Below are 72,089 nucleotides of genomic sequence, written 5' to 3'. Positions count from 1 at the left end.
TGTGTATTTGATATCCTTTCTCCTATATGAGATGGCCCTCACTGGTGTTAATGTTGAGGATTGAGGCTTCTTGATTGCTGGGCCATGTCACAGGCATCACATCATGGAGAAGTTATGTCCTGTGGTTGTTCTTTGTAGTAGATGCCTGGTGTCTCCGAGGGAGCTAACGGGGAACCGAGTAGTGGGCTGCTGGACTAGGTTATAATAGGCTGAATTCCAGGGACCCCGAGGGTCACAGCTAAGTTATGTCCTTTGACACTTTGCCTTATTGAAAATTCAATTTAAATGGTCACAATGCCTTGGTTGTAACCACAAGAGACCTTGGTGCAGTGAAGGTAAGTAGCGTACATTGGAGAATACCTTATACAAACTAGAAGCCCTCTACACAAATAAATCATCTACAATGGAATGCCAGACTTCTGTTTTGATGAAATACACAAGTCTCCTCACCTTCATGTTCCTTAGCTACACGGTTACCTTTTTATAATGTACAGTCAGGCCTCTGAAACAGTGAAGATGCAAATGGAGTGTGAACTCATTACAATTGCTGAATACTAAACTTTTAACTTTGTATGGCAGATGTAAACATAGTATAGGCTCTACAACACTGTTAGTTGCTAATGGCTTGCAATTGCGTATGATTAGTATGAGAGAAAAGGCAAACACCACTCAACCTTCTCTGCAGTGGGTGTGTCACTGAGGATACCCTTACAAAGTGTGGCAGTAACATCAGCAAGCTTTTAAATGAAACAAAACAGCACACATTTTTGATTTTTGTTCAATAATAGGCAAGCGCTCCACCCTTTGCTGAAAAATGTTTTTCACTGTCATGTATTTTTATCATACAGTTAAACCAGAATGATACAAAATGCACTACAGACTGCATGTCCAAGATTACAACAGAGGTAAGGGAAGAATGAAAACAATATAAAGAGAAGACAGAGCTATAGCTGTGCAAACGTATTCATAAATAGTTCTGTGAGCAGTCATTGACCTAAATATGTAAGTCACACGTACAACCAAATGAAAATGTACTGTAGAGAAAATGTGAATTGTTTATATGTACATGATTTAATTGCTGCTACAAAGTTCTGTCTTTTGTGAAGAAAGATAACACACTTCCACTGTGTTTTGTAATTTCATTAGTCTGATAGTTCAGATCTAGAGGTGTGTATTTTTTTAACGAGTTTAACTTTTTTTTCCTTATTAACATATGTGCAATGCACGGCTTAGAGCAAACATGGTGAAACACATAAATGTTTAAAATTTAAAGTCAGTTGCCTCAGGAAGTGCAATCATGTGCAGCAGCATTGCGAGTTGGTCAGCTCCTAGGATAATGATAGCATACGTTACACCTGTGAATGAACTGTGTGTGAAGCACACCTTGTAAAGATGTTGAGGCACATAAAATAGGTAAACCCAGGGTTTGAATCCCACATTTCTTTTTAATGACAAACAGTCATAAACATTCTTTACAATAATTATGCATATTAGCTTCTGCTTGTAATATCTGTGTGTTGCTCACCTCTGCACAAACAGGTTTCTCTGCTGCAGACAAAAAAGAAACATTGTTACTCGCTAAAATGAAGCATTGCTACTTGGTTTACTTTCCTTTGCTTTCACACACTAAGTGGTGTTGCATGGTGGTAAACAATCTGGGCAGTACTGAGTGTAAAAATACCCCTGCTGTCCAGCTTTCTCTGGGCATCAGGTGTAATTTCATGGCTACAACACAGATGTGCCAGAGTTCTAATCCAGCATACTCCAATTCTTTTAAAGGGTGTTACACTGTAAAATACATCAAAAATAACAATATAAAATAATTATACATAACAATAACTATGTATAGCAGGTTGATTGAGCACACACATACTATTATATTAATTATATGTGTGACTGTGAATATCATGACAATTATGTTTCGGTAATTAAAATTTGTTTTCTGCACTGGGTTGGAATTCATACTTTACTGGCAGTCATCTATACAACTCACATAACACAAGTATAGCTGCAAAAAATGATGTGTTGTGTGGTCTGACCCAGAACTCAGAAAATATTACAAGTATATGCATTTCCAGTATATTGTCACACATTACTCCTGCATCACACATGACAATTCATAAACCAAGACCTTGTCAGGTCACACACATACATGCTATAGCACCACTCAGTCTTTAATGTATCTATATAGATAATGACCATAGTTGACTAACATGTTTTCTGTAGCAGTGATGAAAAAGCACCATGTATATTCTCTATTGCACATAAGTTTGAATCCCAAATTGTACTAATTACTTTTATCAGTATGTAAGGCACCACAAAATACATATGTGTCAAGTCATAAAATTGGTCCCCTTAATTCAGGTCTTAAAAGTCAAATAATTTAACATATTAGTCTTGACCATTGGACAAACATTTGTCAGGTATAGCAACAGACTAGCCATAAATTAATTCCAGCTGTCGCATTACCCGTCCTATTTCATAAACAGGCTTCTTCTCTGTTTGGTAGTGTTGCACTCTGCCCACCATCCTACAAGCACAGTTGGCATGGTTGTGATGGTTTGCACACAGGCTGTAAAATGCAATATCATAAATTGGTGGAAAAATACTTTAACTGTAGTTCAATAACCTGTGCAGACATTGCAGGGGGTAGGAAGTATGGTTCTACCTATACTAATGGTTAGAATTTTATGTGATGTTTGCTGTTAGCCTAGTAATGTCTTATGACCCTATGAGGATTGCACATGTCAATGTTGCTGTCATCTACATGTGCTGTGTTGAGATATAGATGTACAGTACCCCTATAAACGTGTATTCCAATCCGTGTTTTGAGGTAATGTATTGATGGAGACTGCTGCCATTTTATTACATGTTCCTTCCATAACAGCTGTAGTAATATGCCCCTAGAGGACTGTTGACATGAGATGATGCTGTGTTTACTGCTGCCTTAATAAGGCATCCATTCTTGTTGTGGAGTATATTAACATTCTACACATTTCTCATTTAACCACCACAGTGACACTTGCAGTATGGTACATGTGTGCGTGTATATACCTACCATCAATGAACTGCTATGTGACATAAAGCAGTATTACATCATGATAATTACATGGGCACATACACCTTATTTCTTCTACAGATTGTAATCCTGTTATATATACACAAACATATAACCAAGTCAGATTTACTTTAAACTTTGAGGAATTCATTATATGCACAATTGTGCTAATATTCACAATGGGATTATTCAGGTGTTGCCCAGCAGCATTGTGTGACTCTTAGCATTTGTGCCTTTAACTGTTCTGCAGTCAGTACATCCACCTCATTTGTAATCTGCCCATATATGGTATCAGAGTCCTCATACACACTTTTCCAATGATAAACATATAGGCATACGATGTGCAACTGATATAATGATGTGAATTAGTTGTAGATGTACAACTTGTGTTAACAGTTCCACTGTGTGTCATGTGATGCATACCTAAGGTTGTATTTGGTGATGTTGTCATAAATCATTTGTGTTGTATTCCAGGTACAGCTATACTGTGACTTTGAAGCACCAGAGATGTAACAGAACATCACATCAGTAGTACCACTTGGTAGTTGCATGAACACATATGCATGCATGCATGTCAGTATTTCAAACCAGTATAACAATTTTACTAGCAGTCAGGAGTACAGTGATTGAGTGGCACTTATCTTGAGTTTTGACAGTGTGGTACATACATTATTTGGTTTGTGAATAATATCACAGTGACAGCTTCCTCCCTCATTGACACTAGACTTTGCACTACTGTAGTTTCTGTGCGCATGGGCATAGTTGATGCATTGCTATCAGTCTCACATTCTGCTGTACCATTCAACACGTCACTTTTTAATTCACTCATCAATTGCAGATGCTTTAGCCAATATCCATTGTTATTATATGTGGCACATGCATGTAATACCCAGATGTGTGTAGGGAATCAACTCATAACAGTGTGTTGTTTGTAAGTGTTGTTATCCTTATGACCTATACCTATGTCAGCCAGGGATGCTTTGGTCAAGTGTATTAAATTGAGCACAGTAAACTTGCACACATCTGGTTGCCCATACAGAACTATTCTTTGATATGCAGACTTCTCTTCAAGGTGTTGTGCAAGATCCATGGGTGATATGCATTTCTGTGTTGCGTGCAGTAATACAGAGATCTTTGGCAACATTGTTGGCATGGGTTTGATTCTTGCACATGTGGCACGTGGCTTATGTGTCATGCAAACCTCTCATGTGGCCAGGATTTACCCTGAATTCAACATTGTTCCACTTAACCCCTCCAAAGACAGTTTATTTTTGGAAAGGGATGGTGACTTCATCTTATGGATATTGGCAATCACTATAGCTGTACATCTGTTGCTGCAGAACATGTGTAATAACTTAAATTCACATATTATAGCAATATGGCAGATTAATGTTTTTAATATTTTAAAACTGTTTATAATTATGCCTGCTTCTGTCAGCAGTTGTCCATGAGTCTGTTGCTTATTTTTCCATGACTGACTGTGAGGTATGCTGACATTTCAGTGATATTCAAGCAAGTCATTTTGCAGATCTTCACAACATGCACATGTCCCCTGTTGTATAAAACATCCTTGTTAATTGTCCTCTCCAGTCACTAATGTTAACATCACAACCATTCATCTACATTTACATGTACCCTTGTGTGACAGTCGCATATATACTATCATGTGTGATGATATGAATATACTCACACAAGAGGTGTAACCAGCAGTGCATACTATGCTATGTACATATGTGCTTAATGTTATGTACTGCCTTGTCTTGAAAGTGTACGTACATTGACATATCCTATCTTGCATACTTTGCCATATTATACATGCCCTCTTTCCTTTTCTTCACTCCTATCATTTACGTCTGTGACCATTTAAATTAGCTCACTTTCCCTACCTAGTGTATCAATGTTGAATCATATTTGCCCTTGCTGATCACCCCAACAACCAATATTTCATTATACAAAAATTTGTTGTAGTGTACATTGCACTGAGTACACTTTTCTGTAATGTGTTAATATTCCAATCATTGCGTTAATTTCACCTGTAATAGCCACTGTGGCTCTCCATGTAATCTTGCAGAGCAAGTTTGCCCATAGACAAAGTTGTATGCATCTTCCCTCTGCATTTGTGCTCCTCTGCATGGTTTCTTGGCTTTATATATATATATATATATATATATATATATATATATATATGTATATATATATATATATATATATATATATATATATATATATATATATATAGATATATATATATATATATATATATATATATATGGGTCTACTTCTAAATTTTGAAGTTTCAAACCTTTGAATTTCTTATGGTCAAGACCACAAGATCAAAGTTTAAGAACTTCAAAATTTTCACAGCCCCTGTGCTCCCCAGACCCCCTGCTAATTAGAAATACTAACTCTGAGATTGCACTACAGCGAGGAAAATGGTAAATATACCATTCCATGCTTCACAGTGATCTCCATTTAAATGGTTCAAGGTTTCAAAACTTTGGTTTTATGGTCTCAATCATAAGAAATTCAAAGTTTTGAAACTTTGAAACTTAGTAAACTCTCTCTCTCTATATATATATATATATATATATATATATATATTTATATATGTATATGGATCTACTTCTACTTACTGAAATCCCACTTCATCTAACGTCACAACAAAGAGATGAAGTTGCTGAAGATGTAGTTTCACAAACACCCAGATCACTGTAAAATAACTTTCTGGTATATTTAGTTAGTGGGAGTGTGGGGTTGCAGTGAGCCCCCCCCCCCCCCACCATGGGTGGGTTTGATTTTCTTCACTTTATTGTTGAAGTATTGCTGGAGAAGTAATTTGTTTCCTGGAGTTATTTTACGGTGATTCATCTCGTCTTTATAAAGTTCGACAAATTGGAATTTTGATAAATAAAAGTAGATCCATATATATATATATATATATATATATATATATAGATATATATATATATATATATATATATATATATATATATATATATATATATATATGTATATATATATATATATATATATATATTGAGAGAGAGATATGTGTGTGCATTTGAGCGTGTGTTTTGTGTGTGTGTGTGTGTGTGTGTGTGTGTGTGTGTGTGTGTGTGTGTGTGTGTGTGTGTGTGTGTGCATGTATGTGTGTATATGTTTTATATATGCATAGATATACATCTTCTCACCTGACTTCCAAGAAAGACTGATGCTAACATAAATATTATATGTTAGACAATGCTTGGGTTTATACCTAAAGCTATGTGCAACTATGATTAGAATGAATTTTATCTTAAATGTCCAGCAATCTTTGTATTTTGCAAAGCTGCATAAATTAAGGACCCAACAAGGGGGTGATTACTTTCACTAAGAGCAGGCTGAGAGGAAGGGTTTTGGAATATGGCCCTGACAGCAAGACTGTTTATAGACAGGCCTTACACCAAAGTAAGTCACTTACATTGAAAGCACACCTTTCAGAATCAAGGCAGAGATAATGAGAGCAATTATTTTGGAATTTGGCCTTACGTTTTTAAAATAAATAAGCTTATTATTTAGCCTTATTGGTTTTATATTGTGAATTAATAATAGAAAGAATGCATGCAGGTGATGCATATTTAATTTGGGGTTAGTCTAGTCAAACTGTCTATAGAAATAATAGATGTCTCATATAAAATTCAGTTTCTCTGACTCTTGATAAAAGCTGTCACATGGAGAAGAAATTAGGATAGCAAGGGAAAAGAAGCTGGTCATTGTTTCCAATAAAGTAAAACAGTTTCTCAGCACTATACTTGTATACCATTAAAATAATGCAATATTAAACAGAGAATGTAAGCATTGGCTATGGACTATAAATTGCCAGTTCCATGGCACAGAATGGGCTACTCAGATTTTATTAGTATTACTAAGCCCTGAGGAGTCAGTCAAGGGTGTAGTAGTGACTGGCATTTATTCCTGCTTACCTATCCCTTATGGAGGAGTTGGGTCTCCAATCAAATGATTACCCATTCTCTGTGCAGACTAAGTGCTTTAATACAGCTATGTCTGCATGATGTAATGTACATAGAGTGCTGAGTGGAACAGTGGCTGGGAATAACAAACAGCAAAACAGACCAATACTGCTGTCAAAATGTCACTATTTTTATGATGCTCTGATGTTCACTATGCCTTCTCCCTGGTTGCTTGCACAGAGATTTCAGTATTTGCAGATCCCCAGTCTATGGGGGAACTCAGGCAAACTTCTTCAATGTAAACAAAAAACATTTTAATCAGAAAACATGCTTATCACTGTATCGCAAACATTTTCGGGTTAATGAGAGAAGCTAAAGGAATTTATCATATTAATAGAATTCCATTAACATAGATGGCAAAATCTGACTAATAGCCAGAGTTTAAGTAGAAATTTGAGCACTTGATGAAAGAAGGGAATAGCGATGCAAGATGGCTGACACCTCTCTTAAGATGGCTGACACCTCTCTTAAGATGGCTGACACCTCTCTTTGGGGTATAATTGTGTGAGCAAATACCAAGAGTGTATGGTCTCATGTTAAGAGTTCCTACTGGAGACTGAAGACTACATAGGAGTGCTTTCTTCTATGAGGCAGTCCTGAGTATTATACATCTTGTGAATCTGAGTGTCAGACCCTGCTGATTCCCACTGAGTGCTGTACTCAGAGCATGCTGATGAACACCTTCCACAAGTTTAAAGACAAACAGAAAAAAAGGAATAACCCCTAATCACTGCAGTTATGATGTCCTCTCTTGGTTGGATACTGCCTGTAATTTAGTTGTGCTTGGACTTCATTATCAGATACTATAAGATACATCAAAAAGAAGATAGTGAGAAGTGTGATTTGACATTGTACTGGGCCATCATATTATTTTGGCTACCATTAAAAAAAAACAACACTCTGTGTTATAGAACAAAAATATATGTCTTGTTTCTAATTGTGTTAATCAGCAAGTTACAGTCAGCAGCAAGTAATCTGTACTTCTGGCTCAAGTAATAGTCTTTGTCTGGTTAAGTAACTTGCTCAAAGTCACACAGCAGGCAAATGGGGATGGCGGAAATCAGAACTTGTAACCCTTGAACAGTTGACTACAGGAAGTAACTTATTAATAGCTCAGTGCCTTAATCCTATGTTTTAACTTCTCTCATTATAATCCAGAGAGGCAAAAGATGTTCACATTTAATACAATATTGCCATTATATACACAAACAGTACCTATTCTGCATCTGAAATCCATTAAATTCTAACCTGAGCATAAAGGTTTGGCATAATTTGAGTAAATTATCTGATAATTTCTTAAACTCACATTAGCAGGATTAACATGGAAAAGCTTGCATTGCATTAACGTTTTTTTAAAGAAAGAATATTGTTTTGCCATGAGGAGAACTGCATCATCATGGTAGCCCCTAAGACATTCGTTAGGGGGACCAAAACAAGCTGAGAGCCCAAAGACTATGAAGCAAGTGGTTAAGAATATAAATTCTATTGGTGAAAAGAACTACACATCAACACAGTACAAGAAGAGGGTCAGTGATATAAGATTTGTCAAAGCAAAGGCAAGGCAGAATGCAACTGTCTGTGGCAGTATTGGGGGGCTACAAAGACTTATTTCCTTAAACCGTGAAGAGGAGAAGATCCTCTCTATTGTTGGAGAAAAAGGTGATATAGGTGATCCTGGTAATGGCATAATCAGAGGAGTTATGGATGCAATATCAACAGCATCTTCTCAGGAAGGTTGGCCGGAGAGCAGCAATATATTTACATGGAAGTGAAGACAGGATCTCATACCCCACAACATGTTAGTAGGTCGGCAGGAAGTGACACTTGATCCTAAAGTAAACTATAGGATGATATTACTCCACATGTTGTACATGGAAAAAAAACAACATGCACCTTTATGCCATCATCTATGCTCGTATCTCCAAATCCACAGGAATACCTTTTGAATGATGTCTGAAATTCAAAAGTACCAGTGTCTACAGTGATCCCTTTACAAAGAGGTGCCAGGCACATGCATATATCCATCTACCAAGAAAACATTAAAAGCATTGGACGCCCAGCAACAAACATGCTGTAACATTATTCCATTTCAGAGTACTGCCACTGTGAGTCAGTTAGAAAGGGTCAGAGTCCATCAAGGTGTAAGCAAGGATTTCCAGCCTTACATGGACATGGCAGAGAGTAGGGATAACATCATGATCACATTGATCCATAGTATGGTGACAGGCAAAGCATATTTGACCATACACTAGTGGGAACTTATGAAACTTAAATAGGAGTCAGTTTTGGAAGAGGCAGAGGGCAGTGTACTTCCAGACACAAGGGTGAGTATCATATTGCACAACTAGTACTTTTCAAGAAGGTAGTGGAAATTCTAGGAGGAGGCAAGCACTGCCGATTTTATGCAGGCCCCGTCAGCATTCATCTGCATGTAGAAGAACCTTTCATTCATGGACCCAGTCCTGCAGCACTGTGAGATCAGTGTCTTTGTAGGAACACCTGCATCAAATACTTCATGACATTGCAGGAAAAGTCACCATCCAGCAGACATGACAACCCCTCCTCATCTTTAGGAGATACAGTGTGTAGCACATTCAACTTTGTCCTTCTGTGATCTAAGCTAGACACTTTCTGAACTTACAGTTTAACTTTTACAGAAAGATGTCAATGGTTGAATTGAATGGCAATTCATTATTAAATAAAAAAGTGAAAAAAGGAAGAATACATGAGTTTAGAACATAACACAGTATTAAGACAATAATGGCATTCCCTTAAAGGAACAGAAAGCTGTACATCATAACATTGACATTACACTGATTTACACTATTAATGGTCTATCCATTAACAATGTTACAGCTGACAATTGCTGACAACATAAAACAAGTACTATTTTGCTTTTTAAAGAAATGCACCTTAAAAAAATGAAAACAAAAATTTACATGGGTAATAGGTCATGTAAACTAACACTGTTGCCAGTTCACCGTCATCACTTCACAAATGATGATTTATGTCTCTGAGGGGACAACTTATTGTATATGAGGAAATTAAACAGTTAAATGTACAGTCAAATGTATAGTACCTTATTAGAGAGCAGTAAGTCATTCCAAATATATAATAGCTAAAATTGAATAAACATTGCATAATACAGACAAACATGTGATACATTTTTTCATTCAGTTGCAAGCTCTGAACTCAAACATAACACTGAAATAACACTTTTTATTGAATGCCTCAGTTCAGGGGATAAATTAGATGAATATTAAAGTACAACACCTAAGGATAATGTACTGTCAAAAACAGATAAAAAAGGCATTGTTCCTCATGCAATGTCTTTTAACATGACTCAGCAAGTGTCAGAGAGCACTCAGGCATGGCTTTCATCAAAAATAATATGAGTACCTATTCTGAAATAAAAATAATATTGAAAGTTAATTGGTAATGTCTGATAAGCAGTCACAGTAAGCTGTGTGTCACACAACATAGCTATACATATCACTGCATGCATCAGTTATACTATATGTGTTTTTTTTACAAGAAAGGAAACACAAATCTGAATGTCATGGTCTGTAGTTCTTGACCAGATGGTACATCTTTAACTGCACAGCAGTATGCCATGCATGAGCCTTTTGCACAGTAGAGGTAGAACAGTAGTGACACCATGGGTCACTTCACCACCAGACTGGCACATGATCATGTTATGCAGAATACAACATGCAGTAAATAACCTGCATGCAGTAGCTGGGTCATAGTGAAGGGCAACCTAGACTCATTCAGGCACCAGAATCGACTTTTTAACATGCAGAAGACCATCTTGATGGCAATACGGGTCCATAACAGTGCTGTATTAAAATCTGCCACAGCTACACCAGGATTTCTCACTGGTGTCATGAGATTGCATGGAACAGATTGGGCCTTAAATGCAACATGAGAGCAATATATCCCACTGAGCACAATGTGGAAATGAGCCACCCCATAAAAGGCACTCACAGTCTGGGCTCACTCTTGAGGTGACACCCAGAAATAGATATATTGACCACACTAGCCAAGACTACATCCAGGAACTGCTGAAGCATCCTTGAGGCAGAACCCTGTGAGATACATAACATATCCCCACACTGTGTCTGAAAGGTTTCCAAGACAAGTATAGAGTGGGCTATATATAGCCTAGATCTAGAGGGATAGGATACCCTATATCCCTTCTGGGGGCCATACATACTCACTAAGGGCATTACAATATCCCTATCCACTCTAAACCTGTCAAGCATTTCATGATTACCAAAATTAGAGGAGTTATTCTTTGCTTATATCTCTGCCTTCTTGGTTGGTGAGTGCCATTGAGCACAAGTGTTTTTGGCTTGGTCAAGACAAGCAGCTCACACAGAGAAATAGCAGGGCCAGCAGCAAAGCAAATCAACTTCTCAGATTGCAAAGTAGGTAGAAAAGGCAAGATGTCACCTTTTATAACAAATCTGTGAAGAGTGCGGAAATATATGAAATTATGACTATAAATTGCAAATAGGTGGGAGAAGGACTTATTAGCATTCATGGATTTACATAATTTCTCATTTACAATTTGTACATTTGCTTAACTTTACTGACAGCCATTGCATATTAGCATAAGTGGCATCCATGAATTGTGCCTCTGTGAACAGAGCGGATTGCCTTTATGCATTCACATAATGACTCTGAATGCCACCCAGGATCTTGCAAGATAGTAATAAATGAGCCTGAAGCATTATTTCATATTATACGATGACCCCCCATTAATATTCCAAAATGTACATGCTGATTGGTCAGTGTGCACGTCATAAATCAGAGTTATAGTAATGGAAAAAGGTCTGGTCACCTGGACTTTTTCCATTAGTATAACTCTTTTTTTTTTTTTTTTTACAGCAACGGAGAACGCAAGATCTTCGTTGCTTTTTACAACCTGTCTCGCTATGTTAAAGGAGTTTAACATAGCAAGACAGCTTTAAAAAGCAACGGAGATCTTGCTTTCTCCGTTGCTTTTTTCAAAACTGTCTTGCTATGTTAAAGGGGGTTTAACATAGCGAGACAGCTTTAAAAAAAGCAACGGAGATTCTCCATTACTTTTTTTAAAGCTGTCTCGCTATGTTAAACTCCTTTAACATAGCGAGACAGTTTGCAAAAAGCAACGGCGATCTTGCTTTCTCCGTTGCTTTTGCCCACAGCTCTGATGTACTGCATAAGCATATGCATATGCAGTACATCAGAACTGCCGCAGAATACCTGACAGCTGCGGAAGGGCAGCATGGAGGCATTGTACAATGTCATTATTTAAGAAAAGCAATTGTTTTTTTTCTTAAATAATGCCATTGTATAATAGCAATAACCCACTTCTGGGTGTGTGTAATACTGGATTTACCCACAGTTGTCTTTGTTTGGCCACTCAGGCTTCGCCCTTGTGACCAAACCACACCAACCGTGGATAAATCCAGCATTACCCACACCCAGGCATGGGTTATTGCTATATTACTTCATACTCGATGAATGTCATTCATTCTTTTGAATGTTATTTTCACTTTCAACACATAGGTTTCCACTTTATGGTGATGACTTCAATATCAGGATCAATGAATTTCATACTATGACTCACTGGTTAAAGTGCCATGTTCTTGCTACCCAATGAATAGTGCAACTGAGAGGTCATGCTTTCTCTCTTTGGAATCCTTTCTTTTTCTTCTATCATCTCTCCTGTTTAAGCTCTAGATGTCCTAATCCTTGAACATAAAATATAACAAAAATGTCTTTTTTGTACTACTTTCTCTTATGCTTGCTTTAGAAGTAAGTTAACTGTATATGTGACTTATCACTACCTCCTAATTGCTGCACAATGTCCAGCAACTTTTTGATACAAAACTTTCTCATGTAATGGGAGAAAACACAGTAGCTTTTTTATGGAGCCTTAAGATCTCTGAAGTAAGATAAATAAGATAGTCAACGCATTACTGAGAAATATATATTACTGTGCTTCCATCAAGTTGTCTTTTAAAAAAATAAATCAGGCTGAAAATGTATTCTTTATATGGCAATTTAGATCAGAGCAATTCCTTACAAAGTTGAGTTTCTCAACATAAGCATCCTTCTTAAAAATCATTTCCTGAAGTGTAAAGTTGTCAGTTTTTGCTATGCCTTCTCCTGCTGTGTTTTCTGTTTGTATTTTTTGTTTGGCTCTTAACTGGGTAGGTGGATTGGTCAAAGGGCCTTTTCAACCTGACCTGAGCTCAGCAGACAGAAGAACAAAAGAAAAAAGTGAACGTGATGTAGAAAATGCACAAAGTAGCAAAAATATATATTTATAAAACAAAAAAATTGCAAACACGTTCACCATTACAGAGAAGAAATCTTCAGTATGTATAAATAAGGTTATAGGTAATGAATTAATAAATTCTTTGCTATCACAATATTAATATAAAACATAACTGAGACTTAAAACATGTAAGAAGATTATTATTTTTCCAAGTAGTCACACTACACTGAAAAAGTAAGATTTATAATCTGTGAAATGGAAATCATTCATATTGGATAGGAATGCTTAAAGTGTTTTTTGCTTCATTTTGTTTTTATCCAAGAAACCTGAACAACGACTGAAAAATGTCATGCTACAATTGTACAACTTTGCATGTTGATTTATTGTAGATATTGAAATTGTATTTTCATTACGTTTTGCTACTTACACGAAGTAAAGAAAGTAAAAGGAGCAATGTAGACGTTTGTATTAGTTTAACTTTTATTAATGGCACATTTATATCCATAAAGAGTCAAAACCAAACCTCTGGTAGAGCTGCTTCAGTGAGGGTGAAAGCTGCTTCCAATGCTTATGTGCTTTGACAACTGTTTGGGATTTGGGAACTTATGTGGATAGTGACCTAACTTTTGACAAGCATGTGCTCATTGCTGCAAGAAAATCCTATATTGTTCAGCTTATAAACACATGTATTGTGTCTAGCTCTAGGGGTGTCATTGTTTCCATTTACCCAGCCCACATTAGGTCAGTTATTGAGTATATCTTTGGCATGTATCTGTCCAGACACATACAGCAACTGAAATGCCTACAGAGATACCTTAGTAAAATGATACAAGGCCTAAACAATATGCCCTAAATGGACTGACTCAAAGCACTGCAACTTTACTTGGTATTCTACAGATTGCTAGGAGGTGATCTGTGTGGCATACAAGGCAGCTTCCAACCCAAAACTGATGGATTTACTGCACATCTGAAAGTCAACTGGCATCAGAATTGCATGGTCTATGGATCTAAACCTCTTCTGTAACATCAACAGAACAGTTTGGTAGGATAGGTATATCACGCACAAGATACTGCTGCTATTGAACAGATTCCCCATTCAAATAAAACAAAGTTCATTTCTGTCCATATTCAAGCACAACTTTGTTTCTATTGATGGGAATCAGAAAATTCACCCCAGGACTGACCCTTGTACTACTAATGGACAAAAGCAGCTTCTACATGCTTTATCCCATGCATGGGTCCCTTCAAACGATCGATTATATGATCTAAGTTATTCTCATTAGGAGTAACATATAATTATCGTGCATGGGACGGGTAAGGCCATTTTCTAACCAAATTGAATAGGTTAATTCAAGCACAAGAAAGAGAAACTGGCTTGGCTTAAATTGGTCATCAAATGCAGCTACTTATGTACTTATCTATGAACCTATGAAGAGGTCTACCGTTTCCTGGCAAAGTGGACAAAGGATAAATAAAATGTAATTGGTGTTATGATGGATAGTAAAGGTACTGAAAAACATACACAAGAAGAGATTATAGACTTATCAGAGAGTTATTTTATATTTATGTGCGTCAGTAAGGAATGAAGAAATGGGGTTAAATGGCTCATAATGCAGCCTGGAAAGAAAATATTGGCTGAACTAGAGGATAATATTATAATGAAAACAATTAGATAGAATATTGAAAGTAGTTAATGTTGATTCTGTTAAAAGGAATAAAAAAGTGAGGTATATAAGAGACTATGAAGGAAATGTGAATAACATATTTCTAAATGTATTGAATAAAGGGATAGATAGAGTAAAGTATAGAGAATCAGTGATAAGTGGGGGAATAATAAAATTAATCTGGAAAAAGGGGATTAAAAGGATGTTAAGAATTGGTGTTTGATAACAATGAATAATACATGCTAGAAAATGTTAAGGAAAATACCAAGAAATGTTATGGCTAGTAAGAAAGGTAGTGCTAATATACTAAACAGAGTAATGCGAAGGTGGTGGTGAGTGATATGAAAGCTTTTAATAATATCAAAACATAAACAGTTAATGATGATTTTACAAAATTTTGGAATCAAGGAAGGATTTTACAAATATTAACAACAGCCTTTAGTAAAAGTCACTTCATAGGATCATAGGAGGTTACTAGGCTAATGGCCAAAGGGCCCTTACAAGCCTATCCAAGTTCAATCCCTGTTCCTAAGGGTGTCTGGTTCAAGCAGACACTAAAATCAGCACCTATTTCCCCTGTCCAAGAGGGATATAAGTGAACCCCCCCAGCCCCCAGGTTGAATTTTAGGTTACCCATCCAATCATCCAAATTATGCTTAAATAGGGCCAATGAGCAGCTTTGTTTAACATGAATAGGAAGCTGCTTCCAAAGGGAGTGGCAACCTCTGTGTCTTCACCAAGTTCTGCTGATATCACATACCAGTCAAAGGTCCTTTGAGAGAGTGACCTGTGTGCCATTTGACTTGTGAATGTGCAGCATTTTCGTTAAAGCTGGATCAGAGATTGCTCTATATGCAAGACACAGGTCGCCTCTGAGCAGTGTGTATGACACAGAGTAAAGTGACAACGATTTTAGTCTGTCCACATAAGACAGATCTCGAAGCCCTGAATTTTCTTTATAAGGAATCTTTGTGGTCTCTCCAATTGCTGTAGGTGTTCGGAAGGGGACATACCAAAGTGAGTGTCGTACTCCATTATTGACCTGATGAGGGAAGTGTACAGGGGAGTTATAACCTCCTTTTTTTGGAGGCAATGCCGTTACTTATGAGATGAGCAATATAAAATGCCCTTCTTACCACTGTGAAGACATGGTGATTGAATTTAAGGTTGCTGTCAACCAGTGTGCCCAGATCTCTCACCACTAACTGTGTGTATTGCTATTGATGCGGCAGTTTGCCGGAACATCACCCTTGCCAAAGGGAATGATAATGCATTTTTTTTCCAATACATCACATCCACTTGGTACTATAAATGTCATGAGAATTGTATTTTCTACACTTCTGAAGAAGTTTGCTTTGGTGCAAACGAAAAGTGTTTAAAGTCATTAAAGTAGAAGATTCACCTTCTGAGAGGTACCGTTTGTGTCATTTTTGCATTAAAATTAGCACCATGACTTGGGTATCAGTCATTAGTGTGCATCAGACATTCTTGAAAGATGCTGACATTGCTAGTGTTTTCAAAGATCCCACCCAGTCTGCAGTCATCAGCAAACTTTGTCAGCCACAGTCCTTTAGTTTTAGCCTGTACTACAGAGATTTTGAACAGTAAGGGTCCCAGAACTGATCCCTGTGGAACACCACTGGTTTCCAGTCTGCTAAAGGAGGTGGAGTCCCCTATTTTGACCATTATGAGTTCTATCAGTGAGCCAGTTTGCAACCCACCTGACAATATATGGGTTGATGCCCAGCTGGGAGAGTTTATCAATGATGCCTGACTGAGGGATTCTGTATAGGTAGGCCGTATGCACAGGTTTGTCCTTATCTAGGGCTGTAGAGACTGTCTCAAAGAAGTACACCAAGTTTAACAGGCATGATCTCCCCTTGAAGAAGCCAGACTGGGTGGAGTCATGCATTTGGAGATTTCCTATATCTTTGTTAATAAGATCCATAAAGATTCATTCCATGGCCTTGCAGATAACACTGGTCAGGCTGAGGGATCTATAGTTTTTGTGTTCCATGGATGCACCCCTCTCTGTGCAAAGGGATGATGGTAGCTGTTTTCCATTCCACTGGGATGAAGCCAGTGCTTAGGCTGTGATTGAAAAGTGTGCCCGATGTTGATGCTAATTCCTGTTTTAATCCATGTAGAACACAGCCCAGGATATTGTCTGGTCCCATAAAGACTGTATTTTTGGCATTGTAGAGGGTGCATAAGGCTTGCTCTTCAGAGATAATAGATGGGGACAGGTGCTTGGAATGCTTTGGCATATATGTGCTGGGGACAGGGAAGTGAAGTTTTCACTGAACCCGTTAGCCAGCAGGTTTGCTATATCCACAGGTTCTTTATATGTAGTAGGATTACATACTAGTTCAGCGCAAATCTGTGCCTTAACTTTGAGGTTACAGATGTACTTAAAGAACGTCTTGTGGTTATCCTTAGTTAGAAAAGCTAATCTGGATTCATAGTTAGCTTTGGAGGAGTTCACTAGGAGTCTTGTTTGCTTAAGTTGAGGAGGGAGTGTTTATAGATTTGAGATCATTCCTTCCTACTCTTAGACAGCAATTTCTTTCTTCTATTGTATAGTCTATTAATGGCAGTTGTCCACCATTTTCCTTGAAGATCTTGCTTTGGTTCTATCAGGTATGGCAAAGTCAATGAAATTGTATAGGTGCTGATATAAAGAATGGTGTATACCTCTGCATAGTTGTCTGTTCCATCAGTTGGGGGGAAGGGCTATGAAGCTATTTATGCTGTCACATAAGAGGTTGTAATTAGCCTTGGATAATTTTTTTAATCTAGTTGTTGCTAAGGAGAGTCTTGTGTTATAGTTACTTCTAGCAAGATTGATTTGTGGTCAGATCTCATCAGGGGTGGCCACATACTGGGGGTGGTGGAACAGACCTCCATGTTGGTGAGCCCCAGATCCAGGATGCTTGAGCCTTTTGTGGGTGTGTCAACAAGCTAGTCCAGGGCATTGGAGATAACAAAATCCAGGAACCTTTGGGCAAGTGAGTTAGAACATGTATACTTTACCCAGTCAATTAATGGGTAATTAAAGTCACTCAAAACCAGAGTGTTTGGTTACATCTTGATTGGCTTAAGGAAGTTGTTAAATGGCCAATAAATTTTTTCCTGTCAAATCACCAAATATAGTTACTGAAAACATAAAAAAGACTGGAGTACTGCTGCTGAAACTACTTTAACTGAAAATGGAGTTTATCTTTTTCTCCACTGTTGAGTAATCTCAAAGTTTCCTCTCCCCCTGCAAAATAATGGTTCCACAGATGTTTAGAGAAGGCATTTTTAGCAAACATTTTTCAAATATTTTAAATTCAGCAAAACTACCTTTTATGAGTCAACATGAATCCAAATTCTGTCAGGAGACTGAAGTAAGGAAATTAGTTAAGCATGGATAACCAGTGAGTAGAATTTTGTTTGTAATGGTCATGGATATTATATCTTGGCAGATGGAAAAGAAATGCAAGGATACTAAGTATTTAGAACACAAAATAGAAATTCCCATCTTCATCTTTTAGACAGACTGAAGTAAGGAAATTAGTTAAGCATGGATAACCAGTGAGTAGAATTTTGTTTGTAATGGTCATGGATATTATATCTTGGCAGATGGAAAAGAAATGCAAGGATACTAAGTATTTAGAACACAAAATAGAAATTCCCATCTTCATCTTTTAGACAGATGATTTAATTTTGGTGGTGAAAATAAAGTATGGATAAAAGATGTAGCGGAGGGAATGAAAAGATTATTAAGGAATGCGGGTTTGAATTTAAACCAGGAAAAGAGTAAAGGTATAGGGGTTGTAAATAAGATAGATGGTGTTAATTTTTCCATGAAAGAAATATCAGTATTAGGTATAAGATTTGAGAAGAATGGAGCAGTAGAAGAAGAGTGGAGGGCAAGTACTAAAGAATTTAAAAATATGTCAGGATTATGGAAAACAAATATTTAAGTTGCATTTCAAGAAAAATATGTATCTTATTAATCCAATTGTATTAGGGATATTAAAATATTTTGCTGTGGTATTGTTAGAAAAATATGTACTTAGACACATATAAACTGTTAAAAAAATATGTGCTTAGACATATATAAGCTGTTAGAAAAATATGTATTCAGACATATATAAGCTGTTAGAAAAATGTGTGCTTAGGCATATATAAATGTACTCAAACATATATGAAGTGCAAAGGTTGAAAACAGTATAATATGTAATGCATTTAATTCTATTTTACTAGAATGGCAGTAGAAATGAACTTGCATATTATTGCTTGAAGCTTAGCTGTAGTGTGATTAAAACTTTGACCCTGACAGTAGCTGGCTTGGCTGGCTCATGTCTTTCAGTAAATATTATCTGCAAAGTTAGAAAGTAATGAATCTGTCTGTATGTGTATCTTTTCCTGCTTCCACCGAGGAGAATGGCCTTGTGAGCACTACGGAGATAATGTCCAGCTGGTGGACAGAGAGACAAAGAAATGTATTAAGAAGACATTCATCCATTGTATTCGAACTAATCTAAGAGCCTTAAATTGGTTACATCCTCGGAAAGACATTGTGACTGACCAGGTGCCTTGCAAGGCTGCAATATTCTCATGGGAAAAAACTTTTTGAAAAAGCATTACATCAGCGTTTTCTTATGTACTGTGGTGATGTAAAGGCCCTGTCACTGACCACGTCAGTGAGGTGGGCAAAAGCTGATTGTAAATAGTATATAATGAAGGGTATTTCCCAAATAAAGTTAGTCAAAACTCTGTACATGTTTATGTATGGTTTTTTGCCTCCTAATGATCATTAGTAGAATGCATATTTGTTAGAACTTGAGCATCCTGTGTTACTGACTGTCATTTTGAAAAGCCTAATGATTTTTACAGTCTGATTTTAACAATTTATTTAACATTTTGGTCCTTTGAAGCCGGAATTCCCTTGGTAAGCTGCAGGTCAGAGTGCATGGGTGATAATAAATCTGCGCAGGAGAAGCTGCCAAAACAAAATGGTTCTTCTTAAAGTGAAAAGACCTCCGACTGAATTGTTGTGTGTAAAGAGGCTGTCCACTTTCTGATCTGTGGCTGAAAAGAGGAAGACTGGGCCCCAAGAAAAAAGACAGTCATAAAGCGGGAGGCTCAGGTAAGAAGAATTTCCCTCTTTGTCTTTGTTTTAGATCAGGGACCAGGTTACACTGTGCTATTGCTAAGGTTTGTGATAGCAGGAGAGAGAGAGTCAAGTATTGTATCTTGAGTCAGAGATCAGGGAATAACAAAGCAAAGTAAACAGTCATTCTAGACACTACTGTGGATATAGGGAAATAAGATACCACGTGGTACAAGAGAAGGGTTACGTAACAGTCTTTTTAAGACATGGGAGATCAGTGCACTGAGAGATCACGAGATCCGCCCCTAACGGATAATGTGAAGCATATGCAATTGCAGCAAGCAGATAATGTGAGATATTTTGCAAAATGTGTTAACAACTATGAATTTGATAGTAAACTAGATAAACTTTCACTAGTTAAACTCCTTAAACAAGCTTAAATCTGATGCAGGACGTCAGGCAAAAAAAAAAAAAAAAACAGCACCAACTAGGCATACCTCAAGCACACAGGTGGATTGAGGAAGCAAATTGTAAAAAAACAGAAGCTTAGAAAATTCTGAAACATTTTTAGACAACAGAGTGAAAAGTCTGACAGACAGAATCTCTGAAAAATGGAAACTTAGAGCAGACTGGACTTGCATTAATTAATGCATACAACAGGAAAATGAGACAATAGATGGATATTATGCTAGATTATTAGAATGCTTTAAACAACAATTAAAAAAATGCATTTTTAAAAGGTTGCATTGCCTCTGTCAGTAGCTTTATTACAAAGCATATGATAGATCACTGAACAAGCAGGCTGCAAGCCTTACTTGAGTATGCTAGACGTACTGAAAGACACTTTAATAGTAAAAAAAAAAAGGCACAAGTCTTCACTGCTGAAGACGGAGCTAAAGTATTTGTATTACAGTCAGATAAAAAGGGCATCTAGCTAGGGACTGTAAACAAAATAAGAAAGCAATGACAGAAGATAAAGGAGATGAGGACTGACTATATGATAGTGATAATAACCAAAAATCATCAGGAAAGGTTAATAAACAAAAAGAAAATGTAAATGTAGTAGAGGGAATAAAGGAAGTACAAACAGATGTAGAGGATAAAAATGGAAATAAAATTTTAGATTTAGCATTGTTGAGCCTGGAGCTCTACCTAGCAGATACAAAGCCAGAAGTGACACTTCTGGTGGAGGGAAGGGAAGTCAAATTCGTGTGTGACTCAGGAGCGTCACGGACTTTGATACACCCCTCCAAGTTACCAAAACATTCTGAATCACCTGATTATATATTAGTAAAAGCAGCAAATGGACAGCTATACAGGAACCACTCTCCCATAATGTAGCAATAACTGACCCTGTTTCAGGTATGACTCAAAACAGTAAAATTGTAGTTTCTGCAAAATGTCCAGTAAACTTACTGTGAAGAGACCTTGTGCAGATATTTGGCATAGCAGTAGTTCCTACCATGCAGGGTATGAAAGCACAAAGACAAATGGATGCTTTTGTGGTGTGATCAGAGGGTAGAGCCTATTATTGGTACAGCCAGGACCTAGTTATGACTGGTCCAGGGGCAGTAACCAAAGAACTGATGAACGTAGCCATCAGTAAGGTACCCTCCCTTGACACTGATCAGCAGCACTTGTTACATTGTACTCTATACTACTGTAGCACACCAGGACCTGATAAGAAATATAAGCAAGAATTGTTCAAAAGGGAAAAAAAAATCCTGCTGACAGATTAATATTACAAACTTTATGTTGGGATACTGAGGGAAACAGTGTAGTAAGCTGTTCATTACCTCAGGAATTCATGAGATTGTATAAGTCCAATAGACTGCCACATGTCAGCTTGACAAAAAACAAAAGTGTTAAATGGGCAGACTTAGAAAAAAAAGGTAACAAAATGGGAAAACAGACTGATTTAGAAATGTCAGGACAAGGGATACAAAAACTGAATTGGTTGACACAGACACATACAGCTGTACACTTGCAATCTAGTGAGGACAGCTGATTAGCATTTTTATTAAAAGAAAAAGAAGAGGCCTTGTGTAAAATTCCAACAAATCTGTGGTCAACAGGCAAGTTAGATGTAGGGCTTATTCAAACAGCAGGACCAGTTACAATTACCCCAAAGTCAGCTTTTAGACCACAGAAAAGACAATACCTTTTGAGAAAGGATGCAGAAGTAGGAATTAAGCCTATAATAGCAGCATTACTCAAAAAAAGGAGTACTGGTAGAATCTCCTGATTCACCATGTGATACACCCCTATTTCCTGTTAAAAAAAGCGAACGGGAAATGGCAGATGGTACAAGATTTATAAGCTGTAAATAATGCAGTAATACCTAGAGCACCTACGGTGCCAGACCCACATACCTTGTTGAATGATTTAAAGCCACAACAGAAGTATTTTACTGTGGTAGATATAAGCAATGCTTTCTTTTCAATACCTATACATCCTGATAGTCAATATTGGTTTGCATTTACATTTCAGGGTAAAAGGTATACATATACTCGACTACCACAGGGATATTGTGAGAGCCCAATAATATTTGCAAAAAAAAAAAAAAATGGCTAGCAACCTGGCAGGGTTTACCCCACCGGAAGGTAGTCAAATTTTACTTTATGTAAATGACATCTTGCTAGCAGCACCCAGCAGCAGTGCAGGGTGAATACAGTAGCATTATTAAAATTTTTAGTAATACAAGGACAAAGTAAACAAAAGTAAGTTACAACTTTGGAAAAAACACAGGTTAAATACCTGGGATATGTGATATCCAATAAAGGTAAAATACTAGATAAAGGGAGAAAGAAAAGAGAAAAAAAAAAAACAGCAATTTTGCAAGCACCCAAACCAACAGCTAAGAAAGAAATAATGTCTTTCTTAGGTACAAGCTGGGTACCAAATTATTTTACAATGGAAAACAAGAGCAGAAATGGCTTTCTGCAGGTTGAAGCAGTTAATAGCTTCTTCATTAGTTTTAAGACTTCCAAGTTATCACAAACGTTTTTCAGACCGTAGATTGTAAGCAAGGGTACATGACATCAGTATTAAAGCAACAACATGGGGATAAGCAATGCCCCATAGCTTACTATTCATCACAGTTAGACCCAGTGGTGCAATCTTTGCCTCACTGTGTACAAGCAGTAGTTGCAGCAGCAATGGCAGTGCAGGCTTCAGCCTCAGTAGTGTTGTTCCACCCTCTCACATTGAGAATGCCTCATGCGGTTGCAATAATTCTGCTACAAAAAAAAAAAAAAAAAGTTGCATACCTTTCTCCTGCTAGACATCTTTCATGTATGACCATACTGCTGAGTCAACCTCCTATGAACAGTTAGCTTTACCTAGACAAGATCTTACAGATATGCCCTTGAATGATGCTGAGGTGACATATTACGTGGATGGCTCATGCAGAAGGGGTCCTACAGGAAAGAATCTGGTGGGGTATGCAGTAGTTACAGACACTGAAATTTTAAAAGCACAAACTGTGCCACACAACTTGTATGCTCAAGCAGCAGAACTGGTAGCTTTGACAGGAGCATGTATTTTAGTAAAAGGCAAGAAAGTGAACATATATACTGATAATCAGTATGCTTTTTCTACAGTGCATGTGTTTGCACAACAATAAAGAAAATAGAGGGATGATTACATCCAGTGAAAAACCTATTAATCATGCAATTTATTTTGGAGCTATTAGAATCTATTCAGCTGCCTACCAAAGCAGCTATTTGTAAATGTGTAGCTCATACAAAACAACAGGATAAGATTTCAAAAGGTAATGCACGAACTAATGCAGCTGCAAAGCAAGCAGCCTCAGACTCAGAAACTTTATTTTTAAATGAGGAATTACAACCCTCTGAGATTTTAGATTTACACATGTTAAAAACAATGCAGATGCTTACTACAAAAGCAGAAAAACAAAAATGGGTAAAACAAGGTGCAATTTTTGAAAATGGACTGTACATTTCCAAAGGGAAAAAAACAATATTGCCGTCTAATTTATTTAGATATGCAGCATTGTTGAGCCATGGGCAGAGCCATGTCTCAACAGGGGGGATGGTACAGTTAGTAAATAGAATATTCCAAATATATGGATACATAAATTATACAATAAAATTTTGTGCAGCTTGTCATACTTGTAACAAGCACCATGCACAAGGAGCATTTAAAAACAAGCAAGGGAGTTTCCCTACACCACCATATCTGTTCCATACTATTTGTATGGACTTCATAGAGTTGAATAAATGCGAAGGAAGGAAGTTGATGAGTGAGACTCAGAAGAATTGGATTTGCTGTTTACCTCTAGCATTGCTGAGCATGAAAACAGTAACAAATGTAAAGGGTTTGATCCCCTTTGAAGCAGTATTTGGAAGGGCATATTATGTGCCTCAGTAGAAAGCTCTCATGCCTGCGGAGCTGGAGGCTGACAGTTCATTAGCTAATTATATAAAGAAACTGTTAATAAATAAATCTGTTTTGCAGTTTAACTCTTTTCAGATAAAAGAACTTTCAGCTGAATAAGAACTTTGTGACTGATACACAAGGGCAAAATGGCCAAGAGTAAAGCAAACAAAAAAGCAGAGCAACCCAAGAACTATTGCATAATTATTTTGTTAACTGTGCATTTGTTGACTATAAGTGTGACAATTTTTCTCTTATTGTGGTTTTTCCCTGCACTCAACCACACAAGTGAAAGTGAGAAGACGTGATGAACTGTTTATAGACTGGCATCCAAACTTTAACACATACCTGGCCATGAAGCGTGTGTATACAGAGACTATAAACATTTCAAATTGCTGGGTTTGTATAGCTATACCAACAACATATAAAAGACTGTTAATGTCCACTGTCCCTCTGGGGATAAAATGAGACTTGGAAAAGTTTTTTTAATATAGGAACTGTGAGATCACAGGACAAAATAGCTTTATTTTTACCTGTCACACAAAAAGGAGTTGTATGTTCTACAAAAGTGATACCCTCCAGGTGGGCTGCAGTAATGGTAATATAACAATGTCTTATAAATGTTACATTAAAGTCAGAAGTGGGGGTACTGTTTGTGATACTAACTATGATTCATATCTGAGTTCAATGAAAACTACATTAAATGCAGTACGTGACAATCCAGTCTTAACTAAACAATTGTCTATTAAAGATAGGAAAATGTTTCATGCAGGGATAACACGTATTAGTACCAAAGTAATGATTTTATTTGTGGGAAAAAGGCATATGAATGGTTACCTGAGAATTGGTCCGGCAGTTGTTTTTTGGGTTATCTGGTTCCAGCAATAAGACATACTGCAGAGTTACCTTTGGGTAAGATACGAAATGTAAGGGAAACAGCTCGAAAATCTGAAGGTCCAGTTAAGAAACCTGTGAATCCAGTTGGTAAAATCGAAGCTGGTTGAAAAGACCATAATTCAGTGAAAGACAAAAGTAAATTGACTCATATGGACTTGGGCAGCAGTGTTATATCCAGGGCAGGAATACCACCAGCCTATGGAGCAGTCAAATCGATCTGGGAGCTGAGAAAGCTGTCAAGAAGCCATGAGTAATGCAACTTTTTCCACCCTAGAATTGGTGACTGATAAACTGAATGCAATGAGAACTGTTGTGCTACAAAATCGAATGGCTCCTTACTTCACCCTAGCGGCAAGAGGTGGTACATGAAGAAGAATGCTGTGCTTTTATCCCTGAGGATCGTCACGAGACAAATAATCACCTAGAGGTAATTCAGCAAGTATCAGCAATGATTAAACCAGGCCCAAACCCACTGACGGATTTTTCCAGAATCTGTTTGGGGGGGGGGGGGGTTCCATCCTATTGAACATTTTAATTGCTATTTGTGTGGGTATACTCCTAATAGGAGCATGTGTTTACTGTGGAATTCCCTGCATGAAAAGATTAATCAAAAAATGTGTTGATATATCTGTTACTGAAACTTTTTACCAAAGTGTTGAAATTGAAAGATTAATTTCAGATGATGCTTTTTCTGAAATATAAAACCAATGACTTGCTTAGCTGAAAGTCCTTAGAAAGGAAAAGGCTAAGAAATGAAATAATATTGTTTATGTTTCTAATAGAATGAAATGCATTAACAGGAGGGAGAATGTTAGAAAAATATGTACTTAGACACATATAAACTGTTAGAAAAATATGTGCTTAGACATATATAAGCTGTTAGAAAAATATGTATTCAGACATATATAAGCTGTTAGAAAAATGTGTGCTTAGGCATATATAAATGTACTCAAACATATATGAAGTGCAAAGGTTGAAAACAGTATAATATGTAATGTATTTAATTCAATTTTACTAGAATGGCAGTAGAAATGAACTTGCATATTATTGCTTGAAGCTTAGCTGTAGTGTGATTAAAACTTTGACCCTGACAGTAGCTGGCTTGGCTGGCTCATGTCTTTCAGTAAATATTATCTGCAAAGTTAGAAAGTAATGAATCTGTCTGTATGTGCATCTTTTCCTGCTTCCACCGAGGAGAATGGCCTTGTGAGCACTACCGGAGATAATGTCCAGCTGGTGGACAGAGAGACAAAGAAATGTATTAAGAAGACATTCATCCATTGTATTCGAACTAATCTAAGAGCCTTAAATTGGTTACATCCTCGGAAAGACATTGTGACTGACCAGGTGCCTTGCAAGGCTGCAATATTCTCATGGGAAAAAACTTTTGAAAAAGCATTACATCAGCGTTTTCTTATGTACTGTGGTGATGTAAAGGCCCTGTCACTGACCACGTCAGTGAGGTGGGCAAAAGCTGATTGTAAATAGTATATAATGAAGGGTATTTCCCAAATAAAGTTAGTCAAAACTCTGTACATGTTTATGTATGGTTTTTTGCCTCCTAATGATCATTAGTAGAATGCATATTTGTTAGAACTTGAGCATCCTGTGTTACTGACTGTCATTTTGAAAAGCCTAATGATTTTTACAGTCTGATTTTAACAATTTATTTAACAGGTATTTATGTTTCTTATTTAGAAGAAAAGGGCTTTTTGCAGATATTTTTCAGTGATATGGAACTCAATGTGAGATCCACTCAAAAAAGATTTTACATATTAATAAAGTTAAAGAAGTTGAAGTTAATTAACCCAGTAGTCCACATGACATAATTTAATTGTTATGTGATTTTAAGACAGCTGAGTGAGTATTCTCAGAATTTATTACTAATAGTTGCATCTGAAGTAATATAAGATTTTTGGGGAGCAGAAAATTAAGGTAGAAAAAAGGATGAGCAAAGTAAATAATGAGCAAGTATGAATATCAAAACAAGATAAAATTATGGAAAATAAATACAATGATACACTATAAAGAAAGAAGGAATGGCATGGCACAGGAACATAAAGATGGAGTTCAGTTATACTGAACCTTGGAAGGAACTGGGTTAGGATGTTGGAAGGATGGTGAAGGAAGGAATACAAGAGACTGAATGAATTCTTACTAGGTCTGGATTTTTTTGTGGAGACTGATTTTGAATAAACTCCCATTTAAAGGGAATATATTTACACAGTTAATATAGAAAGATAGTAAACAAGGTGTTAAATAAGTAACATCAGTCACACAGAGAGACGTCCAATAAAAGGCAGTTTAATAATCTAATTAATAGTGAATGGCTGCTGTCTTGTTTAGATGATATGACTGAATTAAAGGAGTTGATGAGACAGTATAAAGACTGCAACTTAGATTTGTAAAATCTAAGCTCCTAGTCTGTGCAGTTCAGAGAAATGCAGTAGAAATGTGAGGGTAGCTTGCACAAAGTGCAGCCCAGATTAAGGTTTTGTACCGATCATATTAACTGAGACCCTCAGTTCCCCAGGAGGAAGAAGTGAAAATATGTACCATTTCCAGTAGTTCAAACAACGAGCGGGTGTTATCCAGTTATGTAATATGCAAATAATGGCCCTGGTATCCTTGTAAACTGGAAGAGTTGTACTACTACTGCCAGCACTCAAGGGCTTGATAACAGTTTTATACTAACTTTTTTCACCTTCATTAAGAAGAACAGTACAGCTGTGTAAGTTGCACTTACAGTAACAGTATATGTTTCAATTCTTCACTGCTGCAGTAGCCTATGGGTTGTAACCTGCCAAAGATACAGACCCAACCAACTTCCTAAAGCTCTGATCTCCTCTCATACAGTCACTCTTTTGGAGGGAAATATAAAAGCCGACAGAGTGAGTAAAAATCTTCAATACTGTCTTGCTCCCAAAGAGAAAAAACATTAGCTCATCTGGAAACAATCACAACTATTATAACTAATGACATACTCTCCACAGCAAATAGTAACAATCTCAACAATAAAAGATGTAAACCAACAGTAACTATGTACAATGAGGTAGATGGTGAGTGGGTGCAGCTACTGCAGCAGTGAGGAATTCAAACTTCGGCTGTTACGTGCAACTCATACAACTGCGCTTTGTTCATTCTCACTGCACGAATAGGAAGGATAAGTGTCCAGGATGTTATGGAGAATGGTCCTTGCAAAGCCTGCTCTAGACCTAGAGATGGAATTCAGTTTGCAGTGCTTTGTAACTATTTGCTATTGAAGATGCTAGGGACCTGATAGAATGGGTCCTAACCCTGCCTGGAATGATTTTGCCTTGGTGGGAGTATATAAACAACCATCTAGAGAGAGTTTGGTTAGACATTGGTTGACCTTTCTTAGTCCCTGTTTAGAAAATACATAGTTGGTTAGCTAGCCTAAACAACTTATTTCTGTCTAGATAATACCCAAGCTGCATGGGAGCACTCAAGGTATGAAGACTCTGCTCTCCCTTGTTTTCTGGTTCCATATAAAAAAAACTGGGAGACTGATGACTTGATTCAAAAACTCTGAGACAGCCTTACGCATGAAAGTGGAGGTTAGTGTGCAGAGTGACCCTATACGTATGGAAAATCAATGAGCATTCCACCACCATGAGAGCTTGTAACTCGGACACTCACTTTGCAGATATTAGAGCAACAAGTAAAACAGTTTTTCATGTATTGAATCTAAACTTAGCCAAATAAACAGGTTCAAAAAGTGACAAAGTCAGTTTCCCTAGTATAAAGTTAAGATGTTAGCATGGATATATTTGTTTGTGGGGTTCTCATAAATAATACCTCTTTTTTTTTAACTATTTGGGGAGGGAAGCTTAAATGGCCTCGATACACATTGATAGAAGCATATGAAAGGCCAGGTGATAGTAATTCTAGCACAGTGGGTGTAAACTCCTTGATTGGATAATGGTTATTGGCTTTGCACCAACTAGAAAATCTTTTCCACTTGCCAGCACATTACTTTCTAGTAGCAGGCTATCTTGCCCCCTTAGTACCTGCTACACATTTTCATAAAAAATGTAAATGTGTAAAAGTATCAAAACTGAATCATTCAGACAGTCACATGCAGTTGCTTAATGTTGGGGTGCATCAAATTCCTCTTGTCATGTGTGAGTAGTTCCAGTCTCTGAAGACGTTTGTGGCAATTGGCCTTGGTCAATTCCATAAGTAAGGAGAACTAATTTTGGTTGGGCTAAAAGGGAGTCACCACGATGATTGTTGGTAAACCTTTCCAAATTTTTAAAAGTACTTAGGAAATTAGTAGAAAGGGTCAAAAAACAAATAGTTGTAACAAAGTACAGCATGAAAAACCATCTCAGTATGAAAACAGATCACTACAAAATAAGTGAATATTTAAGAAAATTACATCATAACCAAATACAAGGAATCTTGCTAGAAAAAAAAACAAGCAATATAAGATAGTTGTGGCTAACTCTACTGTGTGCAATATCTGGAAAGTCTGTATTGGAAATAAAAGGAACAGTAAATTAGTGCTTAGCTGCACGCAAAGATGGTGTAAGATGAAAGCCCAAATAATGAAAAACACTGCCGTCATGTCAAGTGTAAAACTGGCTCTATTGATACAGTTTTTGCTAAATTACTGTGTTAAGAATTGTCTAAAGCTATAGGCTGCCTTGTTTTGTTATAACTGCTTCTTGTCTATTTTGTATATCTGGCCAGTTTTTTTACTCAGTGATGAGGCAGATATTTGTCAGAATTGATCAGTGCTCTGTTCAAGAAACAAATTCAAAGAAATGTATAAATAAATAGAATATTACATACCCACATATGCTAATAGTGTTTCTGCATAATAATTCATTGTGGAAGTGCTATAATTAGTAAAGAATGCCATTTTGGCAATGGCTGGATTATCCACAGTAGAATAATGCAAGCAAGCATATAGCCAGTTAGTGTCTATGAGATGAAGAGTATAGATTTATTGCTCAAGATCATTCATGCAGTGGGCAAAAAAGACATTACCTGAACAATAAATTAAGAGGGAGTGAAACAGGAGTCCACCAATTTAATCCACTCATGAACTTTTTACTGAATTTACAAATACGGTTAGTTCCTAAAAATATACTAATGTTAAACATGTTACCATCAACACAGTAAGATATTAATGCCTTGGAGGATTACCAATATATTAAGATTTGGGGTGATTACACAGAGCAGGGACAGACCGCAATCAAAAGAGAAAAGTGGATTATGTTTAAAGGGCCTAGGTCAAATGTAACATCATGTAAATGTGAAACGGGTTCAAGGATACATTTTCAAAGGGCTCACTTTGTTCCAACTGGATTAGCAGGTATGTTTACAGCAGCCAGCTTACAATGCTGGAGATTCTAAAATTTGGTTATATGAAATTGAAAATATAGCTTAATAATATTCTTTAACTTGAAAAGTGCTACAGGGTACCGAACATGGATATCAGGTTGTGTGTGTGGTATAGAGTTTAATAATCAATGGCCAGAAGTCATTATAAACCTTAGGAACAGATTTCTACAGTAGGTCAGCATATGCTGCTGGTTGTATTGTTTCTAGTAGGTTTTAATTAGGCAGTAAAATGCCACCCTTCTTCTACTGATAAGAGATTGTTGGCAGCTAACAAAACAGATGCAAGCACATTCAGTATATCCTACAAGGTAATATAATGCCAAGAATAATAACAACAATACACATTTGTTAGCCAGGAAGTTTCACCAGACACACAGTGTCTTTTTACAGGCAACCCAGGAGCAATGTCTGGTTAAATTACTTGGTCAAGGTCATATGGTATGCAAATGAGGGCTAAGAGAATCAAACCCTGTAATGTAGGAACTACAGCTCACAGCCTTGCAACAACTGCGAGATGGGCAGATACATTTTTATAATTAAAACTTAGTGATGATGACATTCAATAGTCTTAATAACATTGTCATTTAGCTATGTAAGTAGAATCACAATGGCTTAGTTTTAAGACATTTGCTTCATAGTCCTTGAGTAAAAAGTTTAAGCTCAATCCTAGTCACTACCTTTCTGAGATCTTGCATGTTGTGATTAGTAATGATTTGTTTTATATAATGCTTAACATATACATATGTATATGTATATATATATATATACACGTTATATATACATACACACACACACATATATGTATATATACATTATATATAAATATGCACACGCACAAACACGTGCGCACGCGTGCGCACGCACACACACACACACACACACAATATATATATATATATATATATATATATATATATATATATATATATAAAATGATACACATCCATCCACAACCTCTTTTCCCATTTCTGCACATGGGGTCGTGGTGTCACTTCAGGAGTGAAAATCTTCTAGAGCCAAGATTTGCACTGCCAGGTGGCTAGCATGAATATATGTATGTATGTGCATATGTGTATGTATATATATATATATATATATATATATATATATATATATATATATATAAATCAGTATGGATTCACTATAGAACATTGAAAGCCCATAACATTGAAATTCAAAACACTGAGACCAAAATCTTGAAAATTCAAAACGCTGAAAATTCATAACACTGAAAATACATAGGAATACAACATTTAATATATGCCAGCACAACTACATACAGAAAAAAATAAAAAAACAAACCATATTATACTTCTCCAACTATAAGTAGGGGGGCAAGCCCCCCTGTACCCACCATATGGGGGGTTGCGTCACACAGCCCCCCTGCTACTTAAATATATCAACGTTTAGATCACACTACACTGAACAAAACAACAAACATACCATTCCACGCTTCATGACTGCCTGTTTAAATTGTAAAAAAAACTGTCCTCAACCTTCTCTTAAAAACACTACTTCACTGTTAAATCATTACACATTACCATATATCTCTGCGATACTTTCATAGGTAACCTCAGTCATATTCCCTTCTTACTTGCTATACTACAATATAACACATCTTAGTGTAGTGTAGTTTGATCTTGGAGTTGATATATTTAAGTAGCAGGGGTGTGGGGGGTGCAGGTGCGCTTGCCCCCCTGGTTATAGTTGAAGAAGTGTAATGTGGTTTATTTCTGATTTGTTTCTGTATTTGGTTGTGCTGAAATATAGTACAGCCTGGTTTCCTATGTATTTTTAGTGTTATGGGATTCAATGTTTTGCATTTTCAGTCTTTTGAATTTTCAAGATTTTGGTCTCAATGTTTTGAATTTCATTGTTATGGGCTTTCAATGTTCTAAAGTAAATTATATATATATATATATATATATATATATATATATATATATATATATATATATATATATATATATATATACTGAAAACTATTTCAAATAAACTATTAAAATATCTGTGTATGATAAAGGTTAATTTCACATCAAGCTCCTATAAGACCTTTTAAAATTATGTGATTTAGAAAGAAAATACAGAGTTTTGTTGATTACTTAATTATATAAAAAGTTTGCCAAAATAAAAATGTTGAATATCTTATTTTTTTAATCATATTACAAAATATTCTTAAGTGAGGCATATGTACTCCTTAGGGCTTGGTCTATAATTGACTTTAAATATAGAAGAGAACATGCTGTCTTAGTTACAAAGTAAAATCAAGGCTTTCTAAATATGCCTTTTCTCTAGAATCATTCATCTATGAAATAAATAGCAGACTTCAAGTTTTAAACTGCATGCAGAATTAAGGGTTAATGCAAAAAAGTCAGGAATGCAGGAAAAGTGACACACTATATATACATATATAAAAATACATCAAAGTTGTGATTAAAATGTCAGTCATTCAAGAACATTAATGCTAATATCTGTGCATCATATTCTTAAAACAGTAAAAATGCAGTTTAACAATTTTAATGCTACTGACAAATTTGAGATCTGGCTTCCAGAATGAGGCATGAGATATTATGTCTGTTCATTTTAAAAGTTACTTGCAGTATAATATCAAATATTTCTGAAATGTCTTGTTCACAAGCATAATTAATTCAAGCAACTAATCTGTGCGCAATGTAGTATGGAAGAAGCTTGCAAAATTAATGGTATTAATATTTTGCACACAAAAGTTGATTGTCGTTCTGCTAATTATGATTGTTTTATTGAAACTGCCAGTGCCATTTCATGAAAAATAGAGGTTTATATCAAATATTATGTTATTTTAGTTTTGAGTTAAACAAAACTACTACATTGTACTTAACTTCTGAACACATGAACTATATATTCTGCTGTTCTATATTTTGGCTACAGTTACTCTACATGAAATATTATATGTATTCTCTATGGTGAAGGAATTTGAAACATGATTTGCTGGTTTCTGATTAAATTTCTTTACTGAGAATTTTATATTTTCTGGTTAAAAAGTTTTAATATACCACAATGTTATTTTTGTTTGTATATATAATTGTGTGTAAATTTTGAAAGAGGATGAACACAAAATGCTTGGTAAATTCAGAAAATCAGATTTCACATGATGAACGGCGCACGGCGACTGTGGTCCCACTTCATAAGGGCGGTGCCTCCACAGACCCTGGAAATTACCGCCCCATTAGCTTGACAAGCCTTATCTGCAAAGCCATGGAGAGGATCATAATGGAACTCATAAATAAAGACATAGGGAACTTGCAGACTTTGGATCCAACTCAGTTTGGCTTTGTCAAAGGCAGATCCTGCCTCTTAAACTTGGTTGACTTTTTCGAGACAGTCACCAAGGCCATTGATGAGGGAAAGGCAGTCCATACAGCCTACCTCGACCTGGCAAAGGCCTTCGACACAATACCCCACTCAGGTATCATCGAAAAACTCATCAGCTTGAATGTAAACCCATACATCACAAGATGGGTTGCAAACTGGCTAAGTGACAGAACCCACAGGGTCAGAGTTGCTGGAGCCATGTCAGACTCAAAGCCTGTCACAAGTGGTGTCCCACAGGGCTCAGTCCTGGGTCCACTCTTGTTCGCATCTACTTTTCTGAAGTACAAGCAAACACAGGAGGGTTATGGCTGACAAAGTTTGCAGATGACTGCAAACTGGGCGCCATAGTCGAAAACACATCTGACACAGATATCCTCCAGAAGGGCCTCACAGAAATGGATAACTGGTGCCAGAGCCATGGCCTGAAGTTAAACGCCAAAAAATGCATAGTCATACCCTTTGGGAAAAACAAGGCTACCCCTAGCTACCATATAGGTGGCAATCCACTGAGCACAGAAAAAGTCATCAGAGATCTGGGGACCCAGGTTGACAGTAGCCTTTCGTTTGACACTCATGTTGCTAAAGTAGTTAGGAAAACCTTCTATATCACCCACCATGAAGGGATTCACATCTAGATCAAGGGAGGTCATCGTCACCCTGTACTCATCACTTATTAGACCTATGATTGAGTACAATGCCCCGTTCGGAATGTATCTGACCAGACACCTGCTGCAGCTTGAAAGGCCCCAAAAGTTCCTCACCAAAAGGATAAAGGGTCTCAAAAATATGTCTTATGCTGCCCGACTGAAAGAACTCCAGCTCTATTCAGTCTCATACCGCTTGCTCAGAGGTGACCTGTGCCTGACATATAAGGCCATGTCAAACCCAGATTTGATGAATATGCTTCACCTCAAAAATCTAGATCCCTCAGAACCACAAGGGCGGAGACTTAAACCTTGACACGGTTATAAATAGAACGTGCTGGAGGGACAGATTCATCACCCAGAGACTCCCTATGCTGTGGAACAAAATCCCGGTACATGTGAGGCAGAGCACCTCTCTGGTCTTGTTCAAGAGGAATCTTGACCAATGGATGGGAGATTGCAGATATACCCCAGGGATTACTTCAGCGTCACTGCTTGACAGAGGCACAGCAAAATGATAGGCATAGTTTTTATTCAAACTAAAGGGGTGGCGAAAGCCACATAACTATGGGCTAGGCTTATAAATGCCCTTGGGCAGATAGCCTAGTATGAACCTATGAACCTATGAACCTATGAACAGCAAAGAAAAATGTCTTGACTAGCTATTGACATGCAACTCTCCTTTCATAGTAGAAAATGAAATATGTTTTTCAAGGTTAGATAATAGCATTATGTGTAACTCATAAATACTACAGCATGTCCAGAAAATCCATAATTACATTCTGAAACCAGTGTATAGATAAGTCTAAATGAACTCATAATGAAGCATACCATCCCTCAATAAGTCAGAAACTGAAATTGATCTCATTTCATCAGAAAGGAACATTTTGAGCCAGGCAGGAATGAGCAAATGCACCCTAAACTGTCTTTTTTTGAGGTCTTTTATATGAGGCAAAAACTTTTCTTTTTAGTCATCACAACATTGGAATAGTCATTCACAAATCATATTAGTTTGTCATCCAGTTTAATAGGAGATTTGGACCAGGCTATTTTAAGTATTAGCTTTTTGTCTTGAGATGAGAAGAACTTAACAATAACTGATTTCAGTAAAGAGTTAGTTCTTGATGAAATAGAAACTTGAGGCATGTGTACTATTTCTATACCATATGACATAGTTTCAGATAAATTCAGACTCTTAGGAAGCTAGGCAGTAAGAAAGCTGACCATATTTTCTCCTTCTATTTTTTCAGACAGTCCAAAAATATGAGTGTTATTTCTCCTGAATGTGCTCTTCAAGTTCTCAATTTTGTTTAATAATACAGTATTCTGTCACAGTAGAAATTCAATGTCATTTTCCTCTCTGGATACTCTGCCTTCTATGTCATTAAGGGCATCTTCCATTCCAGCTATCTAAGTTTTCTGTTGTTTTAAAATCTTGTGTATCTGTTATGTCTGTTTGGTGCATTTTTCTTTAATGCTGTCAAGCTTATTGTCCATTATGTTCATTTTAAAGAAACCGTGTATGTTAGAAAAAAATAGATTGGAGTTCTTTCTTTAAAGGCAAATCCTGAGAGATTATATTTGTATGACTCATTTTACAGCTATTAGTACAGACCTTTCAAATTAATAATTTGACAGGAAAAAAATCACATATTTAGAATTTCTCAGCTTTATCCTTCTATATAGTATCAGGTAACTGATTTTGTTCAACATTGGTATAGGATATTATAAAATAAAGATCTCATTTTAATAAGATTAATCAATACAAATGGATACACAAGATGTAATTAAAACATTTATTAAATGACATACTGAAAATAGACTGTCAGAAGATTAGATAAATATAAATGACAAGCGTGTAAAAATGTCTGAAATCAAAATTCAGATTAATAAATTAAAACCCAAGAAGACATATGGAAATGATGGTATAATACCTGAGCTATACAAAATGATGACTAAGGATGCTTTGAGTGAGTGTTTTACTAGATATATTTTAATAGTTAAACCGGGAAAAGCCGAAAGACACAAACAAACAAACAAAATATTTTAATAGTTAAAGGACTTATTCCCAGTATTAAAACCTGACAAGGATTCAACACAATGCTCTTCTTATAGGCCGATTTCATTATAACATTTAGAGTATAAAATATTCATGGCAATCTATGCCTCTAGAATAAAACAGTTTTTTTTCCAATGTTGATAAGCAATGATCAGACTGGGCTTATAATGAACACTAACACATATGGTAATATCAAGAGAAAACTATCAAAAAAAAAAAAGAACTAACTTTGGTTATTCTGAATATCACTAGTATGTTTGATTCAGTTAATTGGGAGTACTTACTATTAGTTTTGTTATTAATATTGGAAGAATGCAACTTTTCAAAAAATTTCTTACAATTACTCAAACTTCTCTGTGAAAACTCCTTTGTGTACATTAAGATAGGGTCATATACTTCCCAAGCAATCATGATTACTAAAGGTAGTAAATAAGGTTATCCCTTACCCCCATTGCTTTTTGCTGTAGTTATTAAACCTTTTACAAATTATATAAGATCAAATAAAAACATCAAACGGATACTAATAAATAATGATTTAATCCCCAAAGTACAATTATTTGCAGATGACATCATATTAACTTTGACTGATTGCCATTCTTCTCTTATTGCAGTATTCCAAGCAATAGAAATATTCCAGAAGAAATCAGGACTCAGTTTTAATGAAAATAAGTCTAAAATACTACCTTCAAATATAATATTAATAAACTAGATTAGAAATTACATAAATACATTATAAAAATGGAAAAATCACTTACTTAGGGATAATCCTAACGCTGGGCATCATGATACCAGGGCACTTCTATGGGCTAGGCTTGCAAAGGCTCCAGGGCCATTAGCCTAGTACACACCTAGGAACCTATAATATTAAAGATAACAATCCTAAATTATAATAATAACTTAAATTCCATAAAACAAATTATGAATGAATGGAATGATTATTTTTCACTACAGAAGAAGCTTAGAGTGGCTTTAAACCATCACACTAGAGACTGGACATTGGGTGGTATTGGTCTTCCAGATTTAGAATTATATTCCTTGCCCTCATTTGCTAAGACAATCATTTCTTTGTTAAATAAAAATTATAATGTCAAATGGAAAGATATTCAGGAAGGCATTTGGTGTAAATTCAATAATTTAACAAAATCATATCATACTAAATAGCTACTAAAAATTTAATTGGTTAGTAAAAGATTATTTTATAGAAAACAAAAACAAACCAATTAAATCTTATTATATTAATACAATAATAACCTCCTTTAAAAATTTCATTTTCAGGAACCCTGAATATAAAGCATGGATTTTCTTTGTACTTCCAGTTACCTACACTGAAAAAAGTACTAATACATTTAATTTAACAACCATGACTGTATGTAAGGACAAAAACCTGTTTTACTGGTATCAATTACTAGACAATGGGAAGTTTCAAAATGTTGACCATACCATTAATAAGTTTGAGTTATGCAAAGACATATAGTAAGAAATTCAAAACTATAGACAATTGGTTGAACATAAGATGAATCTAGTGCAACCAATAGTTAAAATGTGTTTCCCCACCTCCATTGATTTACTCATTATTCTAATATACCAGAATATGATAGGACAACAACGTCTATCTAAAATATATAAGGTACTTAAGAAATCAACAGTATGTCACAGAGAAAGCTATTGGGATTATTTAAGACTTGTTAATAATAATTGCCCAAGTGAAGATGATAAAAAACTAATACTCCAATCTTCAAACAATGTACTTCATCACTAAGGTAGAGGATATTCTCTTGGAAGTTCTTACATAAAACCTTTAACACACCACATAAAGTTGAATTGATATTTAATAAAGACACAGGTTGTTGGAGATATAAACTAAATGCTAAAGCTGACTGGCAACATATGTTTTACAATTGTATAAAACTTAAAACGTATTGGGATAATATGAATTCTGTCTTATAGTCTGTTTTTAATGATACATTTATGTTGACCAAATCTCTTATTATATTTAATACACCTAATCCCACTTATATCACAAAAATAAAATGCACACTTTTATGGAGTATCTTAACATTAGCAAGAAAAGTCATCACCAAGAACTAGAAGAATCAGGCTACTCCTACTATGAAGGAATTTGTATGTTTGGCAACAGCATTTGGTATGCTGAACTTATCACAATCAAGACAAGAACTTATAGAATCACCTCTTCATATAATATATGGTTGAAATTCAAAGAACTGCTGGATAAACAGACTTTAATAATTAACTAGAAACTATTCATCACATTTCTTATTCTGTTTAAAAAGCTTTGTTTTATACTAGACAGCACTGTAAATAGTTATTTTAGTTAGTGTTTATTATTGTTCATTTAGATACGTATATTTGCTTTATATTTCTGTTATCATATATTAATGTTTTGCTGTTAAAATTTTCAATAAAAACAATTGAGAAAAAAAAGATACTGAAACTGGTGGATTCTGTCAGGAGTGATCAGAGATCATTGTATTAAGTATTTAGGGAAACAATGCAAAATGATTAGTGTTTCTGATGCACAGTGTTTATTTACAATTCTTTTCTTAGCCAGAGTGTCTTCTTTGTGGTGTGTGAACGTCTACTACCTGTACCTATGCGATTTTTCACTAGGCAATCTGATATCCTCCCACATTCTAAACATATACTATAGTAAATTGACATTACTTCAAATTTCCTAGGAATGGGCAGGCTTTGTGTGAGTAACTGTATATTTCTGTGTGTGTGTGTGTGTGTGTGTGCGTGTGTGTGTGTGTGTGTGTGTGTGTGTGTGTGTGTGTGTGTGTGTGTGTGTATGTGTGTGTGTGTGTGTGTGTGTGTGTGTGTGTGTGTGTGTGTGTGTGTGTGTGAAAATACACATATGCAAATCCTGAAGTGGGCTAACACCTCATCACAGATTAGCATCTATATCTTGTCCCCACAAAGTATTATAATATGTCTGTAATCCATACAACTCTGAACTGCATTAAGCAGGTACCAGAAGGGGCTTTTCACAACCTTGAGCTGTATTAAGGTTAAAATTGAAGAATAAATGGGTAAATAACGTATTTATAATGAGCCATCATTAGCCAAGACTATTTACATTTTGCTTGTAGTTATCTTTGAATGTTGTGATGAACTGAAATGTATTTGTGTAATTAATTTGTTATTCAATTAACCCACATATTAATGACCTTATAAGTCAGAGAAAGAAGACATAGCCAACTTTCTTCAGTGCTTATTTCATGGTGTCACTGATGATGTAGGGTCAGTTCACAAAGAGAAAATAAGAAAATATATGAGAGCATCTGAATGCAATGAAACCCAGTGCTATCTAAACTTTTCTGTCTTAAGTGGTTTAGCTCTTACAGAAGATGATGTTAGTATGATTTCTATTTTTTCAAAACTGAACATGCTTGTCACTAGGAGACACATTTTTTTAAAAGATATAAGGTAATTAGTATTCTGTGTTTTTGACGTTAAACTTGAGGTCAACCCTTGCAGGCTATAATACTACTAAAAGTAAAAAGAAAATTCATTCACATCATTTATCAGAATTCTTAAGAAAATATTAAGCAGCCATCTCAAAGCTTACAATAAAGCTGACCACAAAATGTAGACTTTGCTAGCATTGACATGCTACAACTCATGTACTGTCAACATTCTCAGCACATTTTAAACTTCAACTCAAAAATATAATGAAACATAATTTTTGCAGGAGGCACCCCATTGCACCCTTCATGTGGGGTTTGTACGTAATACCTAATGCACATTTGATTGAAAACTTTTTGAGGAGGTGAAAAACACTGAAAGCACACTTGTTTGTCTGCTCAAATGGCTAAATATTCATTTTATGTAGTGTGTGTAGGTAGGAGAAAAATGAGTGCCTGACTGAAAAGATTGTAGTGGTTGGTGTGTGTGTACAAATGTTTGTGGGTTAGGGTTATGGTATGTGTTAGGCAAAGGGACAGATTTACTGGTCTACATGGTTGGTGTTGTACCTGAGACTTGTCCTTTTGTATTGTTTATTGCTACTGTTATGGAAAGGGTTTTTAGTAACTTAATGTGAAGCTAATTTCTTTGGTCGATTTACTCGTGTGCTAACCTTAAACCTATACTCTTCCCTGCCTTTAACCCCAACCATACACATTAAGTTGCTAAAAACCCTTTCCCCATAATACTAGTATTAAGACAATAGTTGATCTTTGTTTTGTAGTTGGAATGTATAATATAGGATACTTTTAGTTTTTGTGATTTGATGTTATGAGTGTTTTGTGCTTTTGGTGCTTTTTTTAGTTGTTTTGATATTCAATATTTGCTGTTTTAGATAATTTTTAATATGATTAAATTTACAAATTGGGTTCAGTGTTTTTCTAGCTGTTATCTATTTAGGTCCAGGTATGAATATAAAAAACAAACAAACCCTGTAACAAAGTTTTTGACATAATGGAAGGACAAATATGAATGTATAGTGATTGCAATTAAATACCTGATAAGTACATTCAAGTGTTGCATCAAACCCTAGATTGTTAGAACTATTGATATTTATCCATTTGTGAGTAGAAATCATAACTTATCAGATATATCAAATATTAATCAGTCTGAAATATCATATATGCATTTTCACCAGGCTAACATGCACACATCAGAAATGACAGGTCATGCTCCCTTTCTATAATAAAATACATAGTTTAGAATATGATCTTAAGTATTGTTTTACATAACCACTAGCAACATTATCATTATTAACTCATTTGAACAAAGTTCTATGTTCTGAAGAATTATTGCAATTTAAATTAAATGTATTCTATTTCCCAGGGGAATGCTATTGGCAAACACAGCGCACTGTGATGGGGGCATCATTTGCCCCTACTTATGCAGGTATTTGTATGGGGTATCTAGAAGACATCTGATATACAATGATACACATAATATATACTTGACTGAGATTGATGTTTGCAGGAGGTTCCTTGATAATTGTTGATTGGTGTGGCAGGCAGACAGACAATATGTAATGGAATTTGTTCAATATTTGAATGATAATAAGAGGGGGTTAAGTTTGTGTTGACTTGTGATTGTCAACAAATCAATTTTTTAGGTGTTACTATCTCAAGAAATCCTGACCATACTTTAAGAACTCAGGTATATAGGAAGTACCCCCAATATAATAATCTATTATTTGCTTCCAGTCTACATCCATTCCACACAATTTGGAACATACCAAAATCCCAATTTCTTTGTATTAGAAGAATTTGTTCTACTCAGGAGGATTTTGACTTCTATCAGAGAGATCTAACACATAGATTCTTGTTAAGGGGATACAAATCCATTGATTTGGTGTCTACCAGGGATTGGGCCTCCCAACAGACAACAGGAAATATCACAATTGTTAGAATACAAGAGCCAAACAATGAATGAAGAGGGTGACACTATCAGATTGGGGACAACCTATGGGAGAAACATCAATTTGTTTCAAACTGTGGTGGCTAATAATTGAAATATATTACTGGCCAACGAGGAATTCAGCCAGGTTTTACCCTTCAGGTGCCAATTTTCCTTTTGAAGGGGGAGGACCCTGGGTTTATATTTCTCTCATTTCAAGCATGATAATATCAGAGGCACTCTGGGTCATCAGCTAACAATTACAGGGGATAAATTGCTGGGATCTTTCCGCTGTGGACACTGTTCCTTCTATAAGTTTATGTTAAAATTAAAACAATTTTCCAGTAAAAATACTGACCAAGTGTTTGACATCATTTTTTTTGCTAACTGTGGAACAGATTGGGTGGTCTATTTAGCTTGTTACACCTGTTTGGCCTTCTACATATGGCAAACATCCCATCCTTTATGTACACATATGTCAGAACATTTTAGTGACATATGTAATAAACAAATGGCTAATGCTCTCTACAGACATTGTATGTCCCATGACTCTGCAAGATGCACATTCATGGTTATTGATAAGATTCAGGGGGACAGGAGCAATAAAGTGGGTTGGAATTCCATCGTAAATTACAAAGAAAAGAAGTGGATAATCAAGATGGGGAGGCTTTTCTCTCTGGGTCTAAATGACCTATTATACGTGAATAGAGATATTTTCTCTTTGGGGGATATGATGTAACAGGACGGGGAATTATTTAATTATTTAATCATATTTATATTTGCGGTTCCTGTCAATATGATTTGTTCACTGAGGAAGGCAGAAATGCTGAAACCAGTCTGATTATTGTATGGATATGGAGCTGCAACTTTTATTGATTAAAAGTTATCGAGTGCTTTCTATACTTTGGTCCTGGATATCTTTTTGGAAGATTGGTGTTGTACCTCAGATTTGTCCTTTTTTATTGTTTATTGTTACTGCTATGGAAAGGGATTTTAGTAACTTAATGTGAAGCTAATCTCTTTGGTCAATTTACTCATGTGTGCTAACCCTAAACCTAACCCCTTCCCTGCCTTTAACCCCAACTCTACACATTAAGTTACTAAAAACCCTTTCCCCATAATACTACTATTAAGACAATAGTTGATCTTTGTTTTGTAGTTGGAATGTACAATATAGGATACTTTTAGCTTTTTTTGATTTGATGTTATTAATGTTTTGTGCTTTTGGTGCTTTTTTTAGTTGTTTTGATATTCAATATTTTCTGTTTTAGATAATTTTGAATAATAATAATAATAATTTGGTTCAGTGTCTTTCTAGCTGTTATCTATTTAGTTCTGGGTATGAATTTGAAAAAAAACCAAACCCTGTAACAAAGTTTTTGACATAATGGAAGGACAAATATTAATGTATAGTAATTACAATTAAGTATCCTGATAAATACATTCGAGTGTTGCATTAAACCCTAGATTGTTAAAACTCTTGATGTTTATCCATTTGTGAGTAGAAATTATAACTTATCAGACATATCAAATATTAATCAGTCTGAAATCTTATATATGCATTTTCACCAGACTATCATGCACACATCAGAAATGACAAGTCATACTCCCTTCCTATAACAAAAGACATACTTTAGAATATGATCTTAACTTGTTTTACATAACCACTACCTACATTATCATCATTAACTCATTTTAACAAAGTTTTATGTTGTGAAGAATTATTGCAATTTAAATTAAATTGAGTAGCTGTGAAGAATAACTACAACGTCTGATGAAGTCCAGAGCATGGTAAAATGTAACAAAATGCTTAAATAATACAATTATTGCTAAATAAACTATTGCTTGGCTGCATTGTGTCAGTATTATTGAAATTCAAGTTTTCAGGCCACTGCTAGTCCATATTATTTTGTTTTATAAGTTTTGATTTTCAAATTGTTCTGTCACTCTGTGGATAGTTTTGAAGAAAAGCTACAACAGTCAGTATAGAATTTTGAAGGAATCAGTTCCAATAACTTTAGCAAGCGCCTTGTATCTGAAATTGTTTTAGATTTCTTTTTTGTGAGAATGAATTCATGGGCCAATAGGAAAATGAAACAATAAACTAAAGAAATAAAACTTACAAAACTAATAAAACTGTATAATGCCTATTAGGCAAATTGGTCTTGTATTTACTGACGCTCCTCACTACATTAAACAGAGAGTTCAGTACTGTATTAATCATAAGTCAATTATCACCTATAGTGAAAAAATCCAGTAAATAGTCAATTAGCCAATATTCTCAAAAGCATGATATAAAACGGTAAGGAAATTTAAAGCAGTTAAATATAGCATTTGATTTAATGGGTTGTATCATTCTTAAACCAAAAAAAAAAAAAAAAAAAACAAATATTCTTGATAGCATAATTTCCATCATACTAGAAGAAGTATTATTCCAATATCAATAGAAATTATAATCACTAAGATATGAAAACCATGGGGAATTAAGAAGAAATTAACACACAGGAGATATAAAACAGTGCATTGAGTGGTGATATACAAGGATGAGGCAATTCATAAATGTCCTAGAAATTTGCTCTGTAATTCTTAAGTATTTCAGACAGGACCTCATCATAAAAACTTCAATATAACAAAAATGTTTAAATATTAATGATTTTTTGTCATGATTCAAACTTTTTGTTTCATACTTACTGACACTTATTAGTTTCATGTTTTCATTTTTCTTCTAAGGTTTTCTACACATTTTGTTTGTATTAATTGTTTAATGGCTTGAAGCAATTGATGGCAGCTTTGGGATATTTAAGGGGGTGTTCTGTGTTTCTTTAAACTCAGATAAAGTCCTTGGGACTGGAGGATGAAAACTACAGGAATGATGGCATCATCCTGGAATTATATAAATTATTACCTCAAGATGGTCTACCTATTTTACGTAAAAAGGTTTACTGAAATTAAATCTAACATGAACATTTCAGCTTCATGAAAATATACATGATTAACCTCAATACTAAAACAAGATAAAATTCCATCTCTATACATATTATAGACTCATAGGTTCATACTTGGCTATCTGCCCTAGGGCATTTATAAGCCTAGCCAGAGTGTGTTTGGCTTTCGCCACCCATTTTAAATTAATTTTGCTATGCCCTTTTTTGAGGTTAGTATACTGTGCCTCTGTCTAACAGTGACACAGAAGTGATACCTGGGGTAAACCTATGATCCCCCATCCTCTCATCAAGATTCCTCTTGAAGAGAGTCAATGAGGGACTCTGCCTAACCTGGACTGGGATTTTATTCCAGAGTGAAGGGGGCCTCTGGGTTATGAATCTGTCCCTCCAGCATGTCCTATTTATTTCAGTGCTGAGGTTCAAGTCTCTCAAGTGCGTAGCTCGATGGGATTTGGATTTTCTGAGGTGCAGCATGTCCATTAATTCCGGGTTGGACATGGCTTTATATGTCAGGCACAGATTGCCTCTGAGCAGGCGGTATGCCACTGAGTAGAGCTGGAGTTTCTTTAACCGGGCAGCATATGGCATCTGTTTGAGCCCTTTGATCCTCTTGGTGAGGTACTTTTGGGTTCTTTCTAGTTGCTGCAGGTGTCTGGTAAGGTACATCCCAAAAGAGGCATTGTACTCAATTATGGGCCTGATGAGGGATGAGTAAAGAGACACGATGACCTCCCCTGATCTAGATGTGAATACCTTCATGATTAGGTGGGCTATATAAAATTTTTTTCTAACCACTTTGGCCATGTGGTTGTCAAATGAGAGATTGCTATCAACTTGGGTCCCCAGGTCCCTAATTACTTCTTCCATACTTAATGGATTACCACTTATGTGGTAATTTGTGGGCACTTTGTTTTTGCCAAAGGGGATGACTATACACTTTTTGGCATTTAGCTTGAGGCCATGGCGCTGGCACCAGTTGTCTGTTTCTATGAGGCCCTTTTGAAAGATGATTGTGTCGGCTGGAGAGTCAGTTATGGTGCCGAGTTTGCAGTCATCTGCGAACTTGGTCAGCCACAGTCCTTCCGTGTTGGCCTGTACCTCTGAGAAATATATACCGAACAAGAGAGGTCCCAGGACTGAGCCTTGTGGGATGCCACTTGTAACTGGTTTGGAGTCTGACATGGCTCCAGCAATTCTAACCATGTGGGTTCTGTCCTTGAGCCAGTTTGCAACCCATCTAGTGACATAGGGGTTTATATTTAAGCTGGTAAGCTTATCTATAATGCCCGAGTGGGTATTGTATTGAAGGCTTTTGCGAGGTCCAGGTAGGCTGTGTGGACCACCTTCTCCTCGTCAATGGCCTTGGTGACTGTTTCAAAGAAATCAACCAGGTTTAAGAGGCAGGATCTGCCCTTAACAAAGGTGAACTGGGTAGGATCCAGTGTCTGTAGGTCCCCAATATCTTTATTTATAAGGTCCATGATGATCCTTTCCATAGCTTTGCAGACCAAGCTAGTCAGGCTTATGGGGCGGTAGTTTCCAGGATGCATTGAGGCACCACCTTTGTGGAGAGGGACCACCGTTGCTGTACGCCACTCTTTGGGTACATATCCTGTAGTAAGGCTGAGATTGAACAGTAGTTTTATGTTTGGGTTTAGCTCTTCCTGGAGTTCATGTAGGATGCAGCCCGAGACTCTGTCTGTTCCCATTGATGCTGTGTTTTTTGCTTTGGAGAGGGCGAATCTTACCTGAGCATCTGAGATGTCAGGGGGGCAGCACTCTGCTGGGATAGATATTTGCCCTTTTGGTGGGGAGGGGGGGAGAGGTTTGCGCTGAACCTGTCAGCTAGGATGTTGGCAATGTCTGTGGGTTCGGTGTATTTTTTGTCATTTTGGACTAATTCTGAGCATATCTGAGAATTCCCACCCAGGTTTCTAACATAACTAAAGAAAGCCTTGTGATTATCCTTAGTGTCCTGTGCAATTTTTCTCTCGAAGCTGGCCTTAGACGATTTTATGAGTGCCTGTAGTTTTTTGCTAATACTGATCAGAGATGCCTTCCCTTTTTGGGATTTTGCTCTATCATGTAGTAGCTTCCTCCTTCTTTTGTATAGTTTGTTTATGGCTGGGGTCCACCAGATAGGACGTCTGCCTTTGGAGGATTGGGTCTTGGTTTTATTTTGGATTGCATGATCCATGCATTCCTGAAGGTGCTCATAGAATGCATTTATAAAGGATTCTGTGGTCTGGGCCGTATTTTCCACAGGCCTGGGGGCTTTGAAGGATTCCACCTCGGTTTTGAGGAGTGTGAAATTTGCTTTAGAGGAGTTTTTCACTGTGGTTTTCTGGGCAGGGGGTGGGGTCGGGATGTGAATATCCAGTGAGATTAGTTTATGGTCTGATCTTACCAGTGAGGGATACACCTCTGGTCTGGAGCATAGAGTCCCCATTTGGTGATGATCAGGTCCAGTAAGTTTTCCCCTCTTGTGGGAGTGGTAACAAGTTGTTCCATAGCATTTGAGTTTATAAATTCTAGGAACCTTTGGGCTAGGGTGTTGGAACTAGAGTAATGCTCCCAGTCTAAGTTTGGGTAGTTGAAGTCGCCCAATATAATGGTGTTTGGAGAGACCTTCATATTTTCCAGTGTTCTCAGGAAGGCCGAGTGGAGTTCCTGGGTTTGGGAGGGTGGTCTGTAGCAGGCTATAAACTGGAAGGGTGTTTTACCCACTGTTAGTCGCACATGGATAGTCTCTGATGCTTCGTGCTGTGCCACCAACCTGGATGTGTGGGTATCTTTGACGAATATTGATACTCTCCCTCCTTTTGTGGTTCGGTCCAAGTTTTGGGGCTGAAAAGCATGGTATGAGGTATAACCTGGTAGTGCTGGGGTGCTCTCGGGAGCCTTGAACCAGGTTTCTGTTACTGCACAGATATCGATGTTCTCCATGCTAAGGAGAGTTTCGAGTGCATGCATCTTGAGGTTTAGACTTCTGACGTTGAGTAGCATTACTCTTAGTTTCTTATCCCTTGTGATACCTATGGAGGTGGGTTTGTCTTTTGAGCCTTGCCTAAAAAAGGCACTATGGGGGTAGCAAGAGCCTTTGCCAATATCCGAAAGCCCAGGGGTGACAGGTGCAAGCCGTCCCTAGCGAAGCATCGTGGCTTGTCGAGCATGTCATCCCAGGCTGACAGGCATTGGATACTCCTTGAATGACACCAATACTTAAGCCATTTGCTGAAATTGATCATCTTGTCTTCATATTGTGGCATCATTCTTGGTGAGGGTAAGATGCTACTCAAGGTCAGGGTCATACCGGCCTGGGCTACATGCTCAGAGAGCTCCTCTATGTCTCTTTTCATGTAGTCCAGGGAGGTACGTCTCAGGTCATTCACACCAGCATGGACAATGACTGAGTCATATTTGTACTTGCCTTGGAGTGACCTGAGTGCTTTTGTTACGTGGCAGATCCTAGAACCCGACATGCAGTTCACCGTGACCTTCTCCTTGTTCAGCCTGGTGAGCGGGACGTCAGTGTGCCTGACGATAGAGTCACCTATTACAAGTGTATCAGGTGTGTTGTTTAGCCTTAAGGGCTGTGACTGTTTGGCACACTGGCTTTGTGAGCTATGTGTTGCATGTGTTTTGTTTTGGGGTAGCGATTGCTTGGGTGTCTGCTTTGGAGGTCTCTGCTGCTTAGGCAGATTTTTATTTAGAGCCTCCGAGTATGGTTTTGTGTGTTTATGTGTTTGGTTTGCTGTCGTGGTAGGTCTATGTGAGACTGGAATTGTAGTGAGTGTGGTTTCCTTTTCCTCCTGACTGGTTATGCCAGTACTGAGTTGAGAGATCTTAGCCTCCAGTTTGGCTATATGGTTGCATCTCTCACATGTCATTATTAAATCAGGACTATAAGATTCTTATGTCCATTATTATTAACAGATTAAAGAATATGCTTTCTAGAGTAACAGATGAAGATCTAACAGGTTTGAATTTAATTAGTCAAACTCAAGATAATGTCAAATAATAATTTTAATGGATTATGCAAATAATATGAGATTATTAACTATAATTAGTCTCTTTGGATTCAAACTTTTTGGGTGTATCTTACACTTTCTTTGGAGTCTGCTTTTGTGTTGTTTAGCTATAATTAGTCTAGATTTTGTCAGAATATGCAATCATGTCAATTGGTCCTTTTTAACTAAATTCTTAGAAATATATACATTTCCAAATTATTTTTTATCACTTATTAATCATCTATATTGAAATTCCTTTTCTTATTTTAAACTTGGATCTTTTATCTACCAGTCAATAAGGGTAGTTAATTATGCAAAACATGGTTGTCCCCTGTCACTCCTATTATTAATTCTGGCTGATGAACCTCTTATCCATTATATTAAGTATAGCAATGGCATAATGAGTTTTAAAATTATGATCAATACACTTCCAAAATTCTGATGTGTGTGTATATATATATATATATATATATATATATATATATATATATATATATTTTTTTTTTTTTAACAACCTTGGCTCTAGACAATTGGCAATGTTGAAGTAATACTCCAACCCTATGTGCAAAACCAGGAAAAGTGCTTCTGGATGGATGGATGGATGGATGGATGGATGGATGGATGGATGGATGGAGAGAATATATACACCTCTAAAATAAATGTATATATATAGTTAATATCTGGTCTAGAATTTAATCAGATTAAAGCCAGGCCATTATTAATTAATGAAGAATTAGAGGATTTGATGACAAGTACTAATAAAGTCAAGCAGGACAGTGAATAGATTAAATAGTTAGAAATTATTCTTACAGTTAACATTAAATAATTTATGATAATAAATTACAGAAAGTGAAGATAGTATATACACATTAGCACATAAATAGAATATATTACTTTTTGCAATCAAAGACTGGATGTTCTTAATTGAGAGGGATATCTTGCCTAAAATACTATATGTTATACAAACTATTTCAGTAATTCCTTTGAAAGGACATATTCAAGAATGTTATATGTTTTTATGTTTTATGGTTGCACAAAAAAGCTAGATTAGATTTAGGCATTATATAAGAGGGTAGAATGTGGAGTTCTAGGATTTCCAGCTTTAAAGCGTATACCTTTACTGGTAGTTTTATGGCTAAATGCTGATTATTCATCTAATTTGAAAAAGAAGATACATGGAATACTTTAGTTAAATGTGATGGAAGAGATATATATATATATATATATATATGTATGTATGTATGTATCTCTTTCTGTATCTATATCTATATCTATAGCTATATCTATATCTATGTGTGTATATATAGATATATATATATATATATATATATATATATATATATATATATATATATATATATATATAGATTGTTGTGTCTTTTGGCTTTTCCCGGTTAGGGGTTGCCACAGTGGAACTCCGGTCTGCTAATGATTGGCAGTAGATTTTTACATGCCAAGTTGCCAGCCCAAAACTAAAAACAAATTGCAGGTCTGCAGAGACACTGACTGTAAGCTCCTGGATCAAACAAAAACACTTCAAAACAAAATGAAGTACTCCAAAAACATTTTATGTTGAGCTCTTTTATTTTATACTTCTTCAGACCTGTGGTTGTTTTTTCTTTGTTTTGGCTTGGTTTATGTTTTGCTACCAGTTGTATATGTAAACCTACTAACAGAGTAACAGTCTCTACTTATATAAATAATATATTAAAATAATTTAGAAACTTCATATATAAATATTCATATTGTTTTCAAGTCTAAATTAAAAAAAATATATATTAAAACTTAAAGGAATCAACTATTAGAGGAGACCAAATTACCTGTGACTAAGTTTTGAATGGGAAAATATGACACAGAGATGGCAAACTAGCTTAATATATAGAACAACAAGCAGTTATTTTCTCAAATTTAGTCAATATTAGATACAGCTGAAAAAATAATACCTTTTTATTATTGATTTTCTAAATAGTCTTGATATAAATAGTAGGCACAATAAATCATATTTATATATAATTTATAAAATAAAGAAGACTATATAGCTCATGTCGAAGACAATTACTGGGATTATGCCTCATAAATAGGTAACTAATCTCTAATGTTAGTTGACAAAAGAATCACAAAGATTCAGCAAGCTCTGCACAGCATGTAGAAATAGTGCAGGAGCTGCTGGAAGCAATATGGCCACCGTGCAATCCAGGAATAAGCTACCGGGATGTGCATGAGCGGTCCTGCACTATTTCTGCACGGACACAGCTCCTGTATACAAATTACCCCATTTGCAGATGAAAACCATGCAAATAAGGTGAATTTGTGATCCAGGAAACTGGCAGCCAGCCATGCAGGACTAGTGTAGTTTGTAGAAATGTACTCCGTTAGTAACCGAGTACATTTCTGCAAACTACAAAACAGATCCATGACAGCTCCATATAAAGGGTGTATATAATGTGGAAAGTATGCCAATGGCCAAATATATGGCCACTGGCATGGAAAACAATTGCAAAAATAAAAAAAAAATAACTTCAGTTTTTTTAGCCGATTTCGGCTGTTTAAGCGTAGGGCAGCAGTGCGCAAATGGGATAGGGCTGAAAAAAATATCTTGAAATAAGCATTCTATCCAAAAATCACAATTTTGCCATTATACTCAATGGCAGGCAGAAGACAACATGGCCAGTGAATAGTGGTTGCTAAGGGGGGAGGCTCAGTGTGGGACTTGTAGCTAGGCATTAGCAGGCAATCCTATGCAAATGAGGGGAATATTACTGAATCCTAGACCAACCTCATGATAGCCTGCACCCAACCATGTCAGTGCAGGAAGACCATGGTGCAAGGCTAAGAGCTAGCTGACATCACAGAGGGGTGTGTCAGGCATACTGTAAGCTTATTAGAGCCCTGTGGCTCAGGTTTGCCCTTAGCTTAACAGAGCTAAGTAAAGGGGTGTGTCTGAGGCTGCCTAGCACTCTTTACATTGCCTAAGCGGGTGTGTGCACCATGCACCATGTCTTAAAGGAAAAAAAAATCAGGAAATAGCAGCTCCATGCATATTTGAGAACTGCCTTTGTGTGGCATGCCCCTTGGCTTAAACAGCAAGGCAATGGGAATGGGAAACATCAGTAGGAAGGTAATCAAGGAGAACTAGCATAGCTGGCAGGTGAAATGTATCAGAATCAGCCAATTAAACAGGCAGCAGCCCAATCCATCCCAGCACACCACTATAAACTATACAAACACATTCCCCTCTGTTTTTTCCCACAAACTCTACACCACCAATGTGCACAAGTGGGGAAATTTTACCAAACAAAAGCAACAAAATGATAGGAGTTGCAGCAGCTATCATAAATCAACAAGTGGAAAAGGCTGAGGGTGGTGAGGATGAGAATGCTGATGACCAACCCACAGTGAGGAGAATGAGAAGAGTGTGCAGACCAAGGGTAAACTACCAGGGGCTACATGAGCTGAAGATAGTGGAGCGCTATAGGGTGGACAGGGACCTCCTACAGTAAATTATTGAGCTGTGACAGCCACACCTCACACACAGAACCAACAGAGGGGAACCCATCCCAGTGGATACCAAGGTATGTGCAGGCCTAAGAATACTAGCCACAGGTACTTTACAAAGGCCAGCTGGGTATCTCACAGGCATCAGCATCCAGGGTACTCCACCATTTCCTGGATGCCATGTCAGCACATGTGGGTGAGCACGTATATTTCCACAACAGCCGTGAGGCGTTGGCCAACAATATGCGTCTCTTCCACCAAATAGCAGAATACCCAGCGGTAGTGGGTGCTTTGGACTGCACGCACATATGCATCAAAGCACCACCCAGTGAGTGGGGTAAGGTTGGGCGTGTGCTATAACTGCATAATGCTGTAGTGTGATGTGCTAGTTAGGTAGGAGTTCTAATCTCAGTCATGGCAACTGTGAGACTTGGTGTGTGTGTGTGTGTGTGTGTGTGTGTGTGTGTGTGTGTGTGTGTGTGTGTGTGTGTGTGTGTGTGTGTGTGTGTGTGCGCGCGTGTTTGTCATCCATATCCTGTGTGGAAGTAGCTGTGAGTGTGTAATAACTAGAATCATTGTGGAGCGGGTTTTGCAAATTTTTTACATGGTGGACCTATTATATGTCACAATGTCCACCTTGCAAGGATAACAGATGTCAAACAGCAGAGAGGCTGGGGAAGACAATCCATACCCCTACATGTGACATCATGGCTTAGTTTCATAGGTAGGTACTAGGCTATCAGCCCTGGGGCCTATACAAGCCCAGCCAAAAAGGTACCCTGGCTTTTGCCACCTAAGAAAATTATTTTCCTGTGCAGCCAAAGAGGTGATCCCTGGGGTGAATTTCCTATTCCCCATCCAATCATCAACATTTTCATGAAGAGTGCTAATGAGGAGCTTTGTTTGATATAGATAGGTAGTTTATTCCAGAGTATGGGATGTCTCTGGGACAGGAATCTATCCCTCCGGCATGTTCTGTTTATTGTGGTGACAAGGTTTAGGTCCCTAGTGCATGTAGCTCAGAGGGATTGGGATTTCTTTAAGTGGAGCATGTCCAACAGCTCTGGGTTTGACATAGCTTTGTATGTTAGGCAGAGATCACCTCTGAGTAGGCGATATGTGACAGAGAAAAGCTGGAGTTTTTTGAGACGGTCTGTGTAGGTCATCTGTTTGAGGCCAGTAATTCTCTTTGTGAGGTATTTCTGCGGCCTTTCCAGTTGTTGTAGATGTCTTGTGAGGTACATACCAAAAGGGGCGTTGTACTCTATAATGGGTCTAATGAGTGATGAGTAGAGGGGAACAATGACCTCTTTTTTTCTGGATGAGAAACCTTTTGTGATGAGGTGTGCCACGTAGAAGGATTTCCTGACTACTGTGGTGATGTGATTATCAAAGAAGAGACTACTGTCCACCTGTGCCCAAGGTCTCTTATCACACTTTTGGTGTTAAGTTTACTACCGCCTATGTTGTAGTTCATGGGTACAGAGTTTTTACCAAAGGGGATGACAATGCACTTTTTGGCATTGAGCTTGAGGCCATGGCTTTGACACCAGGCATCTGTCTCAGTGAGGCCCTTTTGTAGGATGTCCACATTGTTAGAAGTTTTGATTATGGCTCCTAGTTTGCATTCATCTGCAAACTTCTTTAGCCAAAGACCTTCTGCGTTAGCCTGTACTTCAGAGAAGTAGATACCAAACAGGAGAGGATCCAGGACTGAACCCTGTGGTACTCCACTTGTCACAGGTCTGAAGTCAATTTGAATTCTGCTACGTTCACAGTGTGGGTTCTGTCAGTGAGACAGGCAACCCATCTTGTGATATAAGGATTTATACCTAGTTTAGTGAGTTTATCTATAATTCCAGAGTGGGTGATGATGTTGAAAGCCTTGGCAAGATATAGATAGGCTGTGTGAACCACCTTATCCTTGTCTACAGCTTTGGTGACTGCTTCAAAGAAGTGTATCAGGTTTAGGAGACATGATCTGCCTTTTACAAACCAAACTGGGTGGGGTGCAGAGTTTGGAGATTACCAGTGTCTTTGTTTATAAGTTCTATGATGATACAGACCAGGCTCATCAGGCTAATGGGGCGGTAGTTCCCGGGGTCCGTGGTGGCTCCCCCTTTGTGGAGTGGGATAACTATCACTGTGTGCCATTCAGCAGGCACAAAGCCTGAGGTGAGGCTATAATAGAACATGGTACTTAGGTGGCGTGCCAGTTCGTTCTGTAGTTCATGTAGAACACAGCCTGGGATGTTGTCTGGTCCCATAGATGCTGTGTTTTTGGCTTTGGAGACTGTAGTTTTTACCTGATCAGCTGTGTTTATAGGAACTTTGCTTTCTTCCGGTATAGAGATGGACTCTTTAGGGGGTGAGAGGGGGTAAACTTAGCACTAAACCTATCTGCCAGGATGTTGGCAATAATAGTTGGGTCTGTATATTTAGTGCCATTGTGCTGTAACTCAGACCAGATCTGAGTTTTGCCATTGAGATTCTTGACATAGCTATAGAATGCTTTGTGGTTGTCTTTAAAATTAGTGGTGATTTTGTTTTCATAACTGGCTTTGGAAGATTTTATCAGGGATCACAGCTTCTTACTGAGGCTGACCAGGGAGCTCCTCCACTCAAGATATATCTTTACTCTCTTTTGCAACAGTTTCTTCCTTCTGTTGTACAGTTTGTTTATGGCAGGAGACCACCAGATTGGCTTCCTTTTTTTGGAGGATATCGTCTTTGTTCTGTTTGGGATAGCACGATATATGCACATGTAAGTGCTTATAAAGTGCAATTGTGTAGGATTCACTAGTCATAACTGTATTGTCTATCTGCATGGTTGTCATGAAGTTCACCACTTCTGTCTTAAGAAGCATGAAGTTGGCTTTGGAGAAATTTTTTACCATTGTTTCCTTAATGGGGGATGGGGGCAGGATGTGGATATCTAGGGTAATTAGCTTATGGTCGTATCGGACCAATGAGGTGTTGACTTCAGGTGTGGAACACCGGTCACTCATGCTGGTAATGACTAGATCTAGGATATTGCTGCCCCTGGTGGGGGTGTGGATAAGTTAATCCAGGGCATTGGAGTTTATGAATTCCAGAAAGCGTTGAGCAAAGGAATTGGTACATGAGTAGTTTTCCCAGTTAATGGTGGGGTAGTTAAAATCACCCATTATTAGGGTGTTTGGTTGAACCCTAATATTTTTCAGTACATCAAGAAAAGAGGAGTGGGAATCCTGCAGCATGCTAGGTGATCTGTAGCAAGCTACAATTTGGATTGCAGTTTTGCCCAGAGTTAGTTGCACATGGATAACCTCAGCTGCATTATGCTGAGCAACTAGCCTGGAGGTATGGATATCCTTAATGAATATGGGCACACCACCGCCTTTTCCAGTCCAGGTTACATTGCCAAAAAGTGTGGTATGAGTTATAGCCCGGTAGTGCAGGGGTGCTCTTTGCATCCTTGAACCAGGTCTCAGTCACTACACAGACATCGATGTTCTCCATTTTAAGGAGTGCCTCAAGTGAGTGCATTTTGAGATTTAGACTTCTAGCATTGAGTAGCATCACACTCAGATTTTGCTTGCCTGTTCCTGTTACGGTGGTGAATTTGTCATTTGAACCTTGCCTAAAAAAGGCACTATAGGGGCGGCAAGAACCTTAGCCAGTATCTGGAATCCTAGGGGTGACAGATGCAGGCCATCTCTGCCAAAGCATCATGGTCTGTCGACCATGTCATCCCAGGCAGACAGATACTGGATGCCTTTAGAATGGTACCAGAAGCTTAGCCAATTGTTGAAGTCAATCATTTTGTCCTTGTACTGCGGCATCATTCTGGGTGATGGCAGAATACTACTCAGGGCTAGGGTCATACCTTCCTGGGCTACAAGATCGGAGAGCTCTTCCATGTCTCTTTTCATGTAGTCCAGGGAGGTACATCTCAGGTCGTTCACACCAACATGGACATTGACAGAGTCATATTTGTACTTGTTGTGGAGTGACCTGAGTGCATGGGTTATGTGGCGGATCCTGGCAGCCCACAGTCAGATGGCAGTAACCTTCTCCTTGTTTAGTCTGGTGAGTGGGACATCAGTGTGCCTGACTATAGAGTCACCTATGACTAGTGTGTTAGGTACATTGTTTTTGAGTCTGCGGGCTATGTGTCATTTTGGTTGTGTTGGGGGATGGAGGTTGCTTGTGTTTCTGCTTTGGAGGTCTCTGTTGCTTAGACAGATTACTATTGAGAGCCTCTGCAAATGTTTTTGTGCTACTATGTGTGGATTTTGGTGGTATAGATTTAGTGAGACCATGTGATGAGTGTGGTGTGGTGCAAGTGATTACCTTCTCCTCTTGACTGTCAAGTTCAGTCTTGATTGGAGAGAGCTTTACCTCCAGTTTGGCTAGATAAGTGCATCTCTCACAGGTTGTAGTGCTGGGTGGTAGGAGGAGAGGGTTGTCCGTGTACATGCAGCAATTTCTACATTGCCCCAAGATGCCCAGATTCATCAGATAGACAGGAGAGAACACTGGGAGCTGACCCTTGGACATGCCTGAATAAAAAACTATTTTCCTCTAGATAAGTGTGGAAAGTGAGTACAATAGCTGTTTTTCTCTAAGTAAGTAAGAAAATTAAGTACCAAAACTGTTTTCCTCTAGGTGATGAGGAAGTTTGAGTACTGTAGTAATTAGTAGGTTATTTAGTGCTTACAAGTTCTGAACAAGTGCTGATCACAAATAAGCAAATTCAAGTGCTATAACTAAGAATCTGTATCTGGAATAAACTAGTTACAGGAAAGGGGGGAAACAAGTGCAAATGCAGGCTTTTAAATCAGAAGGTTGAGAGAGATGGGAAAACTGTCAAACGGCCAATAACTACAATTTCTGGGCAAGAACCACTCCTTATGTGGTAGATAGGTTACCTAGTGCTTACCACTCCCACTGATAAGCTAGAAGGCATCCCTCCTACACAGAAAGCTTGGGGGGGGCTCAGAAGCTTACATACAGTCCTGGATACAGCAAATCTGAATCTGGACTACACTAGTTACAGGGAAGGTATTTTTTTTTTGGTGAACAATATAGGCAACCCTTGTATTACTCAGAGAATACTCTCCACCCATGTCTCATGCATGAACACACTCAGCTAGGCAACAACAACTATGTTGGTAGTTACCTCCATATTGCCCACAGATACTAACCATGGTGTGATTGCAGTGGACTACAGATGGCATGGCACCCTGTCCCATCCCTACAATTAGGCAAATCATTGCATACAGTGCTCCTTCACTATGTTCCACACTGGACACCTGCAACAACTGTAGAGCAAGCACATGTAACCCACAAAGGACATACCATGCCTTATACAAATGCCCTGTATGGGCAGATGCCACTGACACCAGTGAATACCTATATTATGCTGTCAATGTAGGTGCAGGATCAACCTAGTGTCCATTGCCAGTTCCCACCACATGAGGCAAGGAATGGCAAATCTGATGATAACAATCTGTCTACACAACATGCCCCAGACACCCCAGGTACACTTCCACATGTCACAGAACATGCATGTGGGATGTATGCAAATCCCAGACATGGACTATAGAATACATACATATCAAGCATTGCACAGCACTGGCCAACCCAATAGTAACACAGATGACTGGATGGTGAATACAATACCCGCCTGTGTGGTCCAATCCAGACACTATACCCCTGAGCCACACTGCTTACCATTGTCATGTGGCCTGATGCCAAGGTATACCCTTTAACTAGCCTTGTACAGACTTCTGGCACAGTCATCCACTACACACCTGTGAAGCAATGCACCCATGCATGTCAGTACTAGCAACCTGTTTCTGTGTGTGTGGAGTATAATGATTTGGATCCCATTCACACTCACTACACCTCCCATTGGCCTACTGAAGCATGCCTTCTGATGCCAGACACCTTGACATACCCTTTGCCCATATATCATCCTGATAACCCCTGTGGTGCATGTGATACCTGCGTATTACTGTATTGTGGCAAACTAGCTCATTAGAAAGTCTAATCCTGACCCTGCCAACTGTGATAATGTGTGTGAGTCCCTGAGAGAGTGTGGGTGTGTCGACCTTGACACCTGTTCATGTGGACAGGCACATGTACTACACCTACTTTATCCCTTCTTTATCACTGTTGCAGATGTCACTCACCATCAAATATGCCTTTGGACAGCTCCCCAACATGTAAGTTCTGTGATGCATGCAATAACTGCATAGACATGTGATAGAAATACATAATCAGACAGGGGTTTGAAACCATGTACTGGTAAGTGTGCCTAGGTTTTATTCTCCCACCTCCTCCCTTTCTTACTTTGTCTCTGTCTGTCTCTCTCACTCCCTCTCTGGTGGATGTGGAGAAGTACACCTGCTTTGCTTAGGCAGCAGCTTATGTTTTGTAAGTGATGCTCATGAGCAGGTGATGGCCTCTACATGAATTGCAGTCCCCCACTAGCTGATTGCATGTGGAACAGCTGTGGTAACATTCCCATAGCCAATTGCATGGAAACACACTCCTATGTTATATCCTAGGAACATCATGTGGGTGTTGGCGCTTTTCATTCACTGTGAGCAGGACTTCATGTCGGTGTTTGGCAAACAGCATCACAGATGGTAGTGGGATATACCTCTAACAACATACACTGTGGAGACAGACCAACAAACAGGAGGGGGATGTTACAGACATTACTACAGAATATAAGTGTTGCTCTTCTGCATTTGGAGTAATGTTGGTTTAACAGAGTTTGTGTGGATATGGCTGGTCTACATGATTTAATACCTGTCATTACAGTGTTATGTGTTTGAGGAAACTCGCACTTGTAGGGTTATCTACAGACTGGCCAGTGTTTGGAGTCTTATGTTTCCTGTGTTGCTCACAGATCACCTATCTTAGAACTGCAGAAGTATAGTCTGAGGATTGCAGTCAGTACATGGTAACAGCCATGAGAGTTACTGACTTCATATCGCTCATAGGACATATGTCACAACAAACCCTGTTACAACAGTAAATGTATGAGAGTACGACAGCAACATCCCAGTACTGGCCCAGTGTTTGTGGCTCCAGACACAAGTCTGTCAACCTTTGTACATATGTCATGCAGTAAGAGGTGCATATGTTCTGTACACCATTATTTATTGACAGCATACCTGATAACAAGCCAGTCAGATATTAGACTGCTAGACATCTTTTGTATGGTAGGGGTTATTTCTGAGGACATAACCTGGGCATTCTGTGGGTGTGTGTACAGTAGTGGGGTCTGTATACTTATGGTGGTTGTCGACAGTATGTGTATTGCAAATGCGTACTTTGACCTGTGTACAGACTGTGGTAGATGTCATTGTTCTTGGTCCTGTTCCATCTGATGTTACATGCTGCTCCAGTGCATGGTACCCTATCGGCACACATGTTTGTAGGGCCAAACACATACGTGTCCATACCACAGACAGGCTTTGGACCAAACAGTGTCTTGATTCAGTATATGTAGGGTTAGTGTGTGAGTGGCACATATGAGGATGGTGTTGATCAGACAGTCAATAAAGTGTAATATTAAGCTTGCGTACCATATGTGGCTGTGGCTGTGTTCACATTGTTTGTGGGTATACACCTTCACACACGTGTCTGTTACTCTGTGCTGTGAATGCCTGTAGAGCCTGCTATATTTGCAGGTACATGTGTATTCCCCCATATGAAATGTAGGCCAGTGTTATGGCAGTCTGCCTGTAGTTTGCATAGTGCTTTGTTACATGCCTAGCAGCTTAGTGCAATTACCCAGTGTGATGTTATGTCAAGATATTTTCAGGATGCATTGCTGCTGGGCCACCATAACTGTTGTGTATTTCTGACAAAACAGTGGGATGCTGTACAGATGTATGTCACTAACTACTGGGTAGTATGTGGCCATGTGACCTCTGCACCACCAGTTATTATGTGTCAGGACAGACAGGAGTGTGTGAAGGCATAAACTATGTGGGCATATGTCGTCCAGTATTTATGTGATATACCCATGTACATGGCTGTTAACATCCACATTGTCAGGCTTGGTCCACATGTCTTATACAAAGGTGATCTGTGTATACCTCTGGACTGACTAGAGTGTGCCAGACTGTCCAAATATATTGGTCATATCTCTGCTGTCATCCACAGGATCATTACTGTGCTATCAGTGGTACTGTACTATGATGTCCTTAGGATGTTTCTCAGTAACTGATGGCATACATGTCAATAGCAGATGCAACTTCCCACACACGACTGTTAAGACAACCCCTGTTACAGTAGCAACAGTCTACATATATACCTGCTATACATAAATGACATCCCCTTGCACTAAGAGGTTGAGACTATTGGTGCTGAGGTATGATTCCTCTCCATGTTCTGGACATATGGTAAATATATATATATATATATATATATATATATGTGTGTGTGTGTGTGTGTGTGTGTGTGTGTGTGTGTGTGTATATATATATATATATATATATATATATATATATATATATATATATATATATATATCCATATATTTATATAGATATATAGACATATACATATCTACATACATACATATATGGATATATATATATATATATATATATATATATACATGTGTGTGCATATATACACACACACACACACACACACATATATATACATATACACATCTATATATGTCGACACATATACAGATATATAGATATATATGCACATATAGTTATAAATATTTACATATATATTGATATATATATATATATATATATATATATATATATATATATATATATATATATATATATATATATATATATATATATATATATATATATATATATATATATATATATATATATATATATATATATATATATATATATACACACACACACACACATATATGATGTAAATATATATATATATATATATATATATATATATATATATACAGAAAGATCTATATATGGTCATATATATGATGCACTATACAGATGTGTATAAATACATATATATGAATATATATGTGTATGTATATATAGACATATATCTACATATGTATATGTATATATCCATAGCCTTGCCATGTGTAAACGTTACTGTTGCATATACCTTCCCAGATGTATTGCACCGTATGTATCTGATATGTGTATATTTAGATATAACAGCATATGTGATGCAACAGTAATATCACTAACAAGTACTGTACAATTGTAGAAGTCACAGCAATTGTTCAATACTATTCAATATGTCTACTGACAGATGTATTGGAAAAACAACAACCATCTTCACAGCTGTCATGGTGTAGTGGTTAACTGTTGTGAATATAGTGTACAGTGTCCTGGGTTCAAGACCTGCAAGGGCTGTTTATTTTGTTGCTGGGCAGAACAAGGGCTGTTGGATAAAGAGTGGTTAAGACAGTTTTGAGCAGCTTTAAGCTCATTTGTGCATGTTTGAGCGAACCTAAGCCATGCTAACGTATAATTAAATGTGCGGGTACTTACACCAAGTAGGCTTCGCTTACCAATGCACAAATGTGCTTAGCTGTTATATTGCAGCAATGCTGACACCTGCTAAGTATGGCTCAGTCCTGTTAACCAGTGCTCACATCACATTCATGTCTGATACCATAGCAGAGTAATGCCATCTGTAATAAGTGTATGCAATCCCATGTACATAACATGTGTCTATGAGCTGTCATTACAGTAGCAAGGGGTGTGAGTCTCCTGTCTTGGACACTTGAGTATATATGACCTGTACAACACTCTTATCCATGTGAATGTGTTACATACAAGGGTAGTATCTCAGGTTATGTGCAGTCACACTGACATGTAGTGTATGATGATGGTACTACAGTTGACAGTGCTTTCCCAAGCAAGAGTAGATTGCTAATTGTAGTACTGGCAACAAACACCCCTGCATGCATAGATGGACTCTGAGTCCTCACTGTCATGTTCCTGGTGTGTGAGCTGTATCACATTACATATTTCCTACTGGATAATGATCTGACAAGTGGAAAATAACTGTAGACTACTGTCTGTATAGCACATGTCAGTGAGGGCTGCCATCATGTAGTAATGGCATACCTATTGGTGTCAGACATCTATCTGTCAACACATTCATCCTACTGCATAGCTAGTTGGTGAGCTGATGTCTGTCAGTCCCTGTACAGATGTGCAGATGTCAGGTATCCATCTTGGAAACGTACAGGCAATCTATGCTTGACTGACACTGGCATGTCTGCCCAGCTGTGTTATAACTGGTACAGATAGGACATAACACCCTGTATGCACCACATGCCACAGATACCTCCACTACACTACCACAGTCAAGAGAACATGCTTGAGTACAGGTCTCCGAGACAGACACTAACCATGTTATGTAATACATGTTGCATACATGTCAACTGGAGCACCTCACTGGCCATTTGCAGGAGGCACCCAGAGGATTGGCTGATGCATGTCACTCTCACCCTGAGGGTCACCATAATGGTGTCTGTAGATAGATGGCCTGCTGGCATATGGCAGGTGGCATGATACCACTGTACACACATCCCCTACACTTCCCATCTCTCCATGGACAATAGCCAGGTACACACCTATTAACCCCTGCACCGATGTACCCCAGTACTGACAAATATGTACATGTGCATTACTGAGGATATTGGTGTCTGTGTGTTAGTACTTGAGGCCCTTCACATCCACTGCACCACCCATTACCATAACTAGATGTGGCTGCTGCTGTACCGGACATTACATGTACCATGTTACACTCCTCTCCCTAAGGGCTACCTGGGCCTTGCAGTACCAGCACAACACTGTTGTACACATGGGTTGATAGGCATGGGATACCCACTGAGTTCTGGCAAGTCTGTGTATGCGTGCATGTGTGTATATATGTAGGGTACAGCATTCCAAGGCCACACACTCCTATTACAAATCACATTTCCACACAGTATTAGGGATAGTGATGTTGCTGCTCATAGGGGAGGCCTGACAATGCATCACCCTGCTATGACTGTTGCATGTGCATTAGATGCATATCCCTGTAGTAGCACTCTTGGAATGGACAAGGGGTTGTATTGCAGCCCTGGTCAATGTGTGATGGTTGGTATGTCAGAGTGTCATCATGGGTACCAGTGTATACAATATCCACAGTGGGGTGTGGGTGCCAGGTATGCTATCATTACACCATGGTACCCCTGGTACATGTCCCATGTACCACTGTATGGTAACCACTGTCACCATCAACCATACAGGTAACTGATAACACTATCCAGCCCAGTTATGCATGTGTTGTGTGCAGTCTACTTGTAACACATTGGACACACTGACAAGGTAGTTAGCACTGATAGGCTCAGGTCTCTCGGATGTGTTTCTGACTGTTATGTGTGTGTTAATGTTTATATGATGGTATGTCATACTATGTATTGTCCATATACAACCATTACATCCCCCATATCCATACTGTACATGCCTGAGGATGTCCTGCATGTAACATGTAACCTGGAACACACCTCATCCTAAACGCTGTGTGGTGTGTGCAATTAAAGCCACATACATCAGTAGCACTACATACCTAGTTAGGGGTCTAGTCCCAGTGTTGCCAAGTAAGAGTGTGCGTGTATGTGGAGGCATCTACTTCTTGTTGCTGAATATACCTGTCCCAGGGGGTCATCTGTCTATGTGGACAGGCAGGAACTGTTATCCAGACCTGTGACATGTGTTCAACTGTACCCAGGATATGGCACAGCCATGGTGTCACCACAGTGCCATACCCCTTGTGAGATATGACAGCAGGCCATCCTCCTGCTGACACATGGACACCTACAACACAAATGGATAACATTATGGAGACAACAATCAATCAGTGTTACTAACAGCTATAATGCAGCATGGCTGAACAGCTACACTTCCTGACATGTAAGCATTAAACATTACTGCTGACAACATGTTACACAGCAGTACATTGGTACACTGTAGTACAGTCAGAACCATATTAGCCTGTCACTGGATGGATGTTATGGATGACAAGGATGTGGCACAGGTATCATCATATGCACAGGGTGAGTTGTTGGTTTGCCAGAGACCTAGAGTGGGCCATACATTTGACACCATGTGTGTGAGTGAGGGATTTAAATTACTGATATGGCCATGGTAATGTGGTGTGTGTGTAGGTATGGGGTTGCCCTAGGTGTGTTTGTATTATGTGTGGGTATGTATGCACACAGTTCTGCCATGGGGCTGCACTATACAGGTGTTTGTTGGACAGCTGCAGACCATACCTGGCATGGTGTGCAGTTCACCACCTACAACCATGAACATGAGAACTGTGCCTGCCAGGGGTTCCACGGACATGTCCAGGTACAAGCCTTGATATGCGACTCTCCCCTGATAATGACATATGTCTGGTGGAATCAGGTCCCTCCTGGGACTGGCCAGGGCCACATGCATGTGGCCTGCTCTGGTGTGCTGTAGACAGCACCCCTCCTGGAGTGCTGGAGCTGGTACTGCCACTATGGGAGTGGCTTGGTGTCCTTGCACGTCCATGTTGACCACCAAATGTTTGTGTTGCTGGCCTACTTCCACATGGCCTTTGCACCAGTCCCACCACATGCTCTAGCATGGATAACCCATGGTCGAGGAGGCCCACCATCTCACCCCACCATCTATCCATGACCTTTTTATAATAACAGAGGGCACCTGCAAGATCACGGATGTTGTCACTTATAGCTGAAAAAGCAGCTCTCTGCAGTCTCATACCTTTTCTGGTGTACCGTTCCATACGTCTCTGCACCTCCATGACAGCCTGAAACATGTGTCTAGTGGCACCAGATGTGGTACTTCTGCCAGGGGCACAATGACCAGGGGTTCTCCCATGAGCACTCCTGTACATCTGCCTATGTGGTATGCTGCTGGTCATCTGGCTATGGCTGCTGTGTCCAAACACAGCAGCCATAGATACCACACTGTCCTGTGCACTGCCTCCAACCACCAACTGTCCATCTACTATGGCCACTGGTGATGGGGTATCTATAAGCACTGTGACTGTGTGCGGGGATGGGGCGGATAACAGGGGGATGTCAAATGATGGTGCAGTTTGGCCTCTGACAACCCCCGCCTGTGCCTCAACACACCTATCATCATTTTCAGTGTCTGTATGGACACCAACATTAGATTGCATGCAGGTGGGACCCTGACCCACCTCGCCACTTGGGAGGGGAAAACAAGAAATACACTTTAAGACCTGTATGTCATTGCTTAACAGTACACGCATACACATACACATACACACACACACACACACACACACACACACACACACACACACACACACACACCTGACATTCCACTATAATACCTACCTGTCCCTGAGTTTACAGACTGTCCCGGGTTTATTCTCTTAAGTGCCCCATCCTGCATCACACCTGGAAACCTACACTCATTAATACCAATCATTAACATATCATTATTCTAATTGCCTAGTCAAGTGGCCACAAAACATGACCTGTCACTCCATTGCCTCTTTGACTTAATTGGAGTCGGTTTTATAAGGACTCAATGCTGTCATCCAGCGTTCACCCTGGGTTTGTCCAGACATCATGATCATGGCCACCATATGTTAGGGGCTACTACAGTTACTCAATAATTTCATGCATTGGAGTGCCATACATAACTATTGCTCAGAAGATGTAAGATCTGTTGCTCTATTAACTTATTATGTGGACAACAGTAATATTTGGTTGCACTCACTGGTGTTGTCTAGTAATTCCCGAATGCATCTGTAGTGCTGCATATGTGTGTATTCTTTCACCTGTCTGCTGACTGCAGTTTTAACAGTATACTTGGTGTCTAGTTTCCCTCCCAAGGCATGTTACATGCTACAGAACTTATTATACTATCAGCTGTCCTGAGATTACATATCAGACAAGTATTCCTGGAGTCTCATGTGTCAGTCCATGTCCATGTACTGCACAATTCCAAAGGGAAGTTGAGACGTATGAACAACCCCACATACACACATGTGCATACATGGACACACACACACACACACACACACACACTTGCAGGTGAGGTTGCACTAAGATATTACACACAGACCTCCCATTACCCATCTGTCAACATGCATAACATATGGTACTCAACAGAATGCAGTGCCGCTATAGTCAATCCATGCTAGCAACAATATGCATGTGTTGTGCATGGGCTGTGTTAGTAGGTGATGCCCCTTCCCCTGGAAAACACTGCACCCATATACACAGTATTGCTGTGTACTTATTCAGCACCCTGCCATGGACTGTGCACCATACCTCAGAGGTGCACACACCATTGCTGAATGTGTATTACTGTGTCAGTTATGTCTGCACTGCTGCTTAAAGCCCCTACATGTTTGTCTGACACATACCTGGGATGATATGTGGACAGATGTCATTTGTGAATGCCTGCTGTCTGATTTACAGATGTCATCATCAGTGGTGCATGGTTGAGCAATACGTTATAATTACACTGACAACTGTCAACCCTTACAATGGCTATGGGGAGTCTACACACCCTTATTGATAGGACGCCCTCTTCCTTAATATGTAATGGGACCACATCACTGCATATGTTAACATTACATGAGCCTGATGTGTGACATATGTCCTGTACATTTAAATGCAGTGTCAAACAAATGTGTTAGTTGTGCTGATGCTGACTGAGATGCATAAACTTTGTGGGTTCATATGTGTTAACACCCTTATCATGATGGTTTGTTGCACCTACTATTATGTGGACTACAGGAGTCACTATTCCTGACAGGGGTATACTAGCATGGGCCATCTGCATTTGCCAGTATATGGTCAGTCTGCCCTACACATGTCCCCCAACTCTGTATGATTCCAAGGTCAACACATGCACACATCCCCATCCCTTGTAGTTCATGCACTGACGTCACTATTGCTGTGGAGTCAGGGTTAAGGCTGCCACAGTTCATGACCCTGACTGTGTGCAGATACAGTCATTCATAGCATCCTTTGGTTCCATGCTACAGTGCACTGTTGTGTCATGATGACAACTCCTCCCCACCTTCAGCCTTTTTGCAGATGCTTAACAACTATGGCCTACACGTGTGTCAGTTTGCAGTGTCAGAAACACTGAACACTACATGTAACAGCCTAGTCCCAATTAATGAATGCAAACATGCAGGTGTACAATTGCACCGACATGGTACAGATGGGGATGGTGGGCCTGAGGTGGGGAGAGGTGTTGGTTGTTTTGCACATGTATCGTACATGATACTGTCTGTATGTTTCCAACATGGTCTTGGTACACCAATACACATTGGAACACATGCATTTTGGGGACCTCTTCTGTTATGCATATGCTACCTGTAGAGAGGCCTGGCTGATGTTTCCTGTGGTACAACTGTCACATCTGATTACCCTAACCCATGGGCCACATGATTGCAGAGTCCAGGCAATTGCTGACATGGGTACTGCACAGACAGTACTTGCAAGTCCTTCCTGCTACCCCCTCAGTGTTGTGGCATGTTACTAGGCAGCCTGCATGACTGGTTTGCTCATGGGTGTTACCTGCTGGGTATGGGGCCCACACAATGGCATGTAAGATGTGTGCAAGCCACGGCTGCCTCTGTTAAAGCTAAGTGTGCACATTTGATGGCCAAACGTCTTGGACAGCAGAACAATTCTTGGTGTGATATTGGGGATGTGTACTTGCTGGAAGGTGCATTACCATGACAAATGCATGCAGTCAGTACCTCAACAGCTGCTTCCACTATATTTTATCTGGCGTGTGTGCACACATATGCTTCCAGTGTTTGTGAAGGTACATATTCACCATATTTGCTGCCCTAACATACGATTCCATATTACACACTCATTGCTTATGTTAGGACCACATTGGAGGTTGTAAGGGTTGTGGACCACAGTATTATGATATGCCATAGTGTAGATCTGTAACAGTTGCCATTGTAATACTGGTATATTCACTGTTGTAGCACTGTATAAGGGTGATGTTTCACACATGTCCCTACTGTAGGCCATTTGTCCCACCATTATGTTCTTCTCTGTGCACACATTTTGCAATTACAGGATGTTAGTTATATTGCAGGAGTTTGACATACCCTTCAGATACACCATCATGGTGACCACTGTGATGCAGTGCAGTTAACAGCAACAATATGTGAACATGTACAGCATGCATTATGGGTAGGTGTGTTAAATGTGTGCATGGAGTATATCGCAGCCATAACATGACTGGTTTATTGGTAAACCTGAACAAAAAAACATACTCACCAGCTACAGGCTGCTGCCTTGGAGGTATACCAGAGAGACCTACATAAGTGTGTGAGAGATGTGGTGCCAGTACACACACACACACACACACACACACACAAACACACACACATATGTATATATATATATATATATATATATATATATATATATATATATATATATATATATATATATATATATATATATATATATATATATATATATATATATGGGGTGCATTTAGACATCAGGTCCACACTCTCTAACTCTCCTTCCTGCACAGCTGCACTATTCTGCCTTGCTACAACAAAGACAGGTGCCACATGTGGACACCACCTAACATTAGAGGGGTACATACTGGGACAAATTTCAGGTAAGCCTATTACACACGTATGGCATTTCTGCATGCTACAATACATGTTAACTTGACTGTCCAAGTGGTGGCTTCTGGAACCCACGTCTCCATCATAATGGCATTACTTACACCACCAACTATTGGCCACACTAATATATATGTTTTGTATTACAAAACACACACTATGATGGCTTACACCTTGTCAGTCAGTGCTGATCTGCACAGTTGACGAGTATGGCCAATTACCCACAGGGACAGACACTATTGTCCATAGCAGTTGTTCAGCTGGACATCATTACAACAGCAACACCTGATGCTACATATATGTTCTGGATAGTTTGCTGGATGGATGTCTTTTTTTTTGTTTGTTTTTGTTTTTTTGGCTTTCAATCTCTCTCTCTCTCTCTCTCTCTCTCTCTCTCTCTCTCTCTCTCTCTCTATCTATCTTGGTCTCTCTCCAGTAAATTGATTGAGCTGCTTTGAATAGATTGCAGCATGGATTTTGTAGGTGATGTGCATGATCAGATGATGGCCTCTGCACCAATAAGTGTCCTCTACTTGCTACCTGCATGCAGCATGCAGTGTAGTACTTCCAATTACCACTGCCATGGCAACCCACTACTATAAATCCCTACATCATGAGGGTGTGATCCCTTTACCTTTCCTGTATGAAGGACATCCTTCCTCTGTGTGGGCAGCAGTGTTACCGACAGCAGGTAGCAATACCTTTTACAAGAGGATTTGCAGACTCAGGCAAGCTACATATTTGTATAAAGTTCCAGAACTACAGACAGGATGTGAGTAGTGTTGTTATATGCATTGTATAGTACCAGTTTTACAGGGTTTGTGTGTACATACTAATTTAACATGGAATGCAGTCTGTTTGTATTGCTCTCAGCTGTGGGCCTATCCACATAATGAGTTGTGCCTGTTATGTTTTGTTTGTCCACCACACAGGTCTTGTGTCAGATATATCAGTGGCATTGTGTGTGTTGAGTGCTATCAGTACATGTCTACATCCATTTGTGTTTCTGACTTCATATTCTTGACTAAGGGTATGTTGCAGACTATCCTGTAACACCAGCAACTTACTCAGTGTATGACAACACTATTTCACATATGGGTCTGTGTTCCAGCCTCTGTCCTCCACCTTAATACCAAGCTTTGTCCATGTGACATGCAGTAAGGGGTTGTTATGTAGTGGCCTGTGATTATGTTGTGCTGCCATTCCTGCCTTCCTTCCAGTGCTTTTGTGGCCCCCTCACATATCATGTAGTAGGGTCCATATATATGTGGGCTTCAGCTGCACAAAACATGTATGCCCTTCTGCAGTCCAGAGGTCAGTGTATGTAACAGTGTTAAATTACCCTGTAAGTCAGTCTGTGGGGGTGGGGTATGCACCATATATAACCTAGGCTGTTGCAACATGTGAGGGATATCGGTAGTAAGCCACCTTAAGGTACGTGGCTTTACATTACCATACATTTCACATTGGGAACATTGGTGGCCTAGTGCTTACTGCCATACAGACTGTTCTGTTTGTCAGTGTGATTGTGACGTTTTCAGCTATGCATTCTTATGTAAAAGATACATCCCATTGTGTCAACCTAAGCCTTTTCCCCCTAGGGATTGAGTACATAGTGTAATTAGAGGCTGTTGAACTATACATCTGCATTACTTACTGTTGATTGATTGCTATCCTCTGGCCCTGTCTGTCTTTACTGTTGTACTACTTGAAAGCCTCGGCCTGGACAGCGATGTATGTTATGATTTTGGATTACTGTATAAAATGATCTGCTTGAGAGTTGCATTAATCTGTTTGTATGTATTTCAAAGTCTTAACAGCTATATGACATGGCATATACAACTGTAATAGTACACAAATAAAACTTTCTTATGTATGCAAACCTGTGTGTGGTGTCATATCCTTTAACTTCTCTGTGGGCAAATGTTTCAGGCAACAATTATCTTTTGTATGAGTGACTCATACACTGTCCATTTAAAAAGGTGGCAACTCTAAGAATACTGGCTGTTCAATATGCTGTGCACCCTCTAAATATGTATCTTCCTATACATATTTATGTGTGTGTATGTGTATGTGTAGTTACATATACAGCTATATATATATATATATATATATGTGTGTGTGTGTGTGTGTGTGTGTGTGTGTGTGTGTGTGTGTGTGTGTGTATATATATATATATATATATATATATATATATATATATATATATATATATATATATATATATTTATATATATGGGTCTACTTCATTTGCCCTAACTTCAAATTGACTGGCACCCATTTGCCCGAGATCAAATGACTGATATTTAATTTGCCCGACACTTCATTTGACTGATACTTCATTTGACTTACAAGTATTATTGGCAAGAAAATGGAATACATCCCCTTCCACACTGTAGTGCGACCCTGGAGTTAGAATATATAGTTAGGGGGTGTTGGGGGCACAGTATATTGTTTGGTTTTGCTTTCATATTGCTTAGTAAAACAAAAGTGAGGGGAAGTGTCGGGCAAATGTAATGTCAGTCAACTGGGGTCGGGCAAATGTAATGTCAGTCAACTGGGGTCGGGCAAATGGGTGTCAGTCAATTGGAAGTTAGGGCAAATGAAGTAGACCCATATATATATATATATATATATATATATATATATATATATATATATATATATATATATATATATATATATGTGTGTGTGTGTGTGTGTGTGTGTGTGTGTGTGTGTGTGTGTGTGTGTAGCTGCATATGTGTGTGTGTGTGTGTGTGTGTGTGT

Source organism: Protopterus annectens, chromosome 5.part1, assembly GCF_019279795.1.
Source record: "Protopterus annectens isolate FY-2018-M chromosome 5.part1, PAN1.0, whole genome shotgun sequence".
Classification (NCBI taxonomy): Eukaryota; Metazoa; Chordata; order Ceratodontiformes; family Protopteridae; genus Protopterus; species Protopterus annectens.
Note: the sequence above shows the minus strand (reverse complement) of the source record.